The sequence below is a fragment of the Dreissena polymorpha genome, chromosome 15, assembly GCF_020536995.1.
Source record: "Dreissena polymorpha isolate Duluth1 chromosome 15, UMN_Dpol_1.0, whole genome shotgun sequence".
In the NCBI taxonomy this organism is placed as follows: Eukaryota; Metazoa; Mollusca; class Bivalvia; order Myida; family Dreissenidae; genus Dreissena; species Dreissena polymorpha.
Genome location: NC_068369.1, coordinates 7,251,691 through 7,312,638, shown reverse-complemented (window position 1 = coordinate 7,312,638; position 60,948 = coordinate 7,251,691). Strand labels below are relative to the sequence as shown.

Genomic DNA, 60,948 nt, shown 5'->3' with positions numbered 1-60,948 from the left:
ATGTTATAGTTACAAAATCTAGCATTTAAGTGTAAGCTTTTTCTATGAATCTAAATGCACTGCTGTATCGTAGCGGCGAAAAAAAGGAACGTGACACTCATTTTGTAAACTCTGATCTTAATACAGGTTTATGCTTAACCCGTTACCACTTCGATAAGTATTTTCACGCATTTGCAGTCCCTCAGAAAGTTATATTTAATTTAAGACTTTTCTTTTTTAGATTCAAGTTTTTAAAGCCTTATTCACAACCATTAGATACTGACGAACAGCAAACAACATACAACCTGAACAGTCTGCGACTCACTCACAGGCTGTTCTGGTTGTATGCTGTTTGAACATAGCAACTTTGCTTCTGAGTGGGAAAGGGTTAACTAAATAACAATTTATGTTGACCGTCTGTGTTCAATACCAATACAACAATCAACAACGAATGTAGCAAATCTAATTAAGAAAAAGAATTACAATATACAATACAATATACAATCAATATTTACTTGTTTTGTGCCTTTCGTTTTGTGTATATAATATATATAAGTTTAAGGATATAAGTTTGTTTCATTCAATCACAAATGGGCTGGTCATTAGAATAGCTTGGCGCAAGAATCGCCACATCCTACGTTTTGTTGTAGGTGTTTGAACTATTAAAAACCGTGCAAGTTCGCATATTGTCATACTATATAACATAGCGACGAACGAACAATGTAGATGCAAGTTCATTTTGAGGACCGCATGCATACAAGTTAAGCATAAACGTAATACATAATAATAAATAAGGGAAACGAAATACCCAGAATTCCATTATGGGACCTATTTTCTTGCCCATTAACGGAATCAGTCCTTAGATATAAACAACATGATTGGATGCTTTTGTTGTGCATGAGTTGTGACCCCTATCAGAGACCCCTTCAGACACGGAATACAGTTTAAGATAGGCAAGTTAGCTTAGCGCGGACCTAACGATGTCTGGTTTTCACTTAAAGGCCTCCCCTCCCGCCTCGCCTGCTCCGCGATGTCTTCTTGGATCTTCTCGAACGTCTTCTTGATTGTCGCGTATATATTCTCCACGTTATCCGAATTGCGCGATGTCCGAATTTCCAGAAACCTCACGTCGTGTTCGGTCGGCCTGACACTACCCGCGCCGCGCAATGTTACGGTAGCGTGTTGTACGTAGCCGGGAGGGTCGGTCATGTCGTAATCACCGTCTACGTCACCGTGTACGTCACACTGCGCTTCAATGGTGTGCGGGCCATGTTCTGCACGTGCGCAGCTCGCCGCTATGGAATTTTCCGGAAAGACGTGACGCAATTCCGTGTTTACCACCTCCTCTTTACCACCAATCACGCCGCGCCACGTGTAATCGGAACTCGACGAATCAGAGACGTCGGAGCGCACGGCGGTTCCTCTCACATGCGTCTGCCGCCACGAGTTGGCCGAGCCCATCCGAATAAGACGCTGGTTGCGCCGGAAGGGGGACTCGTTGTCGTAAACGGTGTCGTACGTGACGTCAGAGGCCGGCGGAGAGATGTGGACGACATCGTCCTTTAGGCTGTAACTGACGCTAGGTGTCTCCGTCCCGCGAGAGTCGCCCAGCCGCTTATGTTTTGTAGGATCCGGTCGACTGCATCTAAAACAACGAGCTGCATGGTAAGGGTCGGTCTTCGCTTCAGCATAATGAGGTAGCAGAAAATAAAAATACTAGTATGTCATCCAATCATGAGAGCATCGTTATTAGAAAACTAGGAATAATGAGTGTACGAAGAGTTTCATCCCAGATTAGCATGTGCAGTCCGCAAAGGCTTGCCAGGGATGACACTTGCCGCTGATATTGTATTTTTCGTTTACAGGAATTATATTGTAAACAAAACTGTGACAACACTTTAAGCTCATGCACTTAGCCCAGTTTTCCTAGAGCGAGGCTCATGAAGCATTTATTAATGATTTTGAATTTTGAACAGGACGGAATATACCATCACGAGCACTTGCGACTAATAAAACTATAAGCATTATTTACTTTTTACATTAACAAATATTTCGATAGAAACTGGTAATGCATGCTTTACTGCAACACGAACCGCAGACAAAGTATTTTCGAGTATATTCGAACCTGTATATGACATAGACCATTAAGCCGAGAACCAGTATGCACACCATGCCCGCAACGAACCCTAGCACGATGTACACGCCTGTAACGGAACCAGGGCCACGTGTAAAAACGAGCATTGTTGTGGGAAAGTGGGCTTAATGCACGTGCGCACAATGTCGTCCAGGTCTGAACAGACTTATCTCGGACGACACGTGCCACCTAAACTGGATTTTCGTTTAAAACAGGCTTTCTTAAAACGACAAATTTCATGAAATCGGAGAATGTCGTCTCGGATTGGCCTGTGCAGACTGCATAGGCTAATCTGGGGCGGCACTTAACGCACTTGTTCGTGTAAGCATTAAGCCCAATTTTCCTAGAACGAGACTCGTTGGTTTTTGGTTTAGGTTACGATTACATTTGGTAGTATTAAACAATACATTAATTCTTAATATCTGTTGAATCAAAAGTTTATAGGTTGAAGAACCTGAGAACACTTTTATGTTTATTTGTTCTGCTAAGTGCGCCATTAACAATGAAGCAAAGGAAAATACATGTATAACTAAACTCTTGTAAAATATTGCAAGCAATGTTCGACCACAGGCCGTGTAAAATGAACGCTATATTTGAAATTCCCGGATTTTCAAAAGGAATCAGAAAAAAATACATTTAAATAAAAAAATTAAAAAAATTCATCTCAGAATCACACAGTTATACGCCAGAGGACACGAAACAACATTATTTTGTACATGCAAATACTGGCATTACAAACTAGCTTAAGAATAGTTTATGGCTAAATTCCGAAACATGACACATATTGCAATATTATACATAAGAGAAAGTCCGCCAAGGATAACAAATTACATGTGTTAGCTGTTCCCAGAAATCCAAGAAACTCAATGGTACCGGTTTGAATGGTAGGTGCCTCAGTGCTGGGGATCGACTTCCGGTCGTTGCCATGAGAGACGGAACCGGAAGTGGTTGAACTGATGTTTTCCGACTTAAGCTCGGTAACGGATATCATGTCTGTCTGAGGCAGGACGTCACTTTCTTCAGTCATGTAATCTGAACCACAGGCACTCGGTAATAATTGCTCTGCTCCCCCTAGTCAGATGCTACCCTCTCACAAAACCCTCAAAATTGTCTATTTGGTATACACAATATTTTAAAAAGTTAGTAGTATTAGTAGATTTCTTTTTACTTTTTATTTATATTCATAAGTAAAAAAATGTATTTCGACTTACTTTTTGGGACATTTTACGTGAATGAGCGTAAGGTATTTTTTCAGATTAACACGTGGGTACTGCACCCTCCGCTATTATGGGATTGTTTGTGTAAAGGAAGTTTATTTTATACGAAAATCCGTTTTAAGCGGAAAGTGTCGTTTTAATAAATGTATAGAAATCGCTGCCTTCTCCAATGGTAATGATATATTCAAATAATGAAAGTATAAAATATGTTCAGACTGCAAACAATTATATTTAAAATATATGAACAGTTTAGGCTTTATGAGGGGGAAGGTATAGTCCCATATAGCTCTTTACAAACTAAGGAAAAGCAGTTCAGTATAGTTTATATAGTTTACATGTAGTTGCTTAATATATAAACACGTTCGTTTCATCTGTATTCGAGATTAGTCATGTTCTGAATTGCATTATGCCAAATTATCTTTCGACGCATATAAGTAAAACTAACTTATCTAGTAACTTATTTTATATGAGCCGTGCTCTGTGAAAAGGAGGTTTAATGCACGTGCGTAAACTGTCGTCCCAGATTAGCCTGTGCAGTTCGCACAGGCTAATCAGGGACGACACTTTCCGCCTAAACTTGAATTTTGCTTAAAATAGACTTTCTTGAAACGAAGCATATCATACAGGCGTAAAGTGTCGTCACTGACTGCACAGGCTAATCTGGGACGACACTTTATGCACAAGCATTAAACCCCCTTTTCACAGAGCGCAGCTCATATTCAGTTGTACACACGGCTGAATATGGTATGAATTGTTAGTAAGGACTGGTCGATAGTGTAGTGGAATGCGATATGTACGAGACAAATGTCCGCTATACTGTATGGTGATATGGTTTCACATTTCATTCTCATTTATGACCGTCTCTGTGGCGCAATTGGTTAGCGCGTTCGGCTGTTAACCGAAAGGTTGGTGGTTCGAGCCCACCCAGGGACGATCTTTACTTTTATAAAATCCATTTCATGACAATTTCAACAATAAGTTTTAAATATTTTTAAAGAATAATTGAATTGAAGTCATGCGGTATGTATGTATATAATTCTTTTTTTGACGTAGTTTTAGCCATGCATAGCATAACGAAACAAGGCTGAAATATAAATCGCTTCACGGGATATTCAAGTGTTTTTCATATACTATTTACCATATTGGCAGAGATAGTGTTTGGTTTCTGAACACTTTTTGTTCACGAGGCCGATGTTTCCGTGCAGAACCTTTAGCGCGGCACACTTCCGGTCGGCGTCAGGCGCAGTCCCGGCGTCGTCTGGCAGGAAAATCGACGCCGAAATAGGGCCACCTATAAGACGCAATGTGAACTTTAGAGCATTGCTAGGGATAAATGTGCTTAATGCACTCGCGTTTAGTGTCGTCCCAGATTTGCAGTCCTTACATGCTAATCACAGACGACACTTTCCTCTTGTTCGTTCTTTTTAGTTTAAAAAAGTCTCTTTTTAGCGAAAATCCAGTTTAGATGGAAAGTGTCGACCAAGAATATCTTGTTCTGACTGCACATGCTAATCTGTGACGAAACTTTACGCCTGTGCATTAAGCCCAGTCTTCCTAGAACAAGGTTCTTAAGATGAGCAATCAAACAAAATTGGTATAAAGGGACATTCCCCATGATTACAGATGGGGACGGGGGAGATAGGGGGGGGGGGGGGGGGGATTGTTTGCCAGTCTTAAGTTACATGTTGACATGCACCTCATCCCGAAGATGGGTGGATTCGAAATTTTCCGTTTAAAAACGGGCACTTGTGTGATTGTACGAAAAGCATTTTTGTGCTAAAAAACGCATCCATTTATATCGCAGTTAACGTTGAAGAACAAACAACAAGAATTTCTATAAGTTAAGATCTTATGTCTATCAAGACATTTTAAGACAGCCTCAATAGGTCTGTTGTTATTTATTTACACGTGTGTCTGTATATTTACGTGTGGTGTTTTCATCCTTGTATACATAAGTATCAAAATAATTATGCTCATTTTGATGTTCATAGTGTCCCACTTATTAGCCGCGCTCTGAGAAAAGGGGGTTTACAGGTAATGCATTTGCGTAAAGTATCGTCCCAGAATTGCATGTGAAGTCCGCACAGGCTAATCATGGACGGCACTTTCCGCCTTTACTTGATTTTTGCTAAGAGGAGAATTTATTGACACGAAAAATATAATAAAATCGGAAAGCGTCGCCACTAACTAGCCTGTGTGGACTGAACAGGCTAATCTGGGACGACACTTTACGCACATGCATTAAACCCCCTTTTCACAGAGCACGGCCTATATAGTCAAGTTAAATGTGTTAGCCTAGGGGCATCAAACCAAGTGAATTCAAGCAGCAGGGTAGTTGTCAGTTACTTGCACTTAGTACTGGTGACACAGCTACCACAGGAAAAGCGTGTGCTGGTAAACTAGTCGCCGTAACTGAAAAACGGAGAAAACCCGACTTAACAAACTAACAAACATGAAAAGCAAACATCACGCTTGAAGCTGATAAACAGAGTTGCTACATGTATGACCGTGTTCATTTGGGCCTCGCTCTGGGAATACCCACAGGTGGTTAGCGTGTGGCTATGATATTAATTAGTAATTATATATATATTTGATAGTGAAATATTTTTTTTCAGAAAAGTTAATTTTTCGTTATAATATGATTATTTATCATTCAAAATGATGTTTTCACTAATTAATATCATAGCCACACGCTAACCACCTGTGGGAATACCAGACTTATTGCAGTCCGCACAGTCCCGGAACGACACTTATGGCCTTTACGGTATTTTTTGTTTAAATGAAACCTCATCATAGCAAAATCCAGTTCAGGCGGAAAGTGTCGTCCCAGATAAGCCAGATTAAGCATATGCATTTAAACCCCGTTTTCCTAGAGCGCTGCTCAGATTTCGTCGTACCTTCTTGCCAAGTCCATCTGTTTTCTCTGCGCAGCGCAATCCAGTATCGTCCAGGGGCCAGTGTCAAAAGATCCCGGACGATGCCGTCGTCTACGTTACCACCACGCATGCGCAATACGTTGCAAGTCGACATCGCGCCATTCCAAGTGTTTTGCACGGATGAGCTTCGTATACACGCGCTCTGTGAACCACATGTGATGTCATCAGAAAATGAGCATAAAAACCGTGTCTGCATGTCGCAGTTAGCAGACGTCAGTTCTGGTGGTGATTCTTTCTTGTCCTTCCATAACATCGCACAATCGTTGCCGAACGCTGGTTGTGTATTCGCCCAAGTCACCGAGAAATTATCTGGAATAATTGGTGTAATAATAGTTATGTCGTAATTTCTTATTTCTTAGAAATAACATCTTTTCCTGGGAAAGTCTCGCCGTTCTTTTATTCTGAGCCTCAACTAAAGTATAGGGCAGTAACATGTTATTCCGATCATATATGCATTTAGATTTGTAGACTCGAACCCGGCACCTTCCGCTATCAAGGCGAGTACTCTTCCGACTGAGCTAACCGGGCCGCTTACATAGCTTATCACCAAACCCGCTGAAGTTCGGTATATTGACATTCTCCCCTGTTGGCATTCACACTCGAATTCAAGTCACAGGAAAACAGGGTGCAACTGAACCCGACGAACCCACAGGAAAAGTGCTATGGAGAACTGCAAACGCCATGGCTCAACGTTGGGCGCCATTGTCGCCGGGTGGCGAAAAGCATGCAGCCAGTACAGGACTCGAACCCGGGACCTCCCCCCTACAACACGAGTGCTCTACCGAGTGTGCAAACCGGACCGCTTACACAGCTAATCACTAACAACGCTCAAGGCTAAGTTCGATACCGTGACATGAATATCTGTGAACAAGTCCCTTTAAAGGACATTTATGTTTATATAGCTGGAAACATTACTAGGCGCACCTAGCAATGCGCATGTTCGGAAGCTCGGAACCCTTACCCGGCCTGTACACGGACACTCCGAAGTAGCCTCCACACATCTGAGTGACGTCATCAGCACACTGGATATGACATATGGCGTCGGGAGTGGTCGAGATGTTATCGAGGTCTCTTTCACACAGGCAGTAGTCCTTCTACCAAAACGTAACGTCATATATATATAATGAGCCTCGTTCTGGAAACATCGGGCTTGATGCCTGTGCGTCCCCGATTTGTCTGTGCTGTCAGCGGAAAGTGTCGTCCCTGATTAGCAAGTGCGGACTGCACAGGCATTTAGACAATTTACGCAGATGCATTAAGCTAAGTTTTCCCAGAACGAGGCTAATTTACAAACTTTCGACCTAAATTGACTGACGCTTTGATGTTTGAAGCGTTTATGAAGTAAACGAAATAACATTAAATTTATTATGGTTAATACAATAATTTACTGATATTTTTCAGAAATAAGAAAATATGTGAACTAGTCCCTGTAAGATGTTTCGAAGTCTCACTGTTTAAAGCAATGTATTATTTCATTGTTTTAATTACTTAAATTATTTACTTGTAATAAAAACAAAGTGAATAGTCTGCTGAATGGACCTTTAATAACACGTGCTATTTTATTTATTGAAAATGGTCAATTGTTTAACAGTCTAGCACCGCATAAATCATGAAATACAGCACAACTATACTGGACACACAAGCCATAGCACAAAAGCACGTGACACCGAACAACACGAGCTGCGGCAGCAGTACGAAACACAGCACAAAATATGGAAAACACGAAATAACGAGAACAAGCACAAAAGCGCGAGACATGACAAAACAATTATAGGCACACGAGATATACCACAAAACACGCGACATGCAAAAAACATACGAAAACTATACAAAATATAATAACACAACATATAGCTTGCATGTAGTTGTACCTTCAACCCCACCGATCCATCCCATCCACAGTGTTCTAGGCAAGTGCTCGGTGTGACGTCATCAAGGGGTGTGCCTGACGACCAGGACTGTTGGGAGTGGCAGCCACCACGTGCGTAGAAACGCGCACTTCCTGTTGAATCAGAAACGCTCAGTTAAATTCAACGTTTGTGTATTGAGCTGAATTTTACAAATATGCAGGTGCCGAATATTCGCCCTTGAAATTGCCACTACAAGTGTTTCTTAAAAGAGTTTCATAAAAAGCTAAGTTGAAACACTATATTATCAAGTTTTTATGAAGGAGGATAGAACACAATTTGTATCGCGTTATTATAACGAAAAGTTAACCTGAAAATTCCGTGTGTTTGTCGTCTGCCCAAGTCCAGACAGCGCGCTCGAGGCTCGCCCCTACCCACACCTCCTCGTTTTCATCTGGGAAAGCGACCGTCTGCTGAGACTTGACCCATGCTCGAAGAGGTCCGAAGTCATCCGCAGTTGCTAAGCGACCGTTGAACTCCTTGCACCTATCGATCGCCTCCTGCCAGGTGCACGTGTCCCGTGAAATACGGTACCGACATTCTGATATGTGTAAAAACCCTTCGCAAATGACGTAAGAGTACTCGTGGTACACACTAATCCCGTACTGATAAACTTTCTATCCACAAAATTAGTACCAGTATTTTAATATAATTAGTAACTAAATCAATATTAAAAAAAATATTAAGAACGATTTAATGCCCCATGGCACTAAATATGAGAGATAATGTTTCATTATACGGATATGAAGAAGCTGCCACGCAAACCAGATAAGCTCCTTTTTTTATATATTAACCTTTTTTTAATCGACCCAGGTATCATTTGAAAAATGTTCTGAGCAAGATGGCAAAAAGACTTGCTGAGTGCTCATAATGTTTTACAAAAGCCATATAAAGAAAACTGTACATTGACGGCTATGTTGTTAACAGATCGGAACTATTTTTAACTATGCTGAGTTATGCACAGGCTGATCCGTAATGATGCTTTACGCACATGCATTAAGCCTTGTTCTCTTTTTAAAAAAACGAAGCTTACTGAACAATATGTATATGACATACATTGGACTTGATAAATTCATAATTGCGAATTTACTGTGCGCATAACACTTTATATAAGTAAGCCAAAATCGAACATATCGCTAACTTACCGGTCAGAAATATCAACATCAATATAAGAATACATGTTGCTGGTATATTGTCCATTTTCATACACATGCGTACATTACTAAATTAAGTTCAAATGCATGATTAACCAGCCGACCGCTCTCACCGGCACCGGAAGTGGCTCTTAACTGTTTCCGCCTGCCAGTTGTTCAGAAGAACCAATTAGTGGTCATACTATAATATATAAAGCTATAACTAGTGGTCATACTACATGCGATGTGTTGCGTATTATACAGCGACATTTGCACACGTCAAATGTATTGCAATCACTAATTATTTCAATGGTGTGTTGAATATTTAAACATGATGGACCAACGTTGTCCAGATATGAAGTGTTAAAAGTCTCGATCATGGGACTAGTATCCCCATAATGATTCGAGTATTGTGTTTGGAAAACACTCATTCAATAGGACGCCATCATTAAGCGGCAAAATTTCAAAGCATTGAATCTAATGACATATGCAACAGCCCCATATCAGCATGCGCATCCGCTAATGAAACATTGCGTGACTTTATGGCGGACAGCGTTACTCTTTGCCAGACTACGCGGATGCACATATGGCGTAAGACCCATTTTCGCACGACTCGGCTCCTATTGTAACCGTTAAGCTACATGCGATACTTTTAAATACATATCATTTCCAAATCGACCTTTTTGACGACCCATCCCGTTGTTCATATATGTCATAATTATGGTTGTTTTACAGAGATTATCGGTATATCGCGTTGGTCTCGTAATTTTAAAACTACGAGTACCCTTATATCGTATTTGTAAAACGCTGACAAAATCTGACATAACGAGAAACTTTTATTTTGACAAAAGTTAACTTCTTTTAAAAAGGAAAGTTTAGAATAAAGTTTTAGTAAAAAATACTATGATTAAAATATCGAGTCAAAACACTGACTTGATACATAATTGCAAGAATCAGGTTTAACAACTGTAACATGATTTTAATTACTGTGTATGCAATTTCTTTAGTCCGGTTAGCGCAGTGTCGGCTCACGAGTTTCTCACTAAGGCGATCCGGGTTCAATCCCCGTTCCCGGAAGCATGTGCATTTGGTTAGTGGTCACCATACCGGGCCGTTACCGGTGAAGTATTCTCCGGGTACACCCGCTTTTCCTCACTACATTAGACCATATCCAAATTTCAACATCACACATTTACAACAAGATAACTGGAAATTGAAGATATATTTAAAAATTCGCCTCAACTTACGTGAGTCTAGTTAGCAAGGGAGTGTTGGGACACACTTCCGGTCCTCGCATAATGCCGCCTCAAGTGCGGAAGGACCTCATAAATTTCAAAAGTACACACACATTCTTTGGACTTCTTTAATTACATTTTCAACATAAAGTTCTGGTTGTAACTACATAAGGTATTTAATTAAAACTTTATTCTTGACAATAGCGTGAACTGTCTTCTGGTAGATGGACTTTGCGGGCCACAGACTAAACGGACCACATGTTTTAACCATACGAAGCTGATATTAGAACCCGAAATAATTAGTTTTGTGTTGTCTATGTACATGTTAGCAAAAAAAAAAGAGTAAAAACAAAACGAAAGTGTTCATATAATGTCTTTTATTGGCACTAAAAATGTGTACTACACATTGATCGGGTATGTATAGATATGCATGCGAACAATAACACAGTCATTAAGATGTTTTAATACATGTTTCTTTTAATACTAAATATGCTCTTTAATACAAGTATGTAAACGTAAGAGAATATATAAAATAAACAAATAATACACAATATAGAGGTAAAATAAAAATATGTTTATTCAAAATATTGTAAAATAAATACATAATAACGTGATTGTAATAGATTAAATAGTAATAAAGCATTCATCATCAGTCTGTCAATAAAACCCAAACAGTTTACCTTTCATGATCATGAATGATTTGCTTATTGAAGATCAAATGAAAACATTTTAGAGCAAAGTCGTTTTTCTAATATTCTTAGTTGCTGTTCCGTTGATATGCATGTGAGTAAAGCATCACCCCAGATAAGCCTGTACAGTCTGCAAAGGCTCATCAGGGACAACACTGTACGTTTGCACTTCATTCTTGTTTAGAGGAGACATCATTGAGAAGAAATATACCTTTAAAGCAGAAATGTCATCCATGATTAGCCTGTGCAGACTGCACACTGTACTCACATGCATTAAGCCCCATTTCCCCTGCGTGCCACTCAAATTCATCATACACTATGCATGCCCAAGCAAAACTTAATATAAAACTGAGTAATTATTAATAAACAATAATAAATAATTGAGATTATTGCCTCATACACTGAACACAATTTTCCACCAAACAGGCTTGAAGTAAATAAATCTCAAAATAAAGTTTTAGGTCGTTTTTGTATTCATATTTTCATGAAATTTTGTGGAATGGACAGAACATGTGCACTATCTACATTTGGTTAAATTAATGAATCAAGACATAAACATGCTTTAAAGTTGAACTAACTTTATGGTATTTCATGATGGAAACATCTTAAATTAAACAACAGCTGTTTGTAAAACATGCATGCCCCCCATATGAGCTGTCAGTTGTAGTGGCAGCCATTGTGTGAATACGTTTTTTGTCACTGTGACCTTGACATTTGACCTAGTGATCTGAAAATCAATAGGGGTCATCTGCAAGTCATGATAAATGTACCTATGAAGTTTCATGATCCTAGGCCTAAGTATTCTTGAGTTATCACCCGGAAACCATTTTACTGTTTCGAGTCACTGTGACCTTGACCTTTGACCTAGTGACCTGAAAATCAATAGGGGTCATCTGCGAGTCATGATCAATGTACCTATGAAGTTTCATGATCCTAGGCATAAGCGTTCTTGAGTTATCATCCAGAAACCATTTTACTATTTCAAGTCACCGTGACCTTGACCTTTGACCTAGTGACCTCAAAATCAATAGGGGTCATCTGCAAGTCATGATCAATGTACCTATGAAGTTTCATGATCATAGGCCTAAGCGTTCTTGAATTATCATCCGGAAACCATCTAGTGGACGGACAAATGGACGGACATACGGACCGACATGTGCAAAACAATATACCCCCTCTTCTTTGAAGGGGGGGCATTATAATATAACAAGAGGAAAACACCATGAAATGTCTCAAACTTTGCGTGTAAAGGTATTATTAAGCCTTGTTCTTGAAAAACTGGGCATGATACATGGGCATAAAGTGTCATCCCAGAAAAGCCTGTGCAGTGCACACAGGCTTATTAGGGGCAACACTTTCTGCCAACACTGACTTTTCGTTTGGAAGAGACCTTTAAACGAAAACCTCCATAACAGCGGAAAGTGACATTCTTGATTAGCCTGACACATGATTTGACATCACACGCTAATCTGGGATGACACTTTAAGCACATGCAATAAACCCTGTTTTCCCAGAACGAGGTTCAATTGAATGGAATATAGACATACAAATCATCACAATTTTGCTGTTGGACGCTGAGCTTTGGTTCCCCAGATTCTGAATCTACTAACACCACCATCCGGATAAATAGTCAACCTGACATGGGAGACCACTCCAACACTCTCCAGTTCATTTTTATCCAAACAGTGCTGGTTATGTCCCTTGAGTTTTGTTACTGGAAGTAAAGTTTTCCAGTCAGTGTGTCGTAGAGCTGTCTTTAAATTTGCATCTCTGTCGTCAATGAAGCATGCTGAAATGGAGAAAATGAGTGTAGGCCTAGTTATGTATGAATCTGATGCTCTGTGTTTGGAAAAACGAGGCTTTAAGCATGTGGGTTTAGTGTCGTTCCAGATATTAACCCTGTGCTATCTGCACGGGGAATCAGGGTCCACACTTTCCGTTTTCATATTTTTTGTACAGAAAGTCTCCTCTGAACAAAGAAACAATTTAGGTGGAAAGTGTAGTCCCTGATTAGCCTCTGTGGACCGCACAGGCTTATCAGGGATTACACTTTACACACATGCATTAATCACAGACTTTCCAAAACAAAGCTCCATTTTTGTAGCAATAAAGTATAGGTCAAGATTAAAGAATTTTAACCATAGTTATATTGAAGAGGGACTAATTTAGAAGTGCTGCTGGCATGCTTACATTGCATTTTAATTACTGGTAGATAAAGGTTAGAAGTAAAATTCTTCACCAATATTTCCCATTTTAAAGCATTTTAATATAAAATGACATTAACCCAATAGTCACAGACATAAGGAAATCTATTGATCTAATGAAATGTAATTGAGTCCCACTCTAGGATAAGGGGTCTTAAAGCATGTGTGTATAGTGTCCTACAGGTTTTTCCCACCATTTTGGGAATGGGGCCGGGTTCCTTTGGATTGGGATCAATCGTTACATTTTGACTAAAATTGAAAAATTAGTGTTGTTGTTTTATTGCTAACAAATGCCTCAAAATTGAGGTTAAAAGTGTTTTCAATATTAAAATCACTAAGGTTCAATTTATAGAGTTGGATGGGAGATAAACTAATTTTTTTTTGGAAACCTTCAATTTTTAGGTTCCATTAGGAAAAAATATATACTTTGTTTTAAAAATTGGGAATGGGGCCAAATACAAGCCCCGAATTTGAATGAAACAAGAGCTGTCTCCATCGGAAGACATATACCCCTAAAAACGTTTTTTCGAAACCTAAACGCAGATTTTGAAACCTATATGCGGACCCTAAGTTCAACGTCAAAGGGGTCAAAATTTTTGTGTATGGAAAGGCTTTGTCCATATACACATGCATACCAAATATGAAGGTTACATCTGAAGCGACATAGAAGTTATGAGCATTTTTTAGAAACCTAAACCCGAAGGTGTGACAGAAAGACAGACAGACGGACAGACAGACAGACAGTGCAATCACTATATGCCCTTCTTTGGTGGCATACAAATAACACTGGTTCTACCAAGTAAAATTGTGCAATTTATGCAAATTCACAGTCTTGAGAGCTTTGACATTGTAACACACTCACACAAATACATTCCACCATGGAGTGGGCTAAACAATACGATAAATGTATGCTTAAACTCATCTTGGTAAATCAGACTCAAGAGCAATCAAGACATCGGGGCCTGTGTCTTATGCGCTGTTTGTTGAAAAACCCAGTTGCATACCTTCGACCAGACAGGAATCTGGATAGTCTCCCTTGAAATGGTTGGTGTCAACTTCCACCTGAAACACATACAAGCCTTGGTCTTGGAAAATGGGGATTAATACGTACGTAAATTGTACGTAAATTATTATTCCCAGATAAGCCTGTGCGCTCGAAAATTGCACTTGCAGGATATCTACTTAAGAGATTAGCTAATATAGTATGAAACACGAAAATACTATGCTTTTAATATTTCACAGCAATAAACTCAAACAATTTTGTTTAAGTAAATAAGTGATACACTCGATCAAGTAAAACATAACTGAAATGTACATTAAAATCTCAAAGAACCATAATATTTTTGGTCATTAAAAAAACTGTTACCGTGTCAACAATGCCATGATGACCGAGACGGAACACACACCACTCTGATCCTGAAAATACATTTGAGTCGCTTTCTGAGAAAACTGGGCATAATGCATGTGCATAAGGTGTCATTCCAGATTTGCTAAGAAGAGACTTCATTTAAACGAAAAATGTCATAGTTGCGGAAAGTGTTGTCCCTGATTAGCCTGTGTGGATTGAACATGGGCCCAGCTTTGGGAAAAAGGGGATTAATGCAAGGGCTTGAAGGGTTGCCCCAGTTTGCACAGGCTAATCAGGGAAAACACTTTCCACATTAACTTGGTTTTCCTTAAGAGACTTCCTTAAAACGAAAAATACCATAAAGGCTGAAATTGTTGTCCCTGATTAGCCTGTGTGGACTGCACATCCTAATCTGGGACAAAGCTTTACACAGGTGCATAAAACCCCATTTTCTCACACCGCAGCTGATATACTATTTTAGGCATTTAATGAGATTTGTCTTACACAATTATTTTTCAAAAACAAATATTAACATTAGTATGATTAATAACATAGATAAACGTAATTAACAACTTCATTGTTCTAAAAACCGTTCTCCTTTTTTTGGTTATGATTATCATAATTAATGTTATTAAACATATTTCTTGATTGATAAAATACGCTAATTGACAATGAAATAGATGTGCCCCAGATACTGACTGCACTACGATACATGTTGGGGCAATGACAAATCCACAAGTCAGATAGAAGACTTGCCCCCACCCAATTTTGTTCACTCAATACTGGGAGAAAAAACACATACCCCAATTAGAGTCATATTTTAATAATGTTTAGTTATTTTAAACAAGGTTAGAACGGTACAACAGTAGAAACAAATAAACGGGACATACATCTGTTAAGGCCTTCAGGTCATTCAGATGTGTAAAGTTGAGCACAATCCACTTAGTAGTTTAAGAGGAGTTTAGCACACACAATTTCTGGGACTTAAAAAGTGCAAAAAAAAGGGCCATAAATCTGCCAAAAAGTTTGTCACAGTCAAAATTCTTCTCCAAGCGATCATTGGCACATTATGATCATTCAGCTGTAGAAGTTTGATGAAAGATATCCACTAATCAGTTGAAAACACAAAATTGTGGGAGTAAAATATAATAAAGAAAAAAAACAGACAAAGGGCCATAATTTTTCCAAAACTCTTTGCACCCTAAATTCCTTCCTGCTTGATAACCCATGCTTTAATGTCATTCAACTGTAAAAGTTTGAGCAAAATCTAGGGATAATTTAAAGAGGAGTTGATAAATAAGCTTCACGGAGTATGTTGATGCAGATAGGTGGTCAAGTGAATGCTTAACCCTTTGCATGCTGGGAAATTTGTCGTCTGCTAAAATATCGTCTGCTGAATTTCTAAAATTAGCATTTTCTTCATTTTTTTTCAAAGAATACTATCAGAATAGCAAACAGTTTGGATCCTGATGAAACGCCATGTTCTGTGGCGTCTCATCTGGATATAAACTGTTTGCAAAGTCCTTCAAAATTCGGTTCCCGCATTGAAAGGGTTAAAGCATCACAAATGTGGGTTTTTATAAGGAAATGCAAAAGACATGGATTTACCAGAATCATGTAGCAACCCATGACGATTGAACTGGACTACAGACGGTCGGGTTGCCTAAAATTGACAAAGCAATGCTGTTAAAGTCTGGCAAAACATGGACTATTAAAAGCTTTGCCTAATTGTCTGTAGACGTCAGGAAATTGTGTGGATGCTGACAAAATGATAACAAATATATATTCCAAATAAATGTTAAGCTCACATCAAATAAACATCATTAGCATTATGTTCCTAAATCAAAAGACAAGTGAAAGATTGAATGGTAATGAAAAAATAATAATGAATTTTACTAATTATTGAGGTTGGTGCTTACCAAATACACTTCTGCCAATATATAATATGGAAACTCAAATTTGTTGTAAATTTGTTTAAAATACAAGCTTTTTATCACATGAAATTTACTATTGTATGAAAATAATTTGCACTTTAGAAAAATGGAACTGAAGACATGTGCGTAAAGTGTCGTCCCACATTAGCCTAGGCCAATACATGATGAAACTTTACACCTAAACTTGATTTTTGCTTACAGACTTCTTTCAAACAAAAAATACTGCAAAAGCAAAAAGTGTAGTTCCTCGACTAATCAGCATGTAAAGACTGCACAGGCTATTCTGGGACGACACTTTACGTACTTTCATTAAGCCCAGTTTCCCTGCGCTCTGCTTAAATCTATTCACAACTGTACTGCAACACATAACGTTGGTGCACCCAGCCTGCATTACGCCCAGTTTTCCCAGAACAAATCTAAATTAAATATTGTTCATAAATCTATTCACAGCTCCACTGCCACACATACCAGTGGTATGACTTTCCAGCCGTCAGTTTGTCCCTCCCCCAGGCCCTGCAGTATGAGGTTCCTGGGCCATCCCTCACTGGTTCTGCTGTACCCTAGACATACACCACCATTGACTGCTGATAACAAGTCTATCATCTGTAAATAAAGATTTCAAAATGGCTAGCTCTGCTTAATCAGTGATGAAACTTTTCGCTTTTATGGTATTTTTGTGGTTGAAAGGAAGTCTCTTCTTAGTGAAAATCAAGTTTCTGCAAACAGAGCTGTCCCTGTTTAGCCTGTGCAAGTGACAATTGCCTCTTTACAAGGCTTTCTGCTAAGAAGAGACTTCCTTGACACACAAAAATACCATAAAGCACAAAGTGTTGTCCCTAATTAGCTTGTGCAAACTGCACAGACAACAAATCTGGAACAACACTTTGTGAACATGCATTAAGCCCCATTTTCCCAGAGCCTGGCTCAAATACTTTATATATACACATTAACATCCTACCGTTCTTTCTGATATATGTGACCAGTCAGGCATGGCCTCTCCATAGATTCGTAACCGAGCGATACCTCCATCTGGAAATGAAATGTAGACATAAAATACCCCTTGATCAACAGGGTATCCATACATATATTATACTGAAAATACCAATGAGCTAAAACAAAATACAGATGAGGTAAAACATTCTGTTTTGAAAGCTCCTTACCAAAGTTTGAAATCTTATCCCAAGGTTATTATGAATACCAATTAGAGATATTAACCAAAATAATCAGTACTTAGATAACAAACATGCATGCATTCCTTTAAGGAATATTTATTGTAAACAGGATTAATGTAAGCTGCCAATCATTACAGATGCATCAAACCTTTTGAATATAAGACTTGTTCTGGGAAATTCGGGGATTCATGCATGTGGGTAAAGTGAAGTGCCACATTGTACTGTCCACATAGACTAATCAATTAAGACACTTTCCACCTTAACTGTTTTTTTGCTAAAATAAGACGTTTTTCCAAGAAAAATACAAATGGAAAATTTTGTCCCTAATTAGCCTGTGCAGATTGCGCAGTCTAATCTGAGATGACCCTTTTCGCACATGCATTAAGTCTGGTTTTCCCAGAAGGAGACATATAACCTTCCAGTCTCAGACTGCTCACCAGGATATATGTTGAGTCGGACATGTGTATAGCGCTTCCTGCTGCTACATTTCAAGTAGTTGTGACACAATGTACGGTACCCTGGCTGTAATGCGGTCACCGGGGCCAGATATTCCCAATCCTGAAAAACATGAATGTAATGAGCCTCACTCTGGGAAAATGGGTCTGAATATGTGCCTCACTCTGGGTAAACATGTCTGAATATGTGCCTCACTCTGGGAAAATGGGTCTGAATATGTGCCTCACTCTGGGAAAATGGGTCTGAATATGTGCCTCACTCTGGGAAAATGGGTCTGAATATGTGCCTCACTCTGGGAAAATGGGTCTGAATATGTGCCTCACTCTGGGAAAATGGGTCTGAATATGAGCCTCACTCTGGGAAAATGGGTCTGAATATGAGCCTCACTCTGGGTAAACGGGTCTGAATATGTGCCTCACTCAAGGAAAATAGGTCTGAATATGTGCCTCACTCCGAGAAAACGGTCTGAATATGTGCCTCACTCAGGGAAAATGAGTCTGAATATGTGCCTCACTCTGGGTAAATGGGTCTGAATATGTGTCTCACTCTGGGAAAATTGGTCTGAATATCAGCCTCACTCTGGGAAAATGGGTCTGAATATGTGCCTCACTCTGGGTTAATGGGTCTGAATATGTGCCTCACTCTGGGTTTATGGGTCTGAATATGTGCCTCACTCTGGAAAATGGGTCTGAATATGTGCCTCACTCTGGGAAAATGGGTCTGAATATGTGCCTCACTCTGGGAAAATGGGTCTGAATATGAGCCTCACTCTGGGAAAACGGTCTAAATATGTGCCTCACTCTGGGAAAATAGGTCTGAATATGAGCCTCACTCTGGGTAAATGGGTCTGAATATGTGCCTCACTTTGGGAAAATGGGTCTGAATATGTGCCTCACTCTGGGAAAATAGGTCTGAATATGAGCCTCACTCTGGGAAAACGGTCTGAATATGTGCCTCACTCTGGGAAAATAGGTCTGGATATGAGCCTCACTCTGGGAAAACGGGTCTGAATATGTGCCTCACTCTGGGAAAATAGGTCTGAATATGAGCCTCATGTTGTGAAAACGGGTCTGAATATGTGCCTCACTCTGGGAAAATAGGTATAAGTATGTGCCTCACTCTGGGTAAACTGGTCTGAATATGTGCCTCACTCTGGGTTTATGGGTCTGAATATGTGCCTCACTCTGGGAAAATGGGTCTGAATATGAGCCTAACTCTGGGAAAATGGGTCTGAATATGAGCCTTACTCTGGGAAAATGGGTCTGAATATGAGCCTCACTCTGGGAAAATGGGTCTGAATATGTGCCTCACTCTGGGTTAATGGGTCTGAATTTGTGCCTTACTCTGGGTTTATGGGTCTGAATATGTGCCTCACCCTGGGTTTATGGGTCTGAATATGTGCCTCACTCTGGGAAAATGGGTCTGAATATGAGCCTCACTCTGGGAAAATGGATCTGAATATGTTCCTCACTCTGGGAAAATGGGTCTGAATATGTGCCTCACTCTGGGAAAATGGGTCTGAATATGTGCCTCACTCTGGGTAAACAGGTCTGAATATGTGCTTCACTCTGGGAAAATGGGTCTGAATATGTGCCTCACTCTGGGTTAATGGGTCTGAATATGTGCCTCACTCTGGGAAAGGGGTTTAATGTATGTGGGTACAGTATCATCCTAGATTAGCCTGTGCATTCAGGGACGACACTTTCCGCCTAAACTTGATTCTTGCTAACAAGAGACTTTCTTGAAACGAAAAATATCATAAAAGCGGAAAGTGTCGTCCCTGATTAGCCTATGCGCACTGCACAGGCTATTCTGGGTCGACACTTTGCGCACCTGCATTTAACCCCTTTTTCACAGAGCAAGGCCCATATGTTTGTCAGTTATCCCTTTATCACATAAAAACGCACTTTGACGCATTTTAAGTCCTTTAGAAAATCAAAATTAAATTTAAGACCTTTCTTAATATATTCAAGTTAAAAGGCTTCATTTCCAACCCTAACATACTGATGAGTAGCAATCAGCATAAAACCTGAACAGACTGCGAGTTACTTGCAGGCTGTTCTGGTTTTATGCTGTTTGCACTTAGCCATTTTCCATTTGCTTCTGAGTGGGAAAGGGTCATATTTTGCATAATCTGTGCACTATGATAGCGTTTTGGGAAAACTGAGCTCAATTCATCTGTGTAAAGTGTCTTCTCAGATAAGCCTGTGCAATTTGCACAGGCTAACATGGGATAACACTTTCTGCTTCAACTGGATTTTTGCTTGAAAGATTCATCTTTTACAAAAAAACTCCATATGAGCTGAAAGTGTTGTCTCTCATTAGCCTCTGCCAGCTGTGAAGGGTAATTCGGGGAAGACCTTTTATGAACATGCGAAAAGCCCTGTTTTCCCAGAGCGAATCTAAAATATAAGAAGAATCATGCAGATTTAACAGTGAATGTGGCGTTCAAAGTTTAAGAGGTTCTTAAGAACCTGAGGCTACAGACCTGGGAAAGTGTCCAAGTACTGCTAGTTAACTAAATTAGTTTACTAACAACGGTCGGGACAAACTTTGGTTAAGTACCTGGTGGAAAACATGTGTAAAAAATAGATAATTACCACTTGAAATCCTTATGTATCATTAAAAAACAAGCAGATGGCAACAATTATTTATTATTGTTTTTTTTATCTTTCATTTTTTCTATATTGAGCGCAGTGTTTTATAGCAATTTAGATTTCTAAACCACTATCATAAATTACTTGCATTAGTTTATTGATTGAGACTTTTTCTGAAAAAACGCGGCTAAATTTATGTGCAGAACTAAAAGAGTCGTCCAAGATTAGCATACAAAGTCATATCAACTGGATTTTTGTTAAGAAGAAAATTCTTACTGACTGACGACACTTTACTCACATGCATTTAGCCCAGTTTGACTGACGACACTTTACTCACATGCATTTAGCCCAGTTTTACCCTTACAAGGCTAAGTTATGAAAGTTACCTCTGACTTAAGCTTTTCCACCATGTAATAATCTTCAGCATTTGCAGCTGTGCCCAGCCTGTCTGGATCCCTGCCTTTGTAGGCTGAAGTCATACAATGATACTTGCCTTAGGAAAACAGGGCTTAATGAAAGTGCCAACAATGTCGTCCCAGATCAGACTTTGCATTTTTCACATGCAAATCAGAGAAAACACTTTCCGATTCAATGGAGTTTTTTGTTTAAAGGATGTCTAAACAAAAATCAAGTATGAGCTCTAAGTGTTGTCCATGATTAGCCTGTGCAGACTGTACAGGCTTATCTGTGACAAACATGCATTGAGCCCAGTTTTCTCATAATGCATTGACCATGTAAAATATAACTAGGTAGTAAACAAACAACATTTAATGTTACAATAACCAACATAGTCAGACTGTGGACTATTTGTTGTTGGGTGCCAATTGGCACAATTATAGGGATCATCATTACAAAGTGACAAACACAGCAATCTTGGGCACACAAGAAAGTTTATATGTGTCTTTCACTTACATACTGGGAGGCAGGCAACCTGTATCGAACATCTGGGTGCAAAGTTTCCCGTAAAGAACGAGGTATCCACATCTATGCCATGGATACGGCCACTGATGCCTAGCCGAAAAAAACAGCAAACATTTTGGGAAAAAATCTTAGTTATGCGTTTTCTTGAATCATTAATAAAGTTTGCTACAAAAGCATTAAAGCCTAGTAATACTTGAAATTTCTAATAAGTTCATAACTCACAGATTCTGAATCAAAACTGATTGTGTATAAGTGAGTACTAAAGATGTTTAGATCACATAATGGAGTAGACAATACAGAAGAAAGGATTATTTTGGTGAATATATGTGACACATTAAAACAATAATTTTTTATTACCAATGCTCTAGAACAATCATTACCAAACGAAAGTAACATGTTATTAACATTTGTTTTTAATAATCCAATATTGAAGAAAACAAAAGATAGGTAATTATCTTATAGAATATTTAATATAATCATAAACAGAATAAACAAAACATATGACTGTGGAGTGCTGTCACCAATAAGATTTAGGAAGGGAATGGCTGTAGAAACAAAGCATGTGCGTAAAGTACCACAGGCTTATCAGGGACGACACTTTCTGTTTATTATATGATATTTTTCATTTAAAGAAAGTATTTTCTTCGCACAAAATCTAATTTAGGCGAAAAGTTTCTTGCAGATTAGCCTGTGCAGACTTATCTGGGACAACACTTTACGGACATGCATTAAACCCCCTTTTTCTCAGAGCGCTACCCAATTTCATCACCAATCACCGCCCAAGCTATGTGGTAAGGCTGGGAACTAAAACATGCTATCCAAATATTTGCAATTCTGTGCTCTACCAACTGAACAAGCTGCATGCATTTGTCTTAGTTTTGGCTGTAAGTTTGAAGAAAATAAAATAATCTTTAATGTCCATTTCTTATATTGAGCCTTATTCTGGAAAAACTGGGCTTATTAATGCATGTGTGTACAATAGTATAGTCCCATGTGTGTAAAATAGTATAGTCCCAATTCGCACGTCCACAGGCTAATCAGGGATGACTCTTTCTGCCTAAACTGGAAGAGATTTTCTATAAACGAAAAAACAACAACATAAAATAGGAAAGTGTCATCCCTGATAAGCCTGCGCAAACTGCACAAGAAAGTCACTTTACACACATGCATTTAGCTCTGTTTTCCCAGACCATTGTCCTATTCATCCATTCTCTACCAGTACCTACCTAGCTGTATGACACACCAGTTGTACCCCTCGCAGCGTTTCCTTCTGGTTTCCCAGCCATCCATCCACTTGCCACAGTTTGTATAGTAGCCCTCGCGGAATATCGGAGCCTCATCCTGTCAATCATTGATATTGGCGTTTTATCATGACGTAGAAGTTTCAGAATCTTGTCAATCTTATACATGAAAATGTGTAATTGTTCTGCAATTGTCTGCAATCATTTTCCTCAAATATCACATGCTTAAGTTATTCCTGTACCATTAGACACGCATTATGATGCATTTGTAGTCCCTTAGAAAGTTAATTTTAATTAAAGGCCTTTCTTACTTGATTCAAGTTTTAAAGGCTTCATTTCCAACTCTTAGATACTGATAAGCAGCAAACAGCATAAAACCTGAACAGACTGCGAGTATCTTGCAGGCTGTTCTGGTTTTATGCTGTCTGCACATAGCCATTTTTACTTTGACTCTGAGTGGGAAAGGGTTAACTATTTAAGTATAATTTTACACAAGAGCCAGTCTAAGGGTTAGTTCTTATGTGTGTTGTTTGTGATATTGTGATGTTTGAAAACAATCTGTAAACAATAACTGGGGAGGAGATTAAACTGTATATGGCAAGATCTATACAGTAGTAACCTTTGAAAAAGTACAAAAGAACAGAACTTGCTATTAATCTTTAAAAAAAGATGAAATGATCAGCATATTATATAAATAAAACCACAATACAACATGAATTGTAGGCCTATTTAAAAATTCTGTCAGTTTAAATGGTCAATTGTGTTAAATAACTCACTATTTGAACATTATGCTTAAGGAAAATGATGTTTAATGCATGTGTTTAAAATGTTGTCTCAGTCTGCAATGGTTAATCAAGGAAAATACTTTCTACATAATGAGGACTTTTGTTTCAAAGATACTTCCTTAACATACAAAAAATCCATAAAAGGTGACAGTATGATTGAATGGTCCCTGATTAGCCTTTGCAGTTTGCACAGGTGTATATGGGATACATGATGCATGTGGATTACATCCAGTTTTTTCAAAGCCAGGCTAATTTATATTGTACTTACTGTCCCTACAAGCAACACCATAATACCTTTAGTAAATTTTCAGCTGGTGCAAACCAATCATCAGTTGCAAACAGCAGTCTTCCACCATTCTGCAAAATATTGTGGTCATATAACAGCTATATCCCACCAAGTAGTTTATATCATCAAGTATGCTGACTTTGACCTTGAATTGTCACAACTTCAATTGACTTAAACATGTTGACCAAGTTTCCTGGCAAACCTTTCAAAGGTAAGGGAGGTATGGAGCAGACAAAAACATGGAGGCTTAAACATTTTACTTTAATTTGTAACCTTTCCTTAAGCAGTCATGATTGACTAATGCCTTCTACATATTGTTTAATTGACATAAATATGAGAGCAAATGTTGAAGAAAATCCTTCATTGGGTAAAAAAGATAGGAGAAGAAAGAAATATGTTAAGAACAAATTGATGGACAAAAAAATGGCATCCAATCAAAACATTTTTACAAAAACTTTTACAGTCTGCAATTCAATACAAGCCTTCGAAGAAATAGAAATTCAAACCAAAGCCATTACATGTCTTGTAAGTTGTTTTGTATATGTACCTTGGAAGAAGCCAAGTCATTATACTCTGTAAAATCTGGGATTGCTGGGTGAGCCGTGGCAGTCTGATCCTGAGTGGCCATTATGTGTCACTGAACTGAATCTGAAAATATCTAATGTAAGTTAAATATCAGCCCATCATGGCCATCACGGAGATGTAAAAATATTATTAACATACAATAGGGGATTTATACATTAACATAGGGGATTTATATTTTGCACTGGGTGGTAAGGGTATCAAAAGTACTTGCCTGATCAGGCAACCCCATTTTTAGATTCATGAGCACTTTTATTTTGAAACAGTTTTACCTTAAGTTTTCCTAGCTAAATTTTCATTCAAACTGTAATTTCTGTCAATTTAAAAAAAAAATCATCTAGAATTGTAATAAAAAGGCTACATACAGCATGCAATGCAACTTTACCATTATTCAATGTAGTTACTGTTTTTTTAAGAGCTATCCCCGATTAAGGCGAATTAATGTTGATCAAAATGTTTTCATGCAGCAGGCAACACCTTCTTGGAAAACAAATCCTCTTCAAAATGGATTTTTAAAAAATGCATTATATTATCCACAGGCTTATAAGATTGAAATGCCATATTTGATTAAACCAATCAGATATAAATCAGGAGTTTTCATGAGAAAAATTTATCGCCACAAGTCCCATTTTTAAGTGACAAATTATTATATAAAATTGCCATTTTGTAGCCTAACCGTAACACTAATATCAAACTTTGCATAAATTGAATCTTTGTGTGTATTTTTTAATGATTAATTTCAAGTAAAATTTGAACTATTTTATCAGAACTGTTTGGATTTAGCTAAAGCAAGTTAAGTAAACAGGTTTTGTACAACTGACAAGACCTGTTCAGCAGCTCAAAGTCACACTTTCAATCAGCCTTTTTGCAATTTAGGAAATAAAAAAATATATATATACCGGTACACATGACTGTGTGTGTATATATATATAGATATATATATATATTTTTCCCCAGTAGCGCTTATGTTTTTCCGATCCTGTCTTTATGTTTGTTATTTAATATTAAAAATATATGACTTTAATGAAATAAATTGAGTAACAACAAAAACATAGTCAACAAGAATTTATTTTAATAGCTCTACAGTAATTTAGATTTTCATTTAGAACATGAAGCAAATTTTTTTAATCTACAAGCGAAACGGCCATTTTGCGTCAACTCCCTTCCGCGCTAGCAGCTGTGCCTTGCCAAAATCCTGGGGAAATGCCTGATATAGTTATATGTATATAAAGGTCATATATATACAGTGCTCCAGCTAGGATTTGAAAAGGGCAGGGGAGGCTTTTTTGTCAAAAGGGCACTTCCCACGCGCAGAATTTTGTCAAAAGGGCACTTTGGAGCGCACTGGCGTTTCTGGCATGCTTCCTGTTACATGTTAATTTGTTATTAATTATTGTTAGAATTTATTATTCTCATAATACATTATTATTAAATAAAATGTCTACAATGAAAAATAAATTAATTACAATGTTATAAGAGATTTATTAATAATCATAATAGGGCAGGGGGGGCTCTAGGAAGGGCAGGGCGGAGGTTTGGAGGGGCAGGGCGGGGCACCCTTCAATTTAGGCCTAGGGACTGATATCTCCCTCCCTCCCTTCCTCCCTCCCTCCCTCCCTCCCTCCCTCCCTCCCTCCCTCCCTCCCTCCCTCCCTCCCTCCCTCCCTCCCTCCCTCCCTCTCCTCTCTCTCTCTCTCTCTCTCTCTCTCTCTCTCTCTCTCTCTCTCTCTTTCTATATATATATATATATGTATATATGAAATAGTCAAATAAATTACAGAATTTGTCCCCAATCGGGATATTTGATTTACAAAAAGACTGCAATTGTTGTTTGATCACCTTATTACAATATTTCTTCATTAACGTTCACAATAAATTTTGATGATAGTACAAATTGGTTCAAACCTATTTATTTAAGCTTGATTGCATGGAAAGCCTTAGTCCAAACAATACTTGAAGTAAAATCTCAGATTTATAGGAGTAGGAAAGCCGGCAGGCCTCGACACTAACTTTTTTTTCAACTAGCCCATTTGGGCTAGTAAATGCAGAACCTACTAGCCCTGACCAATCTTTCATGTGCCCTGACCCAAATATTATCAAAACATTTATATTTATCAATCAACTTTAATTTTCTTGTGCGTGGAGATGCACAATTATGATTCAATCATTCTTATTAGCTTGCCTTACTAATGCTAATGAATTCAATATTCATCTACTTAAGACTAATAATAAACTGTGGCTGTCTGACAACAAATTGAAAGTGAATCTTAAATGTTGCAAAATTACATATTACGGTAGTCGTAAAATTGTACAGGGTTAACTCACATTTAAGTTTTATACTAAAAGCCGAGATCGACCTTCAATAATAATATTAGTTTTGCTAATTGAACTGCGTAAAAAACAATTCTAATCAATCAAACAAATTAAAGTTATTTAAAATTGATAAATAAATAATAATTTCAATGTAACTTTGTGTTAATGTTGAGTTTGATACCTTCATCGACCCCGGACGATCTTGGGCGATCCAGGCTTTTAGTTAAAAAACGTATTTTTATCTTGAAAACATGTCACTTCCAGGAAACCAATCAAAAACCGTATCTAGCAGAATTCCGTTAAAAAATTGGTACTGTTGTGTTTTCTGGATAAAAATATGTTCCAAATCTATTTCTAGATATGATCATACATTCCAGACGTCCGGATCTTGGCGGAACAGTACTGCTTTTGGGGTGTTTGTCCCGGTGTCCCGATGTAACACTATTTGTCCTGACATTGGAACAAAACGATATACGCTCTTTAAGTTCACAATAAAATTCCCTATTCAAGCTCCGTCTGGCTTTAATTACCATCGCTAATCCCTTTATTGCCCCCTATTAACTAACCATATCTACTAGTCAAGTGATCCAGTGTTGTTTTTGACACATTATCAGCGATATATCGGCAAATTATTGATTTTATCGGGCATTCACACCAGGGTATTTTTATGATAAGGGTCGTTAATTGCTAGGGATAGATGCATTGTAGTGCATTAAGCAGATTGCTATTGTATTTCATGGCCCAAATCAAGTTCAAAGATACTATTATTACGCGGTATTCAGTGTATTATAAGTCAAACAAATCAAGCCCTGACCGATACCAGAGACATAAATTTACTTTAGTTTTTGGCTGATTTTCAGAAAATAATTTGTACATATTGCATCAATCTAAATTTAGAGTTAATTTGATTGGTTGAATAAAAACAGTGCTCGATGAGCGCACATCCCGTTGAACGTTGCCTTAGTCACAAATGGGTTCTTTTGCATAGTGCACGTTTGTTTACTTCCGGAAAATAGAGAACGTCTATGTTCATGCAATTCTAAACACATTCATCATCAATATTTGCAAGAAATTATGAGGTTTTGTATGAAATTAGCTGATTACTGACTTCAGTAAAGGTGGCATGATTGATCGTTTTAGGTGTCCTGCTTTTTGGTAAAATGTCCCGACATTTTTAATGGAACTTCCTGATTTGGACCCGAAAATTTCTGGCATGTATGGATATGACCTGTTAAAAAGTGTTTGTTGTCTCTGACTTCACTCTGGTATTTTATTGTCATCTGATCTTACTGTATTAAGATTTTTACATCTTTGAAAAGCTTATTTAAAATGCAGTTTATTGATATAGAGCACATAATCCCGCCCAGAATACACATGACCGGTTGGGCATGTTCCTGGGACATTGGCTACCCTAGGTACAGGCAGTGAATGTCGTTCGGACGTGCCTTAGTGTCGAGCCCTGAAGCCTATGGCTTAATGAAAGGCTCTCGAGTCCGTTTCCTGGGACTAACAACATGAGATTGTGTTAATATTGATGTTTAATTATGTATGTCTATAATGTATAACAAGAGTGCCAAACTGTCACAAGATACGCCCGTTTTAAGGCTTTGGACAACTTGATAACTTTAAAATGACCCATTTTTGAACTTGACCTACATATCATCTAGACACAACTTCTGACCAAAGTTGATGAAGATCTGATGAAAACTACTTCAATTAGAGAGCGGACACCATGCTAAATGATTGAAATGCACTAAGTGACCTCGTGACCTAGTTTTTAACCTTGCATGACCCATATTTGAACTTGACCTACATGTAGATATTGTCTAGACACAACTTCTGACCAAATTTGGTGAAGATCGGATGATAACTACTTCAATTAGAGAGCGGACACCATGCTAAATGCTTGAAATGGTTTAAGTGACCCTGTGACCTAGTTTTTGACCCGGCATGACCCATATTTGAACTTGACCTAAACATTGTCTAGATACAACTTCTGACCAAGTTTGGTGAAGATCGGATGAAAACTACTTCAATTAGAGAGCGGACACCATGCTAAATGCTTGAAATACACTAAGTGACCCTGTGACCTAGTTTTTGACCCGGCATGACCCATATTCGAACTTGACCTAGATATTGTCTAGATACAACTTCTGACCAAGTTTGGTGAAGATCGGATGAATACAATTTGAATTAGAGTCCGGACAAAGTGGCGCCGTTGAAAATGCACTAATTGACCCTATGACCTAGTTTTTGACCCGGCATGACCCATATTCGAACTTGGCCTATATATCAACTAGATGCAACTGCTGACCAAGTTTGGTGAAGATCGGATGAATACAATTTGAAATAGAGTCCGGACAAAGTGGCCCCTTTGAAAATGCACTTATTGACCCTATGACCTAGTTTTTGACCCGGCATGACCCATATTCGAACTTGGCCTAGATATCAACTAGATGCAACTGCTGACCAAGTTTGGTGAAGATCGGATGAATACAATTTGAATTAGAGTCCGGACAAAGTGATGCCTTCCGCCCGCCGCCCGCCGCCCGCCGCCCACCGCCCGCCGCCCGCCGCCAAGGGGTTTCACATAATACGTCCCGTATTTTATACGGGCGTATAAAAAGTATCGGTATTTCACAGAACAGGAATCCAGAGGCAGAGACATACATGCCATAATTTCTTAGGTCCAAAGCGGGACATTCCATAAAAAATTGTCGGGACATTTGACCAAAAAGCAGGACACCTAAAACGATCTATCATTCCACCTTTACTATAGTCAGTATAGTACTAACAAAAACTCTTGATACTTTTATTCAAGACATAAAACATCTGATATGAAGCATGAAATCTAAAACATAACAATAACAGTTTTATTAAATAAGACAATAGCAAACAACGAAGATAATATTCATCTGTTTAAGAGTACAAAATCTAGAACATTACGACAACAATACTCATTATATTAATTTCAATGGCAAACATTAACGCAGGGGAGGCTATCCAATTGACTGAAAGTACGGGTTACAGTACACTATCTACCGAACAGTTACATCAGTTTTTTTTCTTTTTCATAAAAACATCAGTTACACACGGAATGCGCGGCCGTACACATTTCCGTATTTTGTTTTCTTCCTATATACACAGATTAAACTGAATTGTGAATTGTCAGGCGCTGTATTGGGGTAGTGTCAAACTGTCATGAATAACAACACGTTGTTTTTATTAAAATAACACAAGACAAGATGGGTAACTCTTTTACTGTTTGTTGCGATGTTTTTTTAAGCATGTGTCCATGCGCAGTTTGTTACTTGTCAATTTCCGCGGCTTAATTGGAGTAGGGTCAAACTGTCATGCATAGCACCTCGTTGTATTTAGCTTAATTAGAGTAGGGTCAAACTGTCATGCATAGCACCTCGTTGTTTTTATTACAATTACACTAGACAGGATGGGTATCACTTATTGGACTGTTTGTTGCGATTTTGGTATATTGCACCTTCGGAATATCCCGCTATATTGGAACTAAACATTGAATGTAAAAGACTCATTTATGACGTAGCGTTAATTTTACAAAACAATTTTTGTTTTGTAAACCGTTTCAAACAAATACAAAATAAACACATTTTCAACATTTATTTCAATATTATAAAACTATCGATAGCAATAAGCGACCACTATCTGGAAGACCACCATGGTGTGAATGCCTGATGAAATAAATAATTAGCCGATAAATCGCTGATAAGGTGTCATAAACAACACTGGTACACACGATAAGTAGAATCGGATTGTTAATTGGGGGGCAATAAAGGGATTAGCGGTGTTAAGTGTTAGCGAAACAGAGCTTGAATAGCGAATATTATTGGGAACCTATACACCTTACATCGTTTTTTACGAATGTCGGGACAAATCGTCTCATGGCGGGACGGCGGGACAAAGGGCCCAAAAGCGGGACTGTCCCGCCGAGATCGGGACGTATGGCATGTATGGGCAGAGATGATAAAACTTAAATTCCATTTATGATTTAATTTTGATTTTTTGTTCAAAACAGAATTGATCATGTTTTGTTACAAAGTAGGTTATCAAATGTTGTTGTTGATGTTATCAGCTATTTGTTCATTTATTAATTTGAGGTTATATGTTGTCAATTTTTTACAGAACTGTTTACATTTTATTTAAAAATAATTCATTCAAACCTGTTGTTGTTGTTGTCAGCTTACAAAAAAAATGTCAACGTAAGAAACGCATTTACGGAAATTACACGTAGCCGAAGCCAACATGCTTCAAAATGTATGGTCAGGTATCTCCGGGCATTTTCGTATGTTGTTAACTACGCTAGGAATCATGGGAAAATAGTAACATAATATACACACGTTAATTGGTTATAGGTGACGATATTACACAAATCTATTTTAGGAAAAGCAGGTGAAAACCATGTGTTTTGATTGGCTTGTTGTATTCTATTTTGAGGTCTTGTCCATTTTCGAACATGTTCATTGGTGGGTTATTTATACTAAATAACGTCATTGCTTATTTTGGAACCGGTTATTGCACAATATCTAGACGGGCATGTGAAATTTTACATCAGTAGAACTAATGTGAACGGAGCAAACGGACTTTCGAACCAGGTAAAGACATATTTCACAAATTTGTCGCAATGGCATCTGTTTTTTCAGACGAAATTCAGTCCTTTAACTCAAATACACCTAAATTGACTGCACTAAATGTATCGAAAACTGATAAACATGTTATTTTTCAGCCAAAGGGGGCATCCCAAAGCAAGCAAGGCAAAAAGGCCGAGCAAAAGCAATCACAAGCGGCAAGAAAAGCATTACTAAAACGACTTTTGTTGATTCTATCAACATTTCTAGCCCAATCACAACGACGGATATCCTACCGGACTTTGTTAACATGCTTGGAGAACAGGAAATTCTGGTAAGACTATGTTGAATTTCGATAGCTGTCATTTAACAAAATATGACAACATGGCTGAAATGACAGGGTGTAAAAGTTGGCAGGGTGCCAAGATTGATAACATTTTTAACAACATGTACACATCTGTAACAGTTTATGATGACAATCACTTTTATCAGTGTTACTATATGTGTGAGGTGACAACATGCAGTTATAATGGTCAAACATGAATTACATCTTAAAGATGTTTCTTTTCAAGGTGATCTGAGCAATGATTATGCTGTTCAAGATATTTCACACAATCCTGTGTTTTGGTATTGTTGAAGATATCAAATGATTGTTTAAATTTTAGTAACATTTGTTAATATAATTTTGTTTTTAAAATCCCCTCCCACACTTCCTGATTTTTACCTTTACAATATAGTCAACATGATAATCAACTTAAAAAATACAATTTTAATATTTGAGAATAAACCAAAGGCACATGAGAGCAAATGGCACATACCAGACAAAAGACAAATTTCAAAACCACATTAAAATATAGCCCAACATACTATGAACCTTGTTCTGGGAAAAGTGGGCTTAATGTATACATTTATTCAAATTTTCTTTTAAAGAAAGTATTTTCTTAGCAAAATTCCAGTTTAGACAGAAAGTGTTATTCCTGATTAGCTTGTGCAAACTGTTGTGGCATAGTTGATATGGTGTCTGTCTAGCAGTGCGGAGGTAATGCTGTAAGATCATTGTGGCATAGTTGATATGGTGTCTGTCTAGCAGTACGGAGGTAATGCTGTAAGATCATTGTGGCATAGTTGATATGGTGTCTGTCTAGCAGTGCGGAGGTAATGCTGTAAGATCATTGTGGCATAGTTGATATGGTGTCTGTCTAGCAGTGCGGAGGTAATGCTGTAAGATCATTGTGGCATAGTTGATATGGTGTCTGTCTAGCAGTAGGGAGGTAATGCTGTAAGATCATTGTGGCATAGTTGATATGGTGTCTGTCTAGCAGTGCGGAGGTAATGCTGTAAGATCATTGTGGCATAGTTGATATGGTGTCTGTCTAGCAGTAGGGAGGTAATGCTGTAAGATCATTGTGGCATAGTTGATATGGTGTCTGTCTAGCAGTGCGGAGGTAATGCTGTAAGATCATTGTGGCATAGTTGATATGGTGTCTGTCTAGCAGTGCGGAGGTAATGCTGTAAGATCATTGTGGCATAGTTGATATGGTGTCTGTCTAGCAGTGCGGAGGTAATGCTGTAAGATCATTGTGGCATAGTTGATATGGTGTCTGTCTAGCAGTGCGGAGGTAATGCTGTAAGATCATTGTGGCATAGTTGATATGGTGTCTGTCTAGCAGTAGGGAGGTAATGCTGTAAGATCATTGTGGCATAGTTGATATGGTGTCTGTCTAGCAGTGCGGAGGTAATGGGTTCGTTACCCACTGTGGGGTTGATCTTTAGATCTTCCTAATAGACACCAAGTACTGATCCTACCTAGGAAATGGACTCGAGAGCGTTTCAATAAGCCTAAGGCTTTCGATGCAAAAGAGCTGAATATAAATGGGTTCAACAAATCTGGGGTGACACTTTTTGCACATGCATTCATCCCGGATTTATCAGAGCAGTGCTCATATTAATCTATTTGCATACATTTGAACATCACATTGTTTTCAGTGCCTATCGGAAGCTGGGGAGATTGTTCCGAACACCCTTGATGAACTCGTGGATTACTTGGACATCGAGGGGTCGGCGCTCGGTGGCGGGGAACAGTTTGATGTCTTGCATCGCACAGACTTCGAACTGTTCCAAGATTTTACTACGTTCAGTACAGAAGACAAGTGGCCTATTTGACACAGGTAATTTGCATGTTTTTTTGAAACATGAAATAAGATGGTCGTTTACCATAGCTTGTTTGTTTTTGTGTAATACATAGGGGCTACTGTTTTATAAAGAGGTCCCCTTGGAAAAAAATTACCCCCACAAACTGATGTTTATCAAAGTCTTATTTCCAATAAAGCATTGCTATCTGCATTTTTCATCAATTTGTTAAAAAAACAAAGTCCGAAGTGGTGGTGGAAAGCATTGTGTACTACCCGATATAAAAAAAGACTTTTTCATTTTCTTTTGTTTTTAGGAAGTTGACTTGAACACATCTTAACATTAAAGATGTTACATATAGAAATATTACTGTTAAGGTTTTTTATGTGATTGTTTTACCTGCCTTATAGGAAAAGGTTTCTTGTTGTAACCCATGTAAAGAGACACTCTGTATATTTCCTTTTCAATGCTTTAAGCTGAAATCAATATTGAATGGAAATGTATACAAACAGTGCAGTAATCTTTAAACCTTGGCACTGTTTTAATACACCTGGCCTGGATTGAACCTTGACTTACTGTTGTACACAATATGGGTCAAGGCTTACTGTAATATCACAAACCTATGCATTGCTGGGGTATTTCACCAGATTTCATCACTCACTGACCCAATTTCAGTTTCTAAAAATAAATATTAGTAGTGGTTGTGCAATTTCTAGAAATCAGTATGTACAGCTAAGTATAATCACAACCTGTTAGTTATTAAATCAGTTTACATGAAAGTGGATAATAGATTTGAATAATTTAATCTTTAAAAAAATATTTAATGGAAAAAAATACTCTTAATTTATTAAATCAAATATGAACATAATTGAATAATGATCATCTGAAACATAGATTGTGATTAGGTGCAGTTGGATATAAGTATTTGTGTGTTTAACTTGGACATTATCATAGACATGTAGAAACTAGCAAACGCGTGAATTCATTGTTGGTTTGGAGATTTGCTGGATACAACTTAAGTTGTAGTACATTCCGCTTATATAACAGGGAAATGTGAGGTTCAACTACTTATGCCTTGAAAAGCCAAGAGTAGGTCTAATTTGTTTCTTGAAATATTAAGCTTTTTAATGTTTTGATACAGCTACATAAAATTCTTATAGATCATAATGACATTGCTGATGATTCTATTTTTATTTAAATAAATATTACACATTTTAATACAATTTATTGTATTTGAGCTGTGCTGATAAATAATGGGGCTTAACGCACTTGCGTAAAAAGTTGTCTGTAATTAGCCTGTGAAGTCCGCACTGGGAAATCATCACGGATGACACTTTCTCCATTGTCCACTTTAAGCATGTTAAACATTTTGTATTTCAGTTCAAGCTGGCAACGAGACTGTTGCTGGCAAGGCCTCGACACCTATGTACCTGGGAAAGATGGACCTGGGCGAAGGTCAGTTCCCAATGACCGCTGGTCAGTGTCCAATGACCACTGGGGAGGCTGACCTGGGAGGTCTGTTTGACCTTGCTATGGAGGGGATGATGGATGGGGAATTCCTCAACAGCTTTACGGATCTTTCCAACTTCTTTATGACGGTAAGTGCGCAGGGTTTGGACAAGTAAATGATAGAAGAAGAAGAAACCAGCCCCACTCTGGGGAAATGGGACTTGATGTGTGTGGGTAAAGTGTCCTGGGGAAATGGGACTTGATGTGTGTGGGTAAAGTTTCGTCCCAGATTAGGCCATGCAACCGTGTTAGGATAATCAGATGCGACACTTTGTGCTGAAACAGATTTTTGGCTAAATAGAAATTTCTTTTAATTGAAAATTAAGGTAAAATCAGAAAGTGTTGTAAGTGATTAGAGTGTGCAGACTCCACAGGCTAATCTTGTAGGACTATCCTTGCACATGTATAAAACCTCATTTTCCGAGAGCAAGACTAAAATTTAAGTGACTTCAAAAGTTGCTGATCCTGTTTTATCATTGTACTGAATACATCTTGACATTTTGTTAGAAATTATGTGTAGTAGGGTATAAGTTTAATAAATGGTCAATATATTTGCCATTTTAATTAATTAATGTTGATTGAACGAATGACACAATTCAATCATTGGTAAATAGATCTGTTGAATTTAAAATATTAATTATTTACTAAAGTCAACTAACATAATGACACCTATAATACTGAGAATGTGCAGTCTTGAGAAAAGTTTCAAGAGGATTATGCAAGACTTATCGTTCTGTCGTTATGTTTTCACAGGAGTCTGACGCTGCTAGCGCTGTTGTCAGTTTAGAGGATTCAAACGGGAAACTGGATTTCTCTGGAATCGCTTCTCAGCTCAACAACGGGTCACCAGCGGTAGCAGCCTCTGCTCTTGAGGAAATCCCGCGGCCATCCGCCACTCCAGCACCAAGGAAACGTAAGTGCGTTCCTTACTTGGAAACTGCAGTTTCCAAAGAAAATCTGATCGACATAGAATCTTGTCTCCAGCCGGAGACGTCTGTGGCTGATCATGATTATGTTACTCGGAAAAAGCAGAGATTGGCAACTCCGGTTGTTGTTGGTACTTCCGCAGCCGTGGACGTGATATCGACGACGGACGTGACCGCGAGTGACACCGACTCTGACGTTTTTATCGAGAAACTGGGGCGAAAGAAGGACAAGTATCGCCAGAGACGCGATAAGAATAACGAGGCATCACGACGATCAAGGCAGATCAGGAAACGAAAGTTTGTTGAGATGGACAAAGAGGCCGATGAGCTAGAAGTGAAGAACGAAGCCTTGAGGAAGAAGATTGTGGAGCTCGAGGCACTGGCGAAAACCATGAAGGCTCATCTCATCCAGAAAATGACATCCAAATAAATTGTTAAATCAAGAAATATTTGTTTTGGTAATTTTCAAAGACACAAACAATTTTTGTAAGATAAAAATTAATTGCAGCGCGATATTTTTAACAAAATTATTTGTAATTTTATACAAAATATATTATTTTTGCTAATAGTTCGTTCATGTTCAGGTCAATTTGGTTTTAATATATTTTAAATGTCTTTTGATTACAGTTGAATTAAATTGTCTTTTTTTTCTGATTGTCTTGATTGTTGTTCATAATGGCATGGCTGAATGTAGGCATATCTTTGTCATTTTTATTTAAAAAAAACATCTAAAAAAAGTAAAAATACCAAAAATACACAAATAAAAAGTATAAAGTTGAAAACTCAACAAAAATCTTCAAAAGTAGTTGAAAACTCAACAAAAAGAAGAAAATTGTTGTAAATTCAACAAAAAGAACATAACTTTTAAATGAGAAAAAAATATGAAAATTTAAAATATGTAAAAAAAAGTGTGTAATTTTATATTAATCATGTTGTCATCTACACTCTTTGTTTTCATTTCACTTAAAACTGTGAACTAAGTCTTAATCAGAAAAAAATCTTATTTATTGATGAATACGTACATTTGATTTGTTATGAAGCAAATTGTTACGAAAAAATAATGCAAACAAACTTAATAAAATTTGATATCAGAAGAGATTATTTATAGTTTTATTTGCTTCACCCACTTTTTATGCCAAGATTGAATGATCGGGGTAAATTGTTTTTGGCCTGTGTGTGTGTCTGTCAGTCTGTGTGTCTGTCACTAAACATTAACCTTTTTCATAACTTTTGCAATATTGAAGATAGCAACTTGATATTTGGCATGCATGTGCATCTCATGGAGCTGCACATTTTGAGTGGTGAAAGGCCAAGGGAATCCTTCAAGGTCAAATATATGGCTTCAAAGCGGCGCAGTAGGGGGCATTGTGTTTCTGACAAACACATCTCTTGTTTAAAATGTTGCCATTCCATTTGGTATTTTCCTTTAAAGCAAGAGGGCACATATGTTACAAAACCCTGCTTGTCTTAACAAGTTATTTGTATGTATAGTGTTTTGTTGCACAATATGTGCTTGTTTTACTGTAGGGATGTATTTTCATCTTAGTCATTCTGGTGCATTAAAATAACCCTCTGATCATTCCTGTTAATTGTTAGGGAATTTTGTAACTTGTTTAAGTTTATAAGCAAAAAATGAAAAAGTGAAAAAAATTCACTTACTTAAATTATCATTTTCAAATAAATTTGATTTTTACTGGACATGTTTCGGTTAATTCCGTTGTGTGTAATTATTTTATCATTAAAAATAAAACATTTCCTAATATTTTTTAGAAATTTATGTTGCTAATCATAAAATGTTAACTTATTTGTATTCATGTCACTTTCATTGATGTTAAAGTGCTCTTTTTGTTGTGTTGTATACATGAATAGTAATTTTCAGTTTTCAAGAAAGAAAAATAAATAAAAAAAATGTTCAATTTTGGTACATTTTCCTTTTTAAATAGATGCAATATTTGTTTAACTTTTTTGTGGTCATTATGTCATGTTTAAATATTTTATCATTAAAATCACAATTTCAAATTGTTTTAGAAATTTACTGTGTAAATGTTTTTGCTGGTTCGAATTCATGTCAATTTTTCATTGTCTTGATCATAATTATTTTTTTTTTTACTGTAGTTTCTGTACACATTAATAGTATTGATTTAAATTCAATTTCCAGATTTTTTGTATGATTTCAATGACTTCATATTTATACATTTATTTCTTACTGAAAAGTGGCGTTCTTACCTTTAATCACCACTATATATTGCTAATTACTGTTACTGCTTGGGTTGTTGTAAGCTATTTATTGAACTGTTAAATGTTTGTTTTGATACCATTTGTATAGATTTACAAATAAAGTATAAATGCATTATAAATTGTCAGTGGTGTATAACCCTAAAAACTTCGGCTGTCTGAAATGAACAACAGTACTTATGAGTGAGGATCTCCAAATACAAATGAGCCTTTCTCTACGACAACCAGGCTTTACCCTTTACCACTTAGATATGTATTTAACCCTTTACCACTTAGATATGTATTTAACCCTTGACCACTTAGATATTTATTTAACCCTTTACCACTTAGATATGTATTTAACCCTTTACCACTTAGATATGTATTTAACACTCTACCACTTAGATATGTATTTAACCCTTTACCACTAAGATACGTATTTAACCCTTTACCACTTAGATACGTATTTAGCACTCTACCACTTAGATATGTATTTAACCCTTACCTTTTAGATGCGTATTTAACACATTACCACTTAGATATGTATTTAACCCTTTACCACTTAGATACGTATTTAACACTCTATTACTTAGATATGTATTCAACCCTTTACCACTAAGATACATATTTAACCCTTTACCACTTAGATACGTATTTAACACTACCACTTAGATATGTATTTAACCCTGTACCACTTAGATACGTATTTAACTCTTTACCACTTAGATACGTATTAAACACTCTACCACTTGAATACGTATTAAACCCTTTACCACTTAGATACGTATTTAACCATATACCACTTAGATATGTATTTAACCCTTTACCACTAAGAAACGTATTTAACACTTTGCCACTTAGAAACTAATTTACTCTTTACCACTAAGATACGTATTTAACTCTTTACCACTTTGATATGTATTTAACCCTTTACCACTTAGATACGTATTTAACCCTTTACCACTTAGATACGTATTTAACCCTTAACCACTTAGATACATATTTAACCCTTTACCGCTTAGAAACGTATTTAACCTTACTACTTAGATACGTATTTTTAAACATTTGTCGTCCCTTAGAAAGTTTAGTTAAATTTAATTAAAGATCTTTCTTACTAGATTCAAGTTTAAAAGGCTTCATTTTCAACCCTTAGATACTGATGAGCAGCAAACAGCATACAACCTGAACAGACTGTGAGTTACTCGCAGGCTGTTCTGGTTTTATGCTGTTTGCACATAGCCATTTTCACTTTGCTTCTAAGTGGGAAAGGGTTAATCAAGTGTCGTCCCAGATGAGAATGTGTAGTCTGCACAGGCTAATCAGGGACCCCACTTTCCGCTTAAACTGGAGTATTGCTAAAAAGATACTCCATTTAAACTAAAAATCTTTAATTCCGGAAAGTATCGTCCCTGATAAGCCTGTGTGGACTGCATAGGCTACTTTGGGATGACACTTTATGCACATTAATTAAGCACAGTTTTCCCTGAACGAAGCATAATTATTTATCTATTAATAATACATACCTTACTATATAAAGTAACAAATTTGTACAGTTGTTCATGCCATTATCACCATTGCGGGGTCATTCTAAATATTCGGCCCTAGGGCCGATTATTTATCTTAGGCCCTCAGAATGTGTGCGCGTAACGTTCAACTGGAAAAAAGGCGTCCACATCCAGTCTTAACCATAAAAAAGTAAAACATCTAGGTTATTTTTCTACTCACCGAAGTTGTGTAAGTTGTGTAATAACCATGTTTATTTTCGTAAAGTTAAATTTGCTTCCATGACAAGTTAAAATTCTGAACACATTTCTTCATCGCAATCCATCTCTTCCATTTTGAAGCACTGGATGTAAGCAGGCAATTCTTTGTGGATAGACATTCTTTGATCGACTGACAAAGGAACGACTTATTCATCAAAGAAAGTACCCTTTTATTTCAACATCGAATTCATTCGAACAGTTAAAAGAACAATTCACTTACACTTTTCTTAAATTTAATCCATCAATTATTCAACAAAACATCGCTTTATTCGACATTTTAACGAAATCGAAAATGCAGTCTCACCAGTTTCATTCCAGTTTTATATCCCAACACTGTATGTACATTCATAATATTATAATAATCCATCGTAAACACACACACTAATCGTTCAATGCCAGTATTTTTTTATGGCAATTTCGGGGCCCTGAATCGCTCTACTGCTTTAAACACTGTCACTGTGAAATCTGGAAACCATTTTACTATTTCGAGTCACTGTGACTTTGACCTTTGACCCAGTGTCCAGAAAATCAATAGGGTTCGAGTCCTCATTAATATAAAGACTGTGAACAAGTTTGAAAAGAATCGGATAAAAACTGTGGACTTTAGCGGATAAACAAGAAAAAGTTACCATTTTACTATTTCGAGTCACTGTGACCTTGATCTTTGACCTAGTGACCTGAAAATCAATACGGGTCATCAGCCAGTCATGAACAATGTACCTATGAAGTTTCATGATCCTAGGCCTAAGCATTCTTGAGTTAACATCTGGAAACCATTTTACTTTTTCGAGTCACTGTGACCTTGACCTTTAACCCAGTGACCTGAAAATCAATAGGGTTCGAATCCTCGAGTCACTGTGACCTTGACCTTAAACCCAGTGACCTGAAAATCAATAGGGTTCGAATCCTCATTAATATAAAGACACTGAACAAGTTTGAAAAGAATCGGATGAAAACTGTGAACTTCATCGGATAAACAAGTTTTTACTCTTTCGAGTCACTGTGACCTTGACCTTTGACCCAGTGACCTGAAAATCAATAGGGTTCGAGTCCTCATTAATATAAAGACACTGAGTAAGTTTGAAAAGAATCGGATGAAAACTGTGGACTTTATCGGATAAACAAGTTTTTACTATTTCGAGTCACTGTGACCTTGACCTTTGACCCAGTGACCTGAACATCAATAGGGCTCGAGTCCTCATTAATATAAAGACACTGAGTAAGTTTGAAAAGAATCGGATGAAAACTGTGGACTTTATCGGATAAACAAGACAACGTCTAACACACACAGACAGACAGACACCATGCCATCCCATAAGCTCTTCTGCCTTTGGCAGTAGAGCTAAAAAAAACAAAACAAAAACATTTTTTTTTTTAGAAACAACTGTCTAATGATAAATATATCTAACATTTAGTTCATAAACAACTAACAAAGTATATAACTATAATAAATATGATTTTTTATTAATATAAAGAGTTATAATATATTTAATTAGTTTTTCCCAAGTCAGTGGACTTTTCACATGAATTGCATTTTTTCTCAAAATGGCCAGGAAAAGGCCTGATGTATCTATATTGTGTCAATATTTGTTGATAAAAACATTCCAATATGGTCCATTGTATTGATAAAAATGCTCAAATTTGCCATTGTATCGATTAAAAAAAATCCCAATTATACTCAAATTGGCTTGGAAAACTGAGACTGTGCATGAAGGCTGAACTGTCTGAAACTAATTTTGAAAAATCATTGATATATATTTTAGAAAAAGGACAGGCACATTCAGCTGTGAATATTACACTCAAACATTTATGTGTATTCATATAATAAATATCATTACATATAAAATAGTGAGTTTTTTATTTTCCCCCTTTCCTAAAAAACGACGCGTTTTTCCCCTTTAAACGGGCCCCGCCACCATTCCCCTATACGTGAAAAAAAACACTGAATGCTAAGCAAGTATTTAACTGTTAAATAAAAACACTCCAAGTCCGATTTGTTGTTGTCCTTAAAGCCAAAGCGTCTAGCTAGTTTCCGTTATTTAAATTACGTCACATGAGATACGTCATAAATTGCGTAATCAATTCAAAGAAAATATAAGTAAGGAAAGCTGGTTCTTCATAAATTTTAGTGAAGGACCTAAATAGTATGATTTAATGACTCAAAACCTTGGCCCATCTATAATTTAGTATAAAAGTAAGATATATATTATATAAAGCCCTCGGGCCGTTATGCTCCCTGCGGGCCGATTATCACTGCCCGGCCCGGCTCAGCCGTGTATATTATCCTCTAAATGTGTGATCACACCCTGGGGGGAATGACTGAAGAGAGAACTTTGAAATACTAGATCATGATCATCTTAATTTTGAAATTGAAACCCTTGCAGAATCTTGATATTTGTTCCTACGATGTGGACAGGATGGTTTTACTGTACGAACGTGTGTTCTTATGTTATATCCCAGCCGGCCTTTAACAGAAACACTGAGTAGTTGTCAATGAAATAACAGGAACACAGAATAGCAGACCATGATATAACCGGAACTCAGAGAAGTTTTCCATGAAATAACAGGAACACAGAGAAGCTTTCCATGAAATAACTGGAACACAGAGTAGTCATCTATGAAAAAACAGGAATACAGAGTAGCAGTCCATGAAATAACAGCAACACAGAGTAGCTGTCCATGAAATAATAGGAATACATAGTAAGTTAGTAACAGTCCATGAAATAACAGGAACACAGAGTAGATGTCCATGAAATATCAGGATTACAGGGAAGCTGTCAATGAAATAACAGGAACACAGAATAGCTGTCCATGAAATAACAGGAACACCCAGTGGCTGTCCATTAAATTTCAGGAACACAGAGTAGCTCATCATGAAATAACAGGAACACGCATGTTTGAAATTAACTGCAACACAGAGTTACTGTGTCCATGAAATAACGGAACACATGGTAACTACCCATGAAATTACAGGAACACAGAGTATCTACCCATTAAATAATAAGAACATATAGTAAAAGCGCATTAAATAACAGGAACACAGAGTAACTGCCAATTAAATATCATGAACAAAGAGTAACTTCCCATTTAATATCAGGAACAAAGAGTTGCGGTCCAGGAAAAAAACGGTTTAAGGAACACAGAGTAACTGCCTTTAAATAACAGAAACAAAGAGTATCTACTCATTCAATGATATGAACAGGGGATAGCTGCACAATTAATAACAGGAACACAGAGTAACTGCCCATTCAATAACAGAAACTCAGAGTAACTTTCCATTAGATAACAGGAACAGAGAGTAACTGATCATTAAACGGAAACAGAGTAGCTGCACATTAAATATGAAGAACACGGAATAACTGCCCATTTAATATTAGGCACACAGAGTAGCTGAACAAGAGCACGAAGTAACTGTTCATGAAATAACAGGAAACCAGAGTATCTCATCATTAAATAACAGGAACACAGAGACGTTGTCGATCAAATAACAGGAACACCGAGTAACTGTCAATTAAATAACTGTCCATTAAATAACAGGAGCAGAGAGTAACTGCCCATATTAAGTAACAGAAAACAGAGTACTTAACTGCCCATTAAGTAACGTAACCACAGAGTAACAGGCCCATTAGGTAACAAAAACATAGAGTCACTGCCTATTCAATAACAGAAACACAGGGTAGCTTTGCATTAATAACAGAAACACAGAGTAAATGCTAATTAAATAACATAAACACAGAGTAACTGCCCCATTTAGTAACATGAACACAGAGAAACTGCCCCATTAAGTAGCAGAAACACTGAATAACTGCCGATTAAATAACACAAACCACAGAGTAACTTCTCTTTAAATGACAGAAACACAGAGTAACTTCCCTATTAAGTAACAGGAACACAGAGTAACTGTCCGTTAAATAGCAAGGGTACATAGTAACTGTCCATTAAATAACAGAAACAGAGAATAACCGCTCTTTAAATGACAGAATCACAGAGTAATTGTCCTATTAAGAAACACAAACACAGAGTAACTTCCCCATTAAGAAACAGGAACACAGAGTAACTGTCCATTAAATACATAGACCACACAGTAGCCGCCCCATTAAAATAACAGGAACACAGAGTAACTGCCCATTTATGATAAGAGCACATAGTTAGTGCCCATTACATAACAGGAACACAGAGTAACTGTCCATTTTATATCAGGAACATAGAGCATATGCCAATAAATTGACAAGAACACATAGAAGTTGCCCCATGAAATAACGGGAATACATAGTAGCCCCATGAAATAACAGGAAAACATAGTAGCCGCCAATCAAATAACAGGAACACGGAGTAGCTGCCAATTAAATAACAGAAACAAAAAATAAATGTCCATTAAATTACAGGAACAAAGAGGTATTGCCCATTAAATATCAGGAACACAAAGTAACCGACCATTACATTACATGAAATCGGAGGTAGCTCCTATTAAATTACATAAACACAGATTAACTGCCCATTACATTATAGTATAAATGAGTAACTGTCTATTAAATGTCAGGAACACAGAGTAGCCGCCAATTATATAACAGAAACACAGAGTAACTGCCAATTAAATAACAGAAACACAGAGTAACTGCCAATTAAATAACAAGAACACATAGTTACTGCCTATTTAATAGCAATAACTGCCCATCTAGTAACAGGAACACAGAGAAACTGCACATTGAATAACAGGAACACAGGTTAAATTCATTTAATAACAGGAACACCGAGTAACTGCCCATACAATAACATAAACACAGAGTACTTGCCCATTAACTCACATGAACACCGAGTAACTGACCATTAAATAACAGTAACACATAGTAAATACCAATTAAATGAAAACAACAACGACAATAGGAAAACAAACATTATTATGTCTTGTATGAGTTTGCATTCGTGTTGTTTTCCGAACGCAGACAGGACATTGATTGAATGACGCAGACGCATTTAAAAGTCGGGCAAACACATTATTGACATTGCCTTTGAAATATCCGTAATACTGTTTATGTCTTGAATGCGTTTTCGACGATCCTTATGCATGTTGTTTTTACTGAGTGTGACCATTTTGAAAAGTATTGAAGTAACAGAATAGGTATGGGAGTTCATCAAAGAGGTAAAAAAAACAAGACCTTTACGCCTTGTGCTCGCATTGGCTTCCGTTTGTTCATACGAGAGTTATGTCTTATGACTTATACATGTATAACATCTTTTGGCGACCATTGCACTCGGTAACGCGGTACTTTGGGCATACACAATGAACATCGGTTGATGGCTTGTTTCTTTTGGCGCCGATTGATAATGAAGAACGTTTATAAGTAACGCCAATAACGCCGTTTCATCCCCTTACCGTTTAGTCAGACTTTGTAACTAACATAACGTCTTCGTCGCCCCTATTGACGTTTGCTGCCAAATAGGCAGCGTTTTCATCAATGCGGGAAATCACGTGGTAAGAACTGAGAAAACATGGCCGCCGATGCCTCGCTTAGATGGAAAAATTGAGTGTTCAAACAGGCACATCTTTCTTATTACTTACTTGTTTTTAATCGGATGACGCCTATCATAGGGCCAGCCGGAAGCGGTTTCATCGAGTATCAACCGTTTCCCCCTGGTTGGTCTGAGTGTGGAGATTACTCGTGGAATATTTTGCGATTTCCTGAACCGTCAATTGCTGTTGTACACGGACTAACAATAATATAACTGTTTTCACACTAATTAGCACTGTTTAAGTACCAGTTGTTAATGTGGACGCATTGTAACTGACAAAAAATGGATACATCGATTGCTTATGGCGTCATTTTCAAGGTAAAGTTGAGTTTCGATTGGTTTTGACGATTGTTGTTGAGCACGCACATGGCTGTTATACCGGACAACTTCAAGAACAACTGTTGTTGAGCACGCACATGTCAAGGAATACCGTTTTCTCCGCCGAATAAGTCTAAAACAACGTCGCATTGGCATATTCTGGTACATGTAGCTATATATATCTAATGTTTCCAGCAATACACACATTTTGGTTGAAAATGTCCATGTTTCTTTTAGTGGAAATATTATAATGACAAGTTTGCAAAACAAAACGAAACACACAAAACAACTTTCATGTATGCTAAGCATATAATCAACACATATAATCATGAAATAGATTTTCCTTGATTCTCTGAGTACTAACACTTTTAAAATAAAATAGTTCAGTATTAAAATTATCAACATATTTATAACTGTTTTCACAGAGTCAGAATCTCAGGAAAAGTACAATACTGCTCACATAGGCACCAGAAACAGTTTTGAAAGGGCCTTCGGGGTTCGGAAGAGAACCTTTCATGTCCTTCATGGTGAGGTATGTAAGGAAATTGTTTATATTATTAATGATAAAATTTATTAAAGATTATAAAATAAAATGTATTTAATCAACACAGATGGTTAATGGAAATGGACATCATCATATATTTCTAGGCATATCAAGTCTAAGAGTTGGAAAAGGTTATAAATAATTTAACACTATTTTTGCATGCCATATACACACGTCAGTTCTTAAATTCAACTTACTAATAGACGGAAAAATATGCTTAATATTCTAAATATGAATAAATGCAACTCATTTTGACATATTGAACAAGTCAATGTAACAGCATTATACACAACTGTCTCGTATTACTGTGAAGTACTGATACATTACTGAATGCCAGCTAAAACAATTTAAACAATTTTAGATATGTTTTTGTGTATCTGATAGAGCTCATAAGAAATACATAAGATATTAGAAAATTGTTACACTCGGGACAAAAAGAAGTTGTCTCTATTTACTATGCATCAAACATTGGGGACAAATTTGACAACAGATTTAACAATGAATTTTGATGTGGGGGGAACCAGCAGTGGATCCGGAACCTTTAGAAGAGGTTGCCAAGGGAGATATGTTTCAGGCTGTATCGGATGGGAGAAGAGTTAGAGATACCATTGTCGAAAATTACTTTACTTAGGAAATTAACAGATTTCAAGATTTTCAAGACTTTATTTACAGCATTTCCAGAAGACCAATGGCCCATGTGGACTCATTTAAGTACATGTATAATAACAACAGTAATAGACATATAAAATGATTATAAAAAAAAAACATGAAATTATGAGAAAACGATGTTACACAACGCTTTAAATAATAATTACATAAGTAGTGTTAATAAATACATTGAAGTAGTCAATATATATTTACCGTAATTATAATATTTAAGAGGCGTACTCATACTTATCAATACATATTGTATTCATTTTAAAGTACATTTACTGTAAAAACAAAACCTAAAGATAGTAAAAAAACAAGAAACTCACACAAAATACCGATTATACAGCTAAAGCAAATAGTCGGCAGCATACATTGATGAAAAACGTTTAATTTACGGGGAGTAAATATAATTACTATTAAACAATGCATTAATTCAAATATACATTTACTCAACAAAACAAACTCAGACGGCATAAACAAGAACTCACACATAAATACTCATTTTACAGGATATTAATCACATCCAAAAACAGAAAACAGCAGCAATTTACATTTTTTCAGCTAGTTAATGAGGTAATCATACATCAAAAGGGCACATACATGTTCGTTGGTCTAACTAACAAATCGGCATGGACAAAAGCACTTAGTTTTCTTAATACAGATTCACTTTCGGAAGAAATTAATTCTATAAATTTTTGCATATTTGGTCTGTTTCTGTAATATGAAGGTATATATTTACATCTTAAATCTGTATATAAATTGCATTCAATCACAAAATGATATTCGTCTTCTAGACGATTACAAATAGTACATGTCCTTTGCTCCAAAGGTGTAGGATAGGGGCTGAGACCATCTGCCACTTTCTATTCTTAATCTATGAGAGGATACTCGTAACCTAGTAATGCTAAATCTATACTGTTTAATATTACATAATACTAAATATGGTTGAAGTTGAAAGGATGCGATATTCCTATAAAAAAGAGCTCTGCTAGAGTTAACCAATCGACCGATTAACAGATTAAATATATATGTTTTCATAATATTTGTGCTTGTATATCTCTGAGTCATACACTGATGGTTTGGTCCCTTGTTTGTTTATGTGGGTGTTACAGCATTGGAACAACCATTCAACAAGTGAACAAAATATATTATTTCAATGCCTATAATATTTTTGAAACAATGTTTAGGTAATAACCTTATTTGTACTCACTCATTTTTTTATTTGTTTTATGAGAATATCAGTCAGTACTGTGATTCTTTCGTAGAACTTTTCTTGTTTGTCTGCAAAGCTGTTCTGTTTGGCATAGTACAACATCTGCATCTCGCTCAGTGACCTGTATATGTTTAAATAGTTTTGTTTTTATTGGTTTACTCTATTTACTACTTACAAAAATGATGAGCATTGTTCTGAATGATTTTGATTATTGATAGCCATCAGCTAAGTTATTATGGTTATTGTTAAACAATGATCTGATTCTATTGGTTCAGTATGTCCGTTTAATTGTTAGTAAATAATTTCAATATAAAGCATATAACATTGTCATTTTATAGTTATAAGTTGAATTTTTAGCTTATATAAAATAATGAAACTAGTTCCACGTATCGTTTTAAACATACATATATACATACTTAGTCTTAGGCTCTTTCTTGTTACTGTTGCAACGTGGGTGTTCATCTGTATCTGTTGGTGCACATCTTGCCTGATCTCTGATGAACATACATTATAGAACATTGTTACAGATCTATTATGTTAAGATCATATTATATGTTTCATTGAGTCAACTTTGTTAAAGCAAAAGATATTTTGAAGTTTTTATTTGTTTTATAAATGCTGTACAGTAGAGATATAATATTGGAAACTGATTCTTACATTGTTAAAATCGTCAATAATCGAATTTTAGTCTAAACATAATAAAATCTTGGGCAAAATACCACTCTAGCCTCCGCAAGAGGGGTGGATATGCACACGGAATGAGCCCATTGTGTTCATTCAGTATGTATTCACACCTCTGGCGGGGGCTGAACAGTCAAACCAATACAATTTTCTGATTGTTACCGCAATAACAGCTCGATCAGATAATGGCTTCAGACTGTATGACAGACAGGTTTAACAACGGTAATTTCAAACATAAGTTTTTAACCATTTGTTTCGTAGATTAAATAATTGTACCCCAATCTTGATTTTGCAAACGATGGCAGCTTCCAAGTCCACATTAAACCATCTTGCTGTTTTGACTATAAATGTCGTATACACAGTGCCCCAGATAAGCTGCGTATCTGCGTCTTTTACCCTATTAAAATGTTTAAAAAAGCAAAGAAATACAATATCATGCGTATTGAAAACGCAACCAATTTGACTTTTACGCAAACTCGTCAAATGGGATGCGTACAATACAATGGCTTCGATCGAAAATGCTTTTCTCATCTTCGGTATTTTCTCTTTTGAAGTATTATCGTAACGAGGCGATGCTTTCATTCAGCAAGCACCTGGATGTTTGAGCAAGAAACAGTCAAACTAAATAAAACGCTCTGCGGACTAGATTTCATAGTAAAATAAAGAGTCTGACCAAATAATTTACGACGACATTCATGCGTTTTCAATCTGACTTAATCCGTCGTTTTATAACTCAGTTCACCCTATTTCAAGAATGAAATCACCCTATTTTTCAAAATGAAAGGGTGAAAACCCTATTTCCCAAATAATTATCTGGGCCACTGGTATACAAAAATATTTGATACGTATTATACGTTATTCTATGTCCGATATGGCTTATTTTCAGTACTAATTCATTATTTAATAGCTTTTTTAGCCAAGTACTACAGAAAAACTTACCTGCGGTCACGCTGGCCTAAACTTTATATTGCCACTGTAATGAAATTATAGGATCAAAGCTTATTGATGATGTTTTAAACTAGTTACCTTGTGAGTTGAAATGTGTTTGAGTTGGTGTCTGTAGCTATAGGGTTTTATGCCCGCTTCGAGGTTATATGTACAGTCTGTCCTCTATCCGGCTCATGTAAAACGAGTACTGAAAAGAGACCAATGCAACACTATCATTTCAATAAAAATATTCTATTATTAATGATAATACTTACCTGGGACGAAAAATGCTACAAATCTACATCATCAAATGTGTTAAGTATATTCACTCGAAAAATACTCTTTTTACAAAAATACTTGATGAATTGATCTCTGAAAGCTTAAAACACAGTACACAATCTGTAGGAAATAAAATGCATTTTCAAGTTGTTTAAATACATGCCCAATGCCAAATCATATTCATCCTTTATGTTCTGGTAACAAACTGTGTAGTAATCGGAAAAAATGTTATCCTGTCTTTATATGTACTTGTCCCTTTAGCATGAAACATTGTTCTGAAAACAATTGAACATGCACTTAAATAACAATATCATGAAGGGATTTCTTCAAGCAAAAACAGCAATCCAAAACAAATATTAACAAAACTGTCTGAAGGAAAAGCAACATTTTCAAATACTACCAAGCCATTACAAAAGGCAGCTACACCGAAACAGGCTAGCAATAAAGTTCCTATTGAAAATAAAATTTTGATGATCCAGATAGCCAATTTCATATACGAATTAACATTTTCAGTGCCTTTACATAAGATATGCATCGCTACATGTACCAGAACATGCCAATGCGACGTTGTTTTAGACTTATTCGGCGGAGAAAACGGTATTCCTTGACATGTGCGTACTCAACAACAATTGTTCTAGAAGTTGTCCGTGTATAACAGCCATGTGCGTGCTCAACAACAATTGTCAAAACCAATCGAAACTCATCTTTACCTTGAAAATAACGCCATAAGCAATCGATGTATCCATTTTTTGTCAGTTACAATGCGTCCACATTAACAACTGATACTAAAACAGTGCTACTTCGTGTGAAAACAGTTATATTATTGTTAGTCCGTGTACAACAGCAATTGACGGTTCAGGAAATCGCAAAATATTCCACGAGTAATCTCCACACTCAGACCAACCAGAGGGAAACGGTTGATACTCGATGAAACCGCTACTGGCTGGCCCTATGATAGGCGTCATCTGATTAAAAACAAGTAAGTAATAAGGAAGATGTGCCTGTTTGAACACTCAATTTTTCCATCTAAGCGAGGCATCGGCGGCCATGTTTTCTCAATTCTGACACGTGCTTACCCATATTGTTCATAAAAACTCGATTTTTCGGTGTAGAAAGGTCCCGAGAGAAGAAGACGACCGAAAATCGATGTTGTAATTAAACCGCTGCACATTGCATCGTTATTTTTAACCCATTTATACCTAGTAGACTCTACCATCCTTCTACATGGGATCAATTTATTTCCAAAATTAGGGCTATCTAGTATATTTATTTCTATATATACAATATTTCTTACAGAAATTCCTTTCAGCAAACATCGCAGACCCTGATGAGAGGCCGCATCATGCGGCGTCTCATCTGGGTCTACGCTGTTTGCAAAGGCCTGTTTTCTAGACGCTAGGCATAAATGGGTTAATATGGAATGCTCATTTGCATAGTCATAATTTTTTTCGCAAGGCGTGGTATGGTTTGTGGTTGTCATATTAATAGTATTACATATCTGTTCATGATCAGCTCACTCATTCATTATGGGAAGTGTCTAATTTTAATGTTGTTTATCAAACGCTTGTTTTAATTAATCGATTATTTAAATTAAACTCGAATGGGCGTTGCCTCCCTTTAAAGTTTTTAATTGTATTACCTATATTCACGTAAAACCCGTTTCATAAGTTATTTATTACCAAAATAGGTACGTATTAAATGCTCTCTTATAAACTTTTTTTAAGTTCATGTTCATACCATTGAGTTCTCCTAGTCTGAGTATTCTATTTTGTCGATTCCACAAAGAACGCATGCAAAACAACACCGACTGCCAAAGTCAAGTATATGAGCTGCGCTCTGGGAAAACGGGGCTTAATGCATGTGCGTGAAGTTTCTTCCCAGATTTTTAAGGCTAATCAGGGGCGACACTTTCCGCCTAAACAGGATTTGTGCTTCCTTTTAAAGTCTATTTTTTATTGCCATTAGTGTTGGATTAAGTCTGTAATTGAGCTAAGCGTTTCATTTGTTTGATTATTCATTCTAAAGCTCATATAGTATTATATCGATTTAATATACAGTTTCAGATATAACAGAATTATAAATTATCTCAATGATTTCAATTGTGTGGTATGCTTATTTATTTTTTATTGTTTTTAACCAGGTTTTCCGGGCGGGCGGGCGGGCTGACGGGCTGGCGGGCTGGCGGAACAAGCTTGTCCGGGCCATAACTTTGTTGTTCATTGTGAGATTTTAAAATCATTTGGCACATTTGTTTACCATCATTGGACGGTGTGTCGCGCGAAAGAATTACGTCAATATCTCCAAGGTCAAGGTCACACTTTGACTTCAAAGATCAAAAATGGCCATAAATGAGCTTGTCCGGGCCATAACTATGTAAACCATTGTGAGATTTTAAAATCATTTGGCAGGTTTGTTCACCATCATTGGACAGTGTGTCGCGCGAAAGAATGACGTCAGTATCTCCAAGGTCAAGGTCACAATCGGAGTTGAAAACCTGGTTTTGTGACAATTTTGTCCCTTGTTTATCATATCTTTGATTTGTGGCTTCATTGTATTAACCGTTTGCTGATACTTAAGGTGGGTGCCATTTTGTTCAGTTGAAGTCGCGAGATCCGATCTTTTTTATGATACCGGTATGTTAAATCGGCCCAGGGCCGATATGATCATACTGGCCGGTCGGATACGAGTAACGCACGCTCGTGAAGTTTATGTGTAACCTTTTATTAAAACGATATGTAATATAAGGGATTTGATTTGTAACAAATCCGTAGTGTAAATTAAGACTTTTGAAGAAATAGAAAACCTCAATGAGGGCCCTATGGCAGAATAGTGACCAGCCAGGCAGCCCCAAATAGTATATGGACCGAAGCCGAAGGCTGGTCACTATTCTGCCATTGGGCCTGAAGTGAGGTTTCCTATTTCTTATATTATACCGAACATTTTTGTGCAGATAAATGTCAATAGAAATAAAAATAAATAACACAATATATATGCCATCAATATTTATCAGTTACTATTAATAATATGTACCGTATTATTGTTGTGCGCGAGTTGTCCCCATGCGAACGTTGGACAGGAGAAATTCGCTTCTTTATACAAATTCATTTTTATTATAAAGCGTTTCACATGTTGAAATACATTTTATATAAAGATAAATGCTTATATAACCGACAACATGTTTCAAAACATTGATCCCAAATATAGCATTTATTTTTTGTTTTTTTTTAACATGTGATTAATAATTTACAAAAAAACACACTCGTGACCTGTCAAACGAATCGTGCGTTTACCCTATACTTTTATTAAACTTTCAAATGAACAGATTTGTCTGGCTTATGAGCTCAAAACAACAGGATATTATCTCACTATTTGCCACCTTCTTTTATAATGCCTTCAATAAAAGAACCAATTTGGTAATTTGTTAAAATCTGTGTAACTTTAGATATATGTTGCATAATATTATATACTATTTATGAATAATGATTATGCAAAATCTTGAATAATAGTTCAGAGTAGGCTTTTAGTATGACTTGTGAGTTCATATATATTTTATACTGAGTACATTTAACATTCATGAACTATTTATAAGAAACATGTAGTAATGAGTAAGGGCATTTGCTTTTTGTTTTTAATATCCTTATTGCACTAGTCATGGGCGTCCGCAGGGTAGATCCTAGGGGGGGGCCAAGGGGGGTTTCTCCCCCTTTTCCGGTGAAGGCGTTGAAAATTTTGAGAATAAGGCCAGATAATGTTGCATCATGAAGTATATCTGGAAGGTTACGAGTTAGGATTTGGAATTGATAAATTGACTGTATTGGAGTGGTTATACCTATTTTTCTCTCCTTTGATCATGGTGACTTTTCTTACATAGAATCTAAATACAGTTTCTGACGTTCGTAATACCATAGGAACTGTGAAAGCAATCGTTAAGTATTTCAGAGAGAGCCCTGCGAGAAGAAGGCTAGTTCCAAACACATCATTGTAAAGCGAAACAAGGTGGACTGCAAAGTAAAAAAGCATACGAATCTTCATCATCGAGCGCAAAACGAACAGAATAAAAAAGGACGACAGACCGCACATCAGCTATGGAGGGCAAGTGCAAAGGCGACATTTGTGATAACGCCTCACATAATAGCCAAATATTCGTCCATTTTAGAGCCCATCACGCAAGCACTTCAGGCTGTTCAATTATGATCGGTGTCAAAACGCACGTCGATAATCTGACATCAATATTTACCGATCATCTAGAAAATGCGGATTCGATTTCCGCGCATGATAATTATATTCGATTGGTCTGGAATTAAAAACAGCCGAAGATATTAGTGTCACAATGACAATACCACGGCAATGTGGCCGTCAAGTACACCGAGCAAATGTTGGTGGAACCAGTGAAGATTACTATCGACGCACGATTTATATTCCGTACATGGACTCACTGATCCAGCCTATAGGAAGCCGATTTTCAGAATCGAATATGCCTGCGTTCATGTTATATCATCTCCATCCGAAACACATAAAAAATTACGATCTTAACCACATCGAAAATTTCGATCGAGCAGGCTAAAAAGATACAGTCCGAACCATCGATGAATTTTATCAAATCGATAATTTTGAACAAGACGCAATGTCATCGTACGACATGAACAAGAAGAAATCCACCATGCAGAATGAGTAAGATTTTGTTGACTTGGTAAAAACGGATTTGTTTCCGGCCGTGCGTGTGGCGATGATCATATTACTAACCCTGCCTGCCACCACTTGTACGGTGGGACGATCATTAAACGCCGAGACGAGTCACAGGCTCTCAGTATTTTGCATGATGAGCGTTCAGAGGGATCGGATCAACACCGAAAAGAATATGTTTATTAAAAAATCATCGAGAAATTTGGCAGAGACCCACGTCGCCTTCACTTCCTATTCAGGGACTGAATAAATGTTAATTGATAGACTTCTCCCCTCGATTTCGCACGAATGAAACATGTTTAAAACAATGTTTTGAGAGTAAATAAAGTGTGCAATAACCGCATCCATGACATGTTTACATGTAAATTGGAGTTTATGTTCGTGTGAAACTAATTAGAGGTCATTCTGACCCAAATTGTTCAATTCAGGAATCATAATTGTACACGTTTAGATTTTTTCATATTCAACTATCTTTTTCGCTCACCGATTTTCCAGGGAGGGTCAGCCGACCCCATTTGCCCCTATGTGCGGACGCCCATGGCACTAGTATATTGTGTTACTGACGCAATTCTGTTTTATATATGTGATTCATTTATCATTTTTAATGTGACCCGTGATTGGTTTAATAAACAATTCTTATTCTGATCCGCTAAGTATATCAAGAAAAATCTTTGCGTTGGAAACCTTGCACATTTGTTACAAATAACCAACATTCTAGCGGGCACTATTAGATGCGCGCGCATCTTTACCGGGCACTATTCAAAATAACGGACCTGTGTAGTTTATATACGCAAAGAAGAAACAAATTTATGTGATATATAATATATAATATTAGTTAAAATATAAGTTGATGCCGTAACACCTGTTAACAATACGATTTACCACGATTAAATGCGAACGGTCACGATTGTCTCTACGATACACGTAAGCGGTCTAATAAAGTCAGTTTGATAAACGATGTTGCTATATAGGATTCTCCATCGTTTTGAAATTCTCAAAAAATTGTGGTGATACGATAAGCCACGAGCGTTTTATATGTTTTAAGCAGTCGTAGCGTTCCGCGATCGATAAGGATATTACCAAAGAAATCAGCAGGCCTTACGTTTTAATAAGCGATTTACTGTAATATACAAAGATTTTTTAATCGTGGACGATCGTAGCCGATATCTTTTGACCGAGGTTTGAACCGCATCAGAATCGATTCGTATGTATCGTGACTTACTTAATCTCAAAATCGAGCTATCGTGGCTTGAAAACGATTTCACGTACACGTCGAAAACAATTTTTTCTTAAATGCATTCGCCTCTAATATGTACAACTATACACAAATTGCATTTGGTGCATTCTGAACAGAGTAGTTTCCTGCTTATAATGTTCAAAATACGTAAGTGAAGATTCTTCACCTTATCGTAACTGCATGAATCCTTCATACGTAATTATGTGGACGTGACTATGTACACGCAAATGTACTGAATTTGTAAAAGTTTTAAAGACAAGTTTACGCACGTTCACGAGTATGCAGGTTCCTTGTACTTTATAAGATATTATATCATACAAACACATGAGTGATCTTTTTTAACGTTTTTTATAAATATAAAAATGTGGAATACGGCGATATTTCATAATAAATCCAGAGACGTAGATAACTACGTCTCAGATAAATCTTACAACTTTTGTTTAACACAAAATATGTTAAACTTCGTTAAACGACGATTCGAGGGATATCACATTTGCCTAGAAAAATAATCTATCTGTTTAATTGCCAAGTGTCAACGATTCACCGTGTACATGTATTTTAAATTTATCACCAAGATAATGTCCAAAGGAATTGTGAGTCTTGTTTTATTTAGACGTAAGATGCCTTTTACAATAATTCACATTCAATATTATGATAGCAACGTTTTTAATTATTATCCATTATCCATTATTATGTAGTTCAAATGCATCGAAGATTTTTTGTCTTTAGAGCCCGCCTTCGGTCTTAGAAATATATGAGTCGCGCTCTGTGAAAATGGGGTTTAATGCATTTATCTAGTGTCGTCCCAGATTAGCCTGGGCTAATAAGGGACAACACTTTCCGCTTTTATGGTATTTTCTGATTAAAGGGAGTCTCTTCTTAGCGAAAATCCAGTTAAGGCGGAAAAGGTCGTCCCTGATTAGCCTGTGCGAACTGCACAGGCTAATCTAGGACGACACTTTGTGCACATGCATTTTACCCCCATTTTCACAGAGCACGGCCCATATGTACAATCATCTCGTAATGAACTCGTTATTTTAACTGATGACGGGGACAAAATCCGTCAGTACAATGACGAATATCTTTTTACACTCCATTTGATGTTAAAAATGAGCATTTAATGTTAATGTGCAGTATAAAGCATGTGGTTGATGTATCGGCGCAGGGGGGAATTCACTGGAGTTTCTGGAAGTGTCCATTACAAACAAGTACATATAAAAAACAGTAAAAAAGAACACATCAGCATTTGACGGATTGCGTTTAAGAGCAGTGAGGCAGTTATCAGATATTTATCTCAGATATCTCAGCCGGCGTGGAACATAATGTCGTCAATGAAAAACATTTTGTAACAAATTAGGAATTTGAAATTATATTAGATGAATTATGAATTCAAGTTAAACAGTTACAGGAGGATTTTGCTACTGAGAGATGATTGAATAATGAAGACATTTATTAATTTAAAGTTATATTCCATTATTTGAGTTGATGCTTAAATTCAATGTGAACAGTACCTGACCATTTGGCGTAGACTTGCAAACGAACGTTTTAGCTTTTACTGACGCAATAAATTTCGACAAATATAACTAAAGCCATAAATGTACCATACTCGTTTACAGGAGTAAATAGCAAACCGTGTAGATAATACTTGCGTTATTATTTTCATATGTCTTAGAAAACATTCGCTTAAAACTGTGATGATTCTTGGAAAAACTTTACTCGCAATAAAGGGGCTACAGAAGTGGTGATACATACTATTTGCAGTACACACAAGCGATACATGGACCACGAATAGCCAACACTATGTGCAGTACACAATATGATGTGGCGAGATAATGTGAGAATCGCTTAGTGACTATTGATAAACGGACATGAGTAACCTTACGTCGGTCTATATAGGGATTTGTATCATATTAACCGCTGTCATTCTGGTAAGAGGCTTCGCTAGCATTTTTTTATTTTAAAATCAACACACATACTTTGTATAATATATTATTTTAGCAGACTTAAATGAGATCTGTATTTTACAAACTTTCTACATAAACGTGGGTCATGCGAACAGTTAATAATATATATAATTTGTAACTAACAAATTAACGCTAATTTTGCATTCTGTTTAATATCATCCAACGAGTCATGAAGACACACTTGTATGGAAAACATCATTAAAAGGGACTTGTAAATTGATTTTCAAATTTTTGATAAAATTCCCTTATTATGTTAATGAAGTAATCTTTACTATTTTGAAAATTTGATTACTAATAACAACATCAAGTTATAATAAAATTTAAAAAATATTACCATACACAGGATTCGAACCTTTAACAGATTGAGCGCTACCGCTGCACTTAGACATTTATCAGCGAACTTTAAATGCTATGTTAGTTCTACACGTAATTACCAAATTATCATGGACAAGCATTACAAACACTTGATTATTTTATTTTGATTATTGTATGAAGTATCCATTTTTTTAAACATTTTTTTAATCGGGAATTTTATTTCGCCTGTTTAAAAATCGTGCGCGCGTTCTTTAAATCTATGACTTTTTTGAAAATAATTACCGAATCATTTTAATATGAGTACTTTATACATGTGTTTCATATAAGTGTGTAACATTTGGGTCGTGCTCTGCGAAAAAAGGGTTTGATGCATGTGCGTAAAGTGTCGTCGGAAATTAGCCTGTGAAGTCCGCACAGGCTAATCAGGGACGACATTTTCCGCTTTTATGGTATCTTTCGTTTACAGAAAGTCTCTTCTTAGCAAAAATCAAGTTTAGGCGGAAAGCGTCGTCGCTGATTAGCCTGGGCGAACTGCACAGGCTAATCTGAGACGACGCTTAACGCACATGCATTAATCCCCCTTTTCAAATAGTGCGGCTCATTTATTTAAGCGCTGGCTAGCATCCATGCATATCTTTAGCCCACATTTACATCCGATTCTCGCTCAATATTCCTACTTTACAAATGGGCTCGGAATAAAACAACAAAACCGTTTAAACTCTTCAATATACTGCACAGTATTCCATTGGAGAACACATTTATAACACTCATATTGTAATCTTAGGAATCAATAAACAATATGAGCCGCGCTCGAGGAAAACGGGGCTTAAAACATGTGCGTAAAGTGTCGTCCCAGTTTAGCCTGTGCAGTCCGCACAGGCTAATCTGGGACGACACTTTTCGCATAAATCGGATTTTTGCCAAGAAGAGACTTCATTTTAACGACAAATGTCATAAAAAAGGAAAGTGTCGTCCCGGATTAGCCTGTGAGTACTACACAGGCTAATCTGGGACGACACTTTACGCACACGCATTGAACCACAGAGCACGGTCCATATGAGCCGCGTTCGAGGTTAACCGGGCTTAGTACATAGGTGGAAAGTTTCTTCCCTTCTTCGCCTGCGCGGACTTCACAGGCTAACTTTTGGCGATACTTTACACACATGCGGTAAGCCCGGTTTTACCAGAGGGACTGATATAATATGTTTTAAGACAGCCTAAAGTCTACGTCACACGTAAAAGGGACATTGCTTGATATCATCATTATATGTACGCATCGTGTCCTAGTTATGACAGAAATTACAATGACCTGTTCATATTTGATAGTGGAACAGTTTTCTGAAATGTTTTGTTGATCCTATTTATTTGTGACAACAACGGGACACGTATTGGTACTTTTACAAATGTATGTACGGTCAATACAGGGTCTGAAATCGAGCAAACAAACCAGACGTGTTATGTGTTGACAGGTTGCAAACAATTGAGTCGCGTTCTGAGAAAACTGGGCATAATGTATATGCGTAAAGTGTCGATCCAGATTAGCCTGTGCAATCCGCACAGGCTAATAAGGGACGACACTTTCTGCCTAAATTGGATTTTTGCTAAGAAGGGACTTCATTTTAACGAAATAAAATCAAAAGCGGAAAGTATCGTTCCTAATTAGCCTGTGCGAATTGCACAGGCTAATCTGGGACGACACTTTACGCACATGTATTATGCCCAGTTTTCTCAACACACGACTCAATTACCCAAACAGTGGCCCTGACGGACTGACCAACTTGGTAGCATGCCTGTTTCAATAGCATTAATAATTATACAAAAACCTCACCATTGACACTAAGCACTGGTTCTACCCCGAAATCGAACTCGAGAGCGTTCCATCAGCCTTAGACTTTCGATGCAATCGGACATAAATAAATAGGTTTAATTAATCAATCATACTAATAGTATCATTAAACGGCAATGCACGATCTTGCTGTAAGCAAAAGTTGAAACAAACACGTATATTTATTTAAAATAAATTGGGTTTAACCCATTTATGCCTAGCATCTAGAAAAAAGGCCTTGGCGAACAGCGTAGACCCAGATGAGACGCCGCATGATGCGGCGTCTCATCTGAGTCTGCGATGTTTGCTTAAAGGAATTTCTGTAAGAAATATTCTAACTATAGAAATAAATATACTAGACATCCCTAATTTTTGGAAATAAATTGACCAAATTTAGAAGGATGGGAGAGTCCACTAGAAATAAATGGGTTAAAGTAAAAGTGATCAGTCGATCGGTTGATCGGAACCAGAACTAAGCTGTCGCCAAAAACATGTTGCCATAGTTACAACTGCTACTGTTTTTTTTCTAGGTTTGTGCCACTGACTACATGCCGGTGATCGCCCCACCATACGAGTTCCTAAGACCCAAAC

General features: G+C 37.0%; 4 protein-coding genes, 1 long non-coding RNA gene and 1 other non-coding gene across 10 annotated transcripts in view; 3 read left to right on the top strand and 3 right to left on the bottom strand.

Moving 5' to 3' along the window:
- Positions 1-426: 426 nt before the first annotated feature.
- LOC127860942 (uncharacterized) lies at positions 427-9,463 on the bottom strand. Of its 3 annotated transcripts, none has more exons than XM_052399260.1 (10): positions 9,319-9,463; positions 8,484-8,714; positions 8,138-8,268; positions 7,228-7,360; positions 6,228-6,575; positions 5,677-5,742; positions 4,469-4,621; positions 2,945-3,145; positions 2,105-2,183; positions 427-1,624 (listed from the first exon to the last, which is right to left on the bottom strand). In XM_052399260.1, the coding sequence occupies exons 1-10, from the start codon at positions 9,383-9,385 to the stop codon at positions 943-945; spliced, it is 2,091 nt and encodes a 696-aa protein (XP_052255220.1). In that variant the 5' UTR covers positions 9,386-9,463; the 3' UTR covers positions 427-942. The 3 variants fall into 3 exon arrangements, with proteins under 3 accessions (XP_052255220.1, XP_052255221.1, XP_052255222.1); XM_052399261.1 differs by having other exon boundaries at positions 2,987-3,145; XM_052399262.1 differs by lacking the exon at positions 5,677-5,742.
- On the top strand, positions 4,190-4,263 carry Trnan-guu (transfer RNA asparagine (anticodon GUU)). The gene has a single exon. It is a non-coding gene; the product is annotated as a tRNA-Asn (tRNA).
- Positions 9,464-10,901: 1,438 nt separating the features above from the next.
- On the bottom strand, positions 10,902-31,497 carry LOC127860945 (allantoicase-like). 3 transcript variants are annotated; one of them, XM_052399268.1, is made up of 13 exons: positions 31,440-31,497; positions 24,722-24,822; positions 24,183-24,245; positions 23,089-23,203; positions 21,854-21,952; positions 21,328-21,410; positions 18,326-18,446; positions 17,675-17,745; positions 17,185-17,319; positions 16,391-16,445; positions 14,801-14,850; positions 14,439-14,496; positions 10,902-13,019 (listed from the first exon to the last, which is right to left on the bottom strand). In XM_052399268.1, the coding sequence occupies exons 2-13, from the start codon at positions 24,800-24,802 to the stop codon at positions 12,784-12,786; spliced, it is 1,167 nt and encodes a 388-aa protein (XP_052255228.1). In that variant the 5' UTR covers positions 24,803-24,822; positions 31,440-31,497; the 3' UTR covers positions 10,902-12,783. The 3 variants fall into 3 exon arrangements, with proteins under 3 accessions (XP_052255228.1, XP_052255225.1, XP_052255226.1); XM_052399265.1 differs by lacking the exon at positions 31,440-31,497 and adding an exon at positions 31,263-31,421; XM_052399266.1 differs by lacking the exon at positions 31,440-31,497 and adding an exon at positions 27,440-27,777.
- Positions 31,498-31,574: 77 nt separating this feature from the next.
- Positions 31,575-38,589, top strand: LOC127860946 (uncharacterized). Its single transcript, XM_052399269.1, has 5 exons — positions 31,575-31,694; positions 31,826-32,001; positions 33,654-33,835; positions 35,178-35,395; positions 36,060-38,589. Exons 3-5 carry the CDS (start codon positions 33,694-33,696, stop codon positions 36,660-36,662), a joined length of 963 nt encoding a protein of 320 aa, XP_052255229.1. The 5' UTR covers positions 31,575-31,694; positions 31,826-32,001; positions 33,654-33,693; the 3' UTR covers positions 36,663-38,589.
- A 9,864-nt stretch (positions 38,590-48,453) lies between these two features.
- Positions 48,454-51,008, bottom strand: LOC127860949 (uncharacterized). The gene is made up of 4 exons (XR_008039975.1): positions 50,881-51,008; positions 50,154-50,262; positions 48,863-48,940; positions 48,454-48,567 (listed from the first exon to the last, which is right to left on the bottom strand). It is a non-coding gene; the product is annotated as an uncharacterized LOC127860949 (long non-coding RNA).
- Positions 51,009-57,510: 6,502 nt separating this feature from the next.
- The window catches only part of LOC127860947 (probable chitinase 10), a 12,230-nt gene continuing 8,792 nt past the window's right edge, over positions 57,511-60,948 (top strand). The window contains exons 1-2 of the mRNA XM_052399270.1: positions 57,511-58,181; positions 60,888-60,948. The exon at positions 60,888-60,948 is cut by the window's right edge and continues 6 nt beyond it. Coding sequence (XP_052255230.1) covers positions 58,122-58,181; positions 60,888-60,948 — 121 coding nt within the window. The 5' untranslated portion in view covers positions 57,511-58,121. The remainder of the gene's footprint in view (positions 58,182-60,887) is intronic.

Coding starts and splice junctions, on each gene's coding strand:
- LOC127860942 (XM_052399260.1), bottom strand. CDS start 9,385: ATGTGTATGAAAATGGACAATATACCAGCAACATGTATTCTTATATTG. Junction 4,622..5,676: donor GTCACCAGTACTAAGTGCAA/GTAACTGACAAC, acceptor TGCGTCTTATAG/GTGGCCCTATTTCGGCGTCG. Junction 3,146..4,468: donor ACACTATCTCTGCCAATATG/GTAAATAGTATA, acceptor CCTGTGGTTCAG/ATTACATGACTGAAGAAAGT.
- LOC127860945 (XM_052399268.1), bottom strand. CDS start 24,802: ATGGCCACTCAGGATCAGACTGCCACGGCTCACCCAGCAATCCCAGAT. Junction 24,246..24,721: donor ATGACTTGGCTTCTTCCAAG/GTACATATACAA, acceptor AATATTTTGCAG/AATGGTGGAAGACTGCTGTT. Junction 21,411..21,853: donor GGTTGCCTGCCTCCCAGTAT/GTAAGTGAAAGA, acceptor GTATGACTTCAG/CCTACAAAGGCAGGGATCCA.
- LOC127860946 (XM_052399269.1), top strand. CDS start 33,694: ATGAACTCGTGGATTACTTGGACATCGAGGGGTCGGCGCTCGGTGGCG. Junction 33,836..35,177: donor AAGTGGCCTATTTGACACAG/GTAATTTGCATG, acceptor TTTGTATTTCAG/TTCAAGCTGGCAACGAGACT. Junction 35,396..36,059: donor TTTCCAACTTCTTTATGACG/GTAAGTGCGCAG, acceptor ATGTTTTCACAG/GAGTCTGACGCTGCTAGCGC.